The following is a 72089-nucleotide window of genomic DNA, read 5'->3' as shown; positions in this document are numbered from 1 at the left end:
CACCTTGGTCCAGTCACTCTGCACCTTGGTCCAGTCACACTGCACCTTGATCTGGTCACACTGCACCTTGGTCCTACCACACTGCACCTTGGTCACGCTGCACCTTGATCTGGTCACACTGCACCTTGGTCCCACCACACTGCACCTTGATCACGCTGCACCTTGGTCTGGTCACGCTGCACCTTGGTCCGGTCACGCTGCACCTTGGTCCAGTCACACTGCACCTTGGTCCGGTCACGCTGCACCTTGGTCCAGTCACACTGCACCTTGGTCCAGTCACACTGCACCTTGGTCCGGTCACGCTGCACCTTGGTCTGGTCACGCTGCACCTTGGTCTGGTCACACTGCACCTTGGTCCAGTCATGCTGCACCTTGGTCCGGCCACGCTGCACCTTGGTCCAGTCACGCTGCACCTTGGTCCAGTCACACTGCACCTTGGTCCAGTCACGCTGCACCTTGGTCCGGTCACGCTGCACCTTGGTCCAGTCACACTGCACCTTGGTCCGGTCACACTGCACCTTGGTCTGGTCACGCTGCACCTTGGTCTGGTCACGCTGCACCTTGGTCTGGTCACACTGCACCTTGGTCCAGTCATGCTGCACCTTGGTCCGGCCACGCTGCACCTTGGTCCAGTCACTCTGCACCTTGGTCCAGTCACGCTGCACCTTGGTCCAGTCACGCTGCACCTTGGTCCAGTCACTCTGCACCTTGGTACAGTCACACTGCACCTTGGTCTGGTCACACTGCACCTTGGTCCAGTCACTCTGCACCTTGGTCACGCTGCACCTTGATCTGGTCACACTGCACCTTGGTCCTACCACACTGCACCTTGGTCACGCTGCACCTTGATCTGGTCACACTGCACCTTGGTCCTACCACACTGCACCTTGGTCACGCTGCACCTTGGTCTGGTCACGTTGCACCTTGGTCCGGTCACGCTGCACCTTGGTCCAGTCACACTGCACCTTGGTCCGGTCACGCTGCACCTTGGTCCAGTCACACTGCACCTTGGTCCAGTCACACTGCACCTTGGTCCGGTCACGCTGCACCTTGGTCTGGTCACGCTGCACCTTGGTCTGGTCACACTGCACCTTGGTCCAGTCATGCTGCACCTTGGTCCGGCCACGCTGCACCTTGGTCCAGTCACGCTGCACCTTGGTCCAGTCACACTGCACCTTGGTCCAGTCACGCTGCACCTTGGTCCGGTCACGCTGCACCTTGGTCCAGTCACACTGCACCTTGGTCCGGTCACACTGCACCTTGGTCTGGTCACGCTGCACCTTGGTCTGGTCACGCTGCACCTTGGTCTGGTCACACTGCACCTTGGTCCAGTCATGCTGCACCTTGGTCCGGCCACGCTGCACCTTGGTCCAGTCACGCTGCACCTTGGTCCAGTCACACTGCACCTTGGTCTGGTCACACTGCACCTTGGTCCGGTCACGCTGCACCTTGGTCTGGTCACGCTGCACCTTGGTCTGGTCACACTGCACCTTGGTCCAGTCACACTGCACCTTGGTCCGGTCACGCTGCACCTTGGTCTGGTCACGCTGCACCTTGGTCTGGTCACGCTGCACCTTGGTCTGGTCACACTGCACCTTGGTCCAGTCATGCTGCACCTTGGTCCGGCCATGCTGCACCTTGGTCCAGTCACGCTGCACCTTGGTCCAGTCACACTGCACCTTGGTCCAGTCACGCTGCACCTTGGTCCGGTCACGCTGCACCTTGGTCCAGTCACACTGCACCTTGGTCCGGTCACACTGCACCTTGGTCTGGTCACGCTGCACCTTGGTCTGGTCACGCTGCACCTTGGTCTGGTCACACTGCACCTTGGTCCAGTCATGCTGCACCTTGGTCCGGCCACGCTGCACCTTGGTCCAGTCACGCTGCACCTTGGTCCAGTCACACTGCACCTTGGTCCAGTCACGCTGCACCTTGGTCCGGTCACGCTGCACCTTGGTCTGGTCACGCTGCACCTTGGTCTGGTCACGCTGCACCTTGGTCTGGTTACGCTGCACCTTGGTCCAGTCACGCTGCACCTTGGTCCGGTCACGCTGCACCTTGGTCCAGTCACACTGCACCTTGGTCCGGTCACACTGCACCTTGGTCCAGTCACGCTGCACCTTGGTCTGGTCACGCTGCACCTTGGTCCGGTCACGCTGCACCTTGGTCCAGTCACACTGCACCTTGGTCCGGTCACGCTGCACCTTGGTCCAGTCACGCTGCACCTTGGTCCAGTCACGCTGCACCTTGGTCTGGTCACACTGCACCTTGGTCCAGTCACGCTGCACCTTGGGTCCAGTCCCGCTACACCTTGGTCCAGTCACGCTGCACCTTGGTCCAGTCACGCTGCACCTTGGTCCAGTCACGCTGCACCTTGGTCCAGTCACGCTGCACCTTGGTCCAGTCACGCTGCACCTTGGTCCAGTCACGCTGCACCATGGTCCAGTCACGCTGCACCTTGGTCCAGTCACGCTGCACCTTGGTCCAGTCATTCCACAAACAAGAGCCGTAACACCATAGGGCTGTAAAGGGACTAGGGTGTAATTTGGTTTCCAAACCTTTTGGGCCTTTGATATAGGAGCTGATGGTGTTAAGGGCTAAGACCCTCCACACCTCCTGTCCCCCTGCAGGCCCCGGGGGGAGGGGGGGGGGATGTAACCACACACCACCAACACACAGCACCCTTCAACTCTGACTGACACTGCGATGTAAACACAACGTAAACCCTAGGCTTTTAACCTGCATGGACTGAACTAGACAGAACACTGGAGACAAACTAAGGATACACACAGGAAGAGACCGGGAGTGTGGACTCTAGTCATGGAAAATAGAGTGGGTATGGATGGATGGATGGATGGATGGATGGATGGATGAATGGATGAATGGAGGAATGGAGGGATGGATGGATGAATGGAGGGATGGATGGATGGATTAAAAGATGGCTGGATGGATGGATGAATGGAGGGATGAATGGAGGAGAGCAGCTCAGTACACAGAATAGAGGATTGAGAGCAGTTGAGAGCATCCTGTCAGGCTGTATCACCGCCTGGTATAGCAACTGCTCCGCCCACAACCGTAAGGCTCTCCAGAGGGTAGTGCGTTCTGCATTACGTATCACCGGGGGCAAACTACCTGCCCTCCAGGACACCTACACCACCCGATGTCACAGGAAGGCCAAAAAGATCAACAAGGACAACAACCACCCGAGCCACTGCCTGTTCACTCCGCTATCATCCAGAAGGCGAGGTCAGTACAGGTGCATCAAAGCTGGGACCGAGAGACTGAAAAACAGCTTATTTTTCAAGGCCACCAGACTGTTAAACAGCCTTCACTAACACAGAGAGGTTGCTGCCTACATACAGATTTGAAATCATTGGCCACTTCAATAAATGGATCACTAGTCACTTTAGTAATTCCACTCTAATAATGTTTACATATCTTGCATTACTCATCTCATACGTACTGTATATACTGTATTTTATACCATCTATGCCGCTCGGCCATTGCTCATCCATATATTTATATCTACACTACCGTTCAAAAGTTTGGGGTCACTAAGAAATGTCCTTGTTTTTGAAAGAAAAGCAACAAAAAAAAGTCCATTAAAATAACATCAAATTGATCAGAAATGCAGACATTGTTAATGTTGTAAATGACTATTGTAGCTGGAAACGACTGATTTTTAATGGAATATCTACATAGGCGTTCAGAGGTCCATTATCAGCAACCATCACTCCTGTGTTCCAATGGCACGTTGTGTTAGCTAATCCAAGTTTATCATTTTAAAAAGGCTAATTGATCATTAGAAAACCTTTTTGCAATGATATTATATACAGTTGAAGTCAGATGTTTACATACACCTTTCGCCAAATACATTTACGCTCAGTTTCTCACCATTCCTGACATATAATCCTAGTAAAAATTCCCTGTTTTAGGTCAGTTAGGATCACCACTTTATTTTAAGAATGTGAAATGTCAGAATAATAGTAGAGAGAAGGATTTATTTCAGCTTTTATTTCTTTCATCACACTCCCAGTGGGTCAGAAGTTTACATACACACAAAAAGTACGATCTTTGTCCCCATGTACAGTTGCAAACCATAGTCTGGCTTTTTTATGGTGGTTTTGGAGCAGTGGCTTCTTCCTTGCTGAGTGGCCTTTCAGGTTATGTCGATATAGGACTCATTTCGCTGTGGATATAGATACTTTTGTACCTGTTTCCTCCAGCATCTTCACAAGGTCCTTTGCTGTTGTTCTGGGAGTGATTTGCACTTTTCGCACCAAAGTACGTTCATCTCTAGGAGACAGAACCCGTCTCCTTCCTGAGCATTATGACGGCTGCGTGGTCCCATGGTGTTCATACTTGCGAACTATTGTCTGTACAGATGAACGTGGTACCTTCAGGTGTTTGTAAATTGCTCCAAAGGATGAACCAGACTTGTGGAGGTCTACAATATTTTTTTCCTGAGGTCTTGGCTGATTTCTTTTGATTTTCCTATCAAGTAAAGAGGCACAGGTACACCTCCAATTGACTCAAATGATGTCAATTAGCCTATCAGAAGCTTCTAAAGCCACATCAATCATTTTCTGGAATTTTCCAAGCTGTTTAAAGGCACAGTCAACTTAGTGTATGTAAACTTCTGACCCACTGGAATTGTGATATAGTGAATTATAAGTGAAATAATCTGTCTGTAAACAATTGTTGGAAAAATTACTTGTGTCATGCACAAAGTAGATGTCCTAACCAACTTTCCAAAACTATAGTTTGTTAACAAGACATTTGTGGAGTGGTTGAAAAACTAGTTTTAATGACTCCAACCTAAGTGTATGTAAACTTCCGACTTCAACTGTAGAACCCGCAAAACACCAGTCTCAACGTCAACCTTGAAGAGGCGACTCCGGAATGCTGGCCTTCTAGGCAGATTTGCAAAACGCCATATCTCAGATGGGCCAATAAAAATTAAGATTAAGATGGGAAAAAGAACACAGACACTGGACAGAGATATGGTTTTTCCTTTCCTAGGCCAGATTCAGGTGAGGTGGTCTAGGTTCCTAGGCCAGATTCAGGTGAGTTGGTCTAGGTTCCTAGGCCAGATTCAGGTGAGTTGGTCTAGGTTCCTAGGCCAGATTCAGGTGAGTTGGTCTAGGTTCCTAGGCCAGATTCAGGTGAGTTGGTCTAGGTTCCTAGGCCAGATTCAGGTGAGTTGGTCTAGGTTCCTAGGCCAGATTCAGGTGAGTTGGTCTAGGTTCCTAGGCCAGATTCAGGTGAGTTGGTCTAGGTTCCTAGGCCAGATTCAGGTGAGTTGGTCTAGGTTCCTAGGCCAGATTCAGGTGCGTTGGTCTAGGATCCTAGGCCAGATTCAGGTGAGTTGGTCTAGGTTCCAAGGCCAGATTCAGGTGCGTTGGTCTAGGTTCCCAGGCCAGATTCAGGTGAGTTGGTCTAGGTTCCAAGGCCGGATTCAGGTGAGTTGGTCAGGTTCCAAGGCCAGATTCGGGTGAGTTGGTCTAGCTTCCTAGGCCAGATTCAGGTGAGTTGGTCTAGGTTCCTAGGCCAGATTCAGGTGAGTTGGTCTAGGTTCCAAGGCCAGATTCAGGTGATTTGCTCTAGGTTCCTAGGCCAGATTCAGGTGAGTTGGTCTAGGTTCCTAGGCCAGATTCGAACCTGTGATCCTGATTTTCAGAGTGAGATACATTTCAGCTGCTCCAAACAACTAGGCTTGTGACAATATATTCATTGAAAATGAATGTTATATCTGATGCACTAACCTAAGCAGAAACAAAGCTTTTTACTTGATTTTATGCTTCCCAGGGACCAAAACATTATACAGTGGGGCAAAAAAGTATTTAGTCAGCCACCAATTGTGCAAGTTCTCCCACTTAAAAAGATGATAGGGGCCTGTAATTTTCGTCATAGGTACACTTCAACTATGACAGACAAAATGAGAAGAAAAATCCAGAAAATCACATTGTAGGATTTTTATTTATTTATTTGCAAATTATGGTGGAAAATAAGATTTCTGGCTCGCACAGACCTGTAACTTCTTCTTTAAGAGGCTCCTCTGTCCTCCACTCGTTACCTGCATGAATGGCACCTGTTTGAACTTGTTATCAGTATAAAAGACACTTGTCCACAACCTCAAACAGTCACACTCCAAACTCCATTATGGCTAAGACCAAAGAGCTGTCAAAGGACTCCAGAAACAAAATTGTAGACCTGCACCAGGCTGGGAAGTCTGAATCTGCAATAGGTAAGCAGCTTGGTTTGAAGAAATCAACTGTGGGAGCAATTATTAGGAAATGGAAGACATACAAGACCACTGATAATCTCCCTCGATCTGGGGCTCCACGCAAGATCTCACCCCGTGGGGTCAAAATTATCACAAGAACGGTTAGCAAAAATCCCAGAACCACATGGGGGGACCTAGTGAATGACCTGCAGAGAGCTGGGACCAAAGTAACAAAGCCTACCATCAGTAACACACTACGCTGCCAGGGACTCAAATCCTGCAGTGCCAGATGTGTCCCCCTGCTTAAGCCAGTAGATGTCCAGGCCCGTCTGAAGTTTGCTAGAGAGCATTTGGATGATCCAGAAGAAGATTGGGAGAATGTCACCAAAATATAACTTTTTGGTAAAAACTCAACTCGTTGTGTTTGGAGGACAGAGAATGCTGAGTTGCATCCAAAGAACACCATACCTACTGTGAAGCATGGGGGTGGAAACATCATGCTTTGGGGCAATTTTTCTGCAAAGGGACCAGGACGACTGATCCGTGTAAAGGAAAGAATGAATGAGGCCATGTATTGTGAGATTTTGAGTGAAAAATCACCTCCCATCAGCAAGGGCATTTAAGATGAAACGTGGCTAGGTCTTTCAGCATGACAATGATCCCAAACACACCGCCCGGGCAACGAAGGAGTGGCTTCGTAAGAAGAATTTCAAGGTCCTGGAGTGGTCTAGCCAGTCTCCAGATCTCAACCCCATAGAAAATCTTTGAAGGGAGATGAAAGTCCGTTTTGCCCAGCAACAGCCCCAAAACATCACTGCACTTGGTTTCTTACACACAGCTTCAACTGTTTATAATAAACTACGTCAGATAGCCTCTGACCTCTGTTTGTTTGTCAATTATTTATTATTATTAACAAATTAGGAATCTGTACGATAGAGGAAACTCCAACGCACTTCAACGTGATCTGTGAAGCTGCTGTTGTTTTATTAAATTAACGATTTATGAAACACTTGAACAAGTTAAACAATCAATCGTAAAACAAAGTACAATAAATACAAACATATCTACTTGTGTACAAAAAGGTAATTTATTTTGAATATGTACATCTGCTTGCACAAGCTATGGTTGTAAAATACACAGAACATGTAGGATTTGAAATTCCATCAAACATCCATTAAACTTCAATTCTTTGAGCAGTAACTTACAAGATTAACAAACAGCATTTATAGAATAGGACATAGGACATAGGACATAGGACAAACAGTTACATGTATCTGGCCTATATATAAAAAAGCTTACATTTCAATCTCATGGGCTATCAAACCCAATAGGGAGGAGTGAAAGAAGATTGAGGGGGGCAGAATTGCTCTCACGTTCATATGCCAAGCGTTATCAACACAATGAAACTACGTACAGTGCCTTCAGAAAGTATTCAAGCCCCTTTACTTTTTAAACATTTTGTTACGTTACAGCCTTGTTCTAAATGTTTTTATATATATATATATATATATATATATATATATATATATATATATATAATCTCAGCAATCTACACAAAATACTCCATAATGACGAAGTGAAAACAGATTTTTGGGGACTGGGAGACTAGTCAGGATCGAGGCAAAGATGAACAGAGCAAAGTACAAAAAGATCCTTGGTGAAAACCTTCTCCAGAGCTCTAAGGACCTCTGACTGGTGCGAAGGTTCCCCTTCCAACAGGACAACAACCCTAAGCACACAGCCAAGACAACGCAGGAGTGGCTTCGGGACGAGTCTCTGAATGTCCTTGAGTGGTCCAGCCAGAGCCCGGACTTGAACCCGATCGAACATCTCTGGAGAGACCTGAAAATAGCTGTGCAGAAATGCTCTCCATCTAACCTGATAGAGCTTGAGAGGATCTGCAGAGAAGAACTCCACAAATACAGGTGTGCCAAGCTTGTAGCGTCAAACCCAAGAAGACTTGAGGCTGTAATCGCTGTCAAAGGTGCCTGAATACTTATGTTAATGTATTTTTTCAGATTTGTATTTTTAATAAATTAGCAAAAATGTCTAAAAACTTGTTTTTGCTTTGTCATTATGGGGTATTGTGATGTCATTATGGGGCATTGTGATGTCATTATTGGGTATTGTGTTGTCATTATGGGGTATTGTGATGTCATTATTGGGTATTGTGATGTCATTATGGGATATTGTGATGTCATTTTGGGGTATTGTGTGTAGATTGATTGAAGGGAAAAAACTATCTAATCAATTTTAGAATAAGGCTGTAAACATAACAAAAACAGTCAAGGGGTCTGAATACATTCCGAAGGCACTGTAGACACAACATTCATACTGTTTATAAGGAGCATTATCAACTCAATGATACAACGTAGACACAACATTCATACTGTTTACGAAATGAAATGAAATGACGAACACAGGAGATCAACCTTGTAACGTGTGCGATTGGGGTTGTGATTCAGAAAAAGCAAAGCATGCCAAAATGCATGAGTGTTGTCCATGTGGTTGGGTCTGTCTGTGTTGTCCATGTGGTTGGGTCTGTCTGTGTTGTCCATGTGGTTGGGTCTGTCTGTGTTGTCCATGTGGTCGGGTCTGTCTGTGTTGTACTCTAGCAGACAGGGTCAGGGAATGTTGTAGGTTTAGAGTTAGACTGGCACAGTACAGTATCTTCAGGTTTAGAGTTAGACTGGCACAGTACAGTATCTTCAGCCTCGGCCCATAATGTTTTCATAGTCAGCTGTACTTGAGAAGAGAAGGTGACAGAGAGAAGAGAAGAGAGAAGAGAGAAGAGAAGAGAAGGTAGGTGACAGAGAGAAGAGAAGAGAGAAGAGAGAAGAGAAGAGAAGGTAGGGGACAGAAAAAAGAGAAGGTAGGGGACAGACAGAAGGTAGGGGACAGAGAGAAGAGAAGGTAGGGGACATAGAGAAGAGAAGGTAGGGGACAGAGAGAAGAGAAGGTAGGGGACAGAGAGAAGGTAAGGGACAGAGAGAAGAGAAGGTAGGGGACAGAGAGAAGGGAAGGTAGGGGACAGAGAGAAGAGAAGGTAGGGGACAGAGAGAAGAGAAAGTAGGGGACAGAGAGAAGAGAAGGTAGGGGACAGAGAGAAGAGAAGGTAGGGGACAGAGAGAAGAGAAGGTAGGGGACAGAGAGAAGGTAAGGGACAGAGAGAAGAGAAGGTAGGGGACAGAGAGAAGAGAAGGTAGGGGACAGAGAGAAGAGAAGGTAAGGGACAGAGAGAAGAGAAGGTAAGGGACAGAGAGAAGAGAAGGTAGGGGACAGACAGAAGAGAAGGTTGGTGGACAGAGAGAAGGTAAGGGACAGAGAGAAGAGAAGGTAAGGGACAGAGAGAAGAGAAGGTAGGGGACAGAGAGAAGGTAGGGGACAGAGAGAAGAGAAGGTAGGGGACAGAGAGAAGAGAAGGTAGGGGACAGAGAGAAGAGAAGGTAGGGGACAGAGAGAAGAGAAGGTAGGGGACAGAGAGAAGAGAAGGTAGGGGACAGAGAGAAGAGAAGGTAGGGGACAGAGAGAAGAAAAGGTAGGGGACAAAGAGAAGAGAAGGTAGGGGACAGAGAGAAGAGAAGGTAGGGGACAGAGAGAAGGTAAGGGACAGAGAGAAGAGAAGGTAAGGGACAGAGAGAAGAGAAGGTAGGGGACAGAGAGAAGAGAAGGTAGGGGACAGACAGAAGAGAAGGTAGGGGACAGAGAGAAGAGAAGGTAGGGGACAGACAGAAGGTAGGGGACAGAGAGAAGAGAAGGTAGGGGACAGAGAGAAGAGAAGGTAAGGGACAGAGAGAAGAGAAGGTAAGGGGACAGAGAGAAGAGAAGGTAGGGGACAGAGAGAAGGTAGGGGACAGAGATAAGAGAAGGTAGGGGACAGAGAGAAGAGAAGGTAGGGGACAGAGAGAAGAGAAGGTAGGGGACAGAGATAAGGTAGGGGACATAGATAAGAGAAGGTAGGGGACAGAGAGAAGAGAAGGTAGGGGACAGAGATAAGGTAGGGGACATAGATAAGAGAAGGTAGGGGACAGAGAGAAGAGAAGGTAGGGGACAGAGAGAAGAGAAGGTAGGGGACAGAGAGAAGAGAAGGTAGACACCTAGCGGTACCAGGAGCAGAGGACAGATATTGGAGTGAAAGCTGTGCTCTGACTGCTCTCCACTAAAGTGTGACTGCATTGGAGACGGTCTGCTCTGAGGACAGGGCTGGAGACAGTCTGCTCTGAGGACAGGACTGGAGACAGTCTGCTCTGAGGACAGGACTGGAGACAGTCTGCTCTGAGGACAGGACTGGAGACAGTCTGCTCTGAGGACAGGACTGGAGACAGTCTGCTCTGAGGACAGGACTGGAGACAGTCTGCTCTGAGGACAGGACTTTAAACAGTCTGCTCTGAGGACAGGACTGGAGCAGGCTGCGTTCTCATCATTAAATCATAGAGCAGTAAGCCAACGCTGGACACAGCTGTCTTACTGAGGTGTCTGCTGTCTGGGCTGAGGGCTGTGCTGGGCTTGGATGCTCTGGGAGAAATGTTAAAGCAGGCATGATGTGTTGCAGAATGGCATTAGTTAAATAAGGGCTTTATTTGGTCTGAAGTAGTGCACTGTGTAGGGAATAGGGTGGCTCTGGGGACGCATCCATTGTCATCTTGTTCAGGGACCTAGAGAGGGAGGTAAGTCGTCCAGAGGCTCTGGTGTCCTCTATCTGAACCTCTTCACAGTCTGTACCCAACCGTCAGGAGCTGCTGCTAGCTGGCACAGGACAGGATGGTCCTCTTGGGACGTTTCCCACTCCTCTACTCCCTGTCCGTCACCAAGCGTCCGTGGTGATGATGCCGGGGTTCAGAGTGAGGACAATGAAACACACCGTCCGCTCCTCTTCCCTCGTCCGCTCCTTTTCCCTCGTCCCTTCCTCTTCCCTTCCTGATACACATTTAACTGTCAGAGTCCCTCTCTCTCCGGTCCTTGGTACAGATCTGAAAGTGTCATTTCATGGTGCAAATTAGGGCTGGGAATCACCAGGGAACTCACGATACGATAATTATCATGATACTTAGGTGCCGATACGAAATGTATTGCTATTCTCACGATTCTGTATGTATTGCTATTCTCACTATTCTCACGATTCTATATATTTTGTGATTCGATACTTGATTGTGATTTGAAGTTGTATACATATTGCTCACTATATGTTAGTTAGATAGTATCAGTCATGGAAATACAAGTGCTGAAAACACTGTATGTTGGCTCACTATTTAAAAACAAAGAGAACAAGCTAGTACAGCCGACAAGAGCTAGTTAACACGACCTAGCTCTAGCTAACACTACCTAGCTCTAGCTAACACTACCTAGCTCTAGTTAACACTACCTAGCTCTAGCTAACACTACCTAGCTCTAGCTAACACTACCTAGCTCTAGCTAACACTACCTAGCTCTAGTTAACACTACCTAGCTCTAGCTAACACTACCTAGCTCTAGCTAACACTACCTAGCTCTAGCTAACACGACCTAGCTCTAGCTAACACGACCTAGCTCTAGCTAACACTACCTAGCTCTAGCTAACACGACCTAGCTCTAGCTAACACTACCTAGCTCTAGCTAACACTACCTAGCTCTAGCTAACACTACCTAGCTCTAGCTAACACTACCTAGCTCTAGCTAACACGACCTAGCTCTAGCTAACACTACCTAGCTCTAGCTAACACTACCTAGCTCTAGCTAACACGACCTAGCTCTAGCTAACACTACCTAGCTCTAGCTAACACTACCTAGCTCTAGCTAACACGACCTAGCTCTAGCTAACACGACCTAGCTCTAGCTAACACTACCTAGCTCTAGCTAACACTACCTAGCTCTAGCTAACACTACCTAGCTCTAGCTAACACTACCTAGCTCTAGCTAACACTACCTAGCTCTAGCTAACACGACCTAGCTCTAGCTAACACGACCTAGCTCTAGCTAACACTACCTAGCTCTAGCTAACACTACCTAGCTCTAGCTAACACTACCTAGCTCTAGCTAACACTACCTAGCTCTAGCTAACACTACCTAGCTCTAGCTAACACTACCTAGCTCTAGCTAACACTACCTAGCTCTAGCTAACACTACCTAGCTCTAGCTAACACTACCTAGCTCTAGCTAACACTACCTAGCTCTAGCTAACACTACCTAGCTCTAGCTAACACTACCTAGCTCTAGCTAGCACTACCTAGCTCTAGCTAACACGACCTAGCTCTAGCTAACACGACCTAGCTCTAGCTAACACTACCTAGCTCTAGCTAACACTACCTAGCTCTAGCTAACACTACCTAGCTCTAGCTAACACGACCTAGCTCTAGCTAACACTACCTAGCTCTAGCTAACACTACCTAGCTCTAGCTAACACTACCTAGCTCTAGCTAACACTACCTAGCTCTAGCTAACACGACCTAGCTCTAGCTAACACTACCTAGCTCTAGCTAACACTACCTAGCTCTAGCTAACACTACCTAGCTCTAGCTAACACGACCTAGCTCTAGCTAACACTACCTAGCTCTAGCTAACACTACCTAGCTCTAGCTAACACTACCTAGCTCTAGCTAACACGACCTAGCTCTAGCTAACACTACCTAGCTCTAGCTAACACTACCTAGCTCTAGCTAACACGACCTAGCTCTAGCTAACACTACCTAGCTCTAGCTAACACTACCTAGCTCTAGCTAACACTACCTGGCTCTAGCTAACACTACCTAGCTCTAGCTAACACTACCTAGCTCTAGCTAACACTACCTAGCTCTAGCTAACACGACCTAGCTCTAGCTAACACTACCTAGCTCTAGCTAACACTACCTAGCTCTAGCTAACACTACCTAGCTCTAGCTAACACGACCTAGCTCTAGCTAACACGACCTAGCTCTAGCTAACACTACCTAGCTCTAGCTAACACTACCTAGCTCTAGCTAACACTACCTAGCTCTAGCTAACACTACCTAGCTCTAGCTAACACTACCTAGCTCTAGCTAACACTACCTAGCTCTAGCTAACACGACCTAGCTCTAGCTAACACGACCTAGCTCTAGCTAACACTACCTAGCTCTAGCTAACACTACCTAGCTCTAGCTAACACTACCTAGCTCTAGCTAACACTACCTAGCTCTAGCTAACACGACCTAGCTCTAGCTAACATGACCTAGCTCTAGCTAACACTACCTAGCTCTAGCTAACATGACCTAGCTCTAGCTAACACTACCTAGCTCTAGCTAACTAGCAAAAAAAAAAGGCAGGTGGTTTTTTTATTTCATTTTTATTTTTTTTAAATCGATACTTGTAGTCAAAGTATCAATTATAATATCGTCAAAAATAATATTGCGAAATGTAACGGGACTTTTTTCCTCCATCACTAGCACAAATCCTGCGATACTATATGTATGGGGCGTGGTGGGCTCAAAAGATACACTTAAATAAGAATGTGTTGTAACAGAAACGACTCCCGATGACAAGCCATCATCTAGTGTGTGACTGACAAAGCAACTAGCCTTCTCTGTGATTCGGTCTGTGTGTTGTCTATTGTCTTGTTATTTGTGTCTGTCTGTGTTGTTATTTGTGTCTGTCTGTGTGTGTGTGGTCTTCTCTTGTGTTGTTAGGTATGTCTGTCTGTGTGTGTTGTTTTCTCTTGTCTTGTTATTTGTGTCTGCGTCTGTGTATGTGTGTGTGTGCATGTGTGTGTATGAGTCTGTGTGTATGAGTCTGAGTGTTCTTTCAAAATAAAATTCTGTCCAGGGGTCTGTGCCGGTTCTGGATGTGGTTCTGGTACCACAAGGTGCTGTGAAGGTCCTGGTTGTGGTTCTGGTACCACAGGGCGGTGGGGAGGTACTGGTTCTAGTTGTGGTTCTGGTACCACAGACCGGTGGGGTGGTTCTGGTTGTGATTCTGGTACCACAGGGCGGTGGGGAGGTACTGGTTCTAGTTGTGGTTCTGGTACCACAGGGTGATGGGGCGGTTCTGGTCCTGGTACCACAGGTTGATGGGGAGGTTCTGGTCCTGGTACCATAGGGACAGTGGGGAGGATCTTGTCCTGGTACCATAGTGTGGTGAGGAGGATCTTGTCCTGGTACCACAGGAGAGTGGGGAGGTTCAGGTTCTGGTACCACAGGAGAGTGGGGGGGTTCAGGTCCTGGTACCACAGGAGAGTGGGGAGGTTCAGGTCCTGGTACCACAGGAGAGTGGGGAGGTTCAGGTTCTGGTAACACAGGAGAGTGGGGAGGATCTGGTCCTGGTACCACAGGAGAGTGGGGAGGTTCAGATTCTGGTACCACAGGACAGTGGGGAGGTTCAGGTTCTGGTACCACAGGACAGTGGGGAGGTTCAGGTTCTGGTACCACATTGTGGTGGGGAGGTTGTGGTTCTGGTACCACAGTGTGGTGGAGAGGTTCAGGTCCTGGTACCACAGGAGAGTGGGGAGGATCTGGTCCTGGTACCATAGGGTGATGAGAAGGTTATGGATGTGGTTCTGGTACCACAGGGTGGTGGGGGGGTTCTGGCACCACAGGACGGTGGGGATGTTCTAGCTGTGGTTCTGGCACCACAGGACGGTGGGGAGGTACTGGTTCTAGTTGTTGTTCTGGTACCACAGGAGAGTGGGGAGGTTCTGATTCTGGTACCACAGGGCAGTGTGGAGATTCTGGTGTGGTTCTGATGCCACAGTATGATGGGAAGGTTCTGGTTGTGGTTCTGGTACCACAGGGTGGTGGGAGGGTTCTGGTACCATAGGGCAGTGGGGAGGTTCTGGTTGTAGTTCTTGTACCACAGGATGGTGGGTAGGTTCTAGTTGTGGTTTATGGTTCTGGTACCACAGGTCGGTGGAGAGGTTCTGATATCACATGGCGATGGGAAGGTTCTGGTATCACAGGGTGGTCGGGAGGATCTAGTTGTGGTTCTGGTACCACAGAGCAGGGGGGAGGTTCTGGTTGTGGTTCTGGTACCACAGGGCGGTGGGGAGGTTCTGACAGCCCATGTACTCCTTCCTCATCTCTGCTTCGCTCAGAGGTGGAGTTGTGTTACAGGGCGCACCAGAGAGGTTGACATCCAAAAGGCTGGATTTGGGGTCGAGGAGGCGGGACATCCCTGAATCCTGAGAAGAGATGGGAGGAAGAAGAGGGTCAGGTCAAATGATTGATGGTGGTGGTGTGATCTCTACTTTATACATTATTGCGAGAACATCATTTCAGGAAGCCTCATAATAATTGTATAGATCATTTTGTTATCTCTTCTCAGTGGGTAGCGCTGGCTGTAAAGACATCGTTTTAATCCATTTTAAGAAATGAATAGAAAAATAACAATAAATAAATCCACAATGAGTAATGGTAACTTGGCTAAATACACAGGGTACCTGTACCGATTGGATGTGTAGGGGCACGAGGTAATTGAGGTAGCTACAGTACCAGTCAATAGTTTGGACACACCTACTCATTCATGGGTTTTTTGTTATTTTTATTATTTTGTACATTGTAGAATAATAGTGAAGACATCAAAACTATGAAATAACACATATGGAATCATGAAGTAACCCCCAAAAAGTGTTCAACAAATCGAAATATGTTTTAGATTTTAGATTCTTCAAAGTAGCCTTGATGACAGCTTTGCACATGCTTGGGATTCTCTCAACCAGCTTCACCTGGAATGCTTTTCCAACAGTCTTGAAGGAGTTCCCACGTATGCTGAGCACTTGTTGGCTGCTTATCCTTCACTCTGCGGTCCAACTCCTCCCAAACCATCTCAACTGGGTTGAGGTCGGGTGATTGTGAAGTCCAGGTCATCTGATGCAACACTCCATAACTCTCCTTATTGGTCAAATAGCCCTTACACAGCCTGGAGGTGTGCTGGGTCAATGTCCTGTTGAAAAACAAACGATAGTCCCACTAAGCGCAAACCAGAAGGGATGGCGAATTGCTGCAGAATGCTGTGGTAGCCGTGCTGGTTAAGTGTGCTTTGAATTCTAAATAAATCACAGACAGTGTCACCAGTAAAGCACCATCACACCTCCTCCTCCTCCATGCTTCATGGTGGGAACCACATATGCGGAGATCATTCGTTCACCTACTCTGCGTCTCACAAAGACACGGCGGTTGGAATAAAAAATCTCAAATTTGGACTCATCAGACCAAAGGACAGATTTACACCTGTCTAATGTCCATTGCTCGTGTTTCGTAGCCCAAGCAAGTCTCTTCTTATTGGTGTCCTTTAGTAGTGGTTTCTTTGCAACAATTCGACCATGAAGGCCTGATTCACACAGTCTCCTCTGAACAGTTGATGTTGATATGTCTGTTACTTGAATAAAGGTTAAATAAACAAGAAAGTGAATTCTGTGAAGCATTTATTTTGGCTGCAATCTGAGGCTGGTAACTCTAATGAATTTAGAGAGGTAACTCTGCGTCTTCATTTCCTGTGGCGGTCCTCATGAGAGCCAGTTTCATCACAGCGCTGGATGGTTTTTGCGACTGCGCTTGAAAAAACTTTCAAAGTTCTTGAAATGTTCCGAATTGACTGACCTTCATGTCTTAAAGTAATGATGGACTGTCGTTTCTCTTTGCTTATTTGAGCTGTTCCTGCCGTAATGTGAACTTGGTCTTTTACCAAATAGGGCTTCAACTGATTGGCTCAAACACATTAAGAAGGAAATACTTGTAACAACTTTTAACAAGGCACACCTGTTAATTGAAATGCATTCCAGATGAAATAGTTATTTTCTTTATTTCAGATTCTTCAAAGCAGCCGCCCTCCTTTTGCCTTGATGACAGCTTTACACACTCTTGGCATTCTCTCAACCAGCTTCATGAGGTTCATAGTTGTGATGTCTTCACTGTTATTCTACAATGTAGAAAATAGTAAAAAATAAAGAAAAACCTTTAAATGAGTAGGTGTGTCTGGTACTCTATGTACATAAAGGTAACTAGGCAACAGGATAGATCATAGACAGTAGCAGCAGTATACTGTAGGTAGGGGTAAAGGATAGATAATAGACAGTAACAGCAGTATACTGTAGGTAGGGGTAAAGGATAGATAATAGACAGTAACAGCAGTATACTGTAGGTAGGGGTAAAGGATAGATAATAGACAGTAACAGCAGTATACTGTAGGTAGGGGTAAAGGATAGATAATAGACAGTAACATCAGTATACTGTAGGTAGGGGTAAAGGATAGATAATAGACAGTAACAGCAGTATGCTGTAGGCAGGGGTAAAGGATAGATAATAGACAGTAACAGCAGTATACTGTAGGTAGGGGTAAAGGATAGATAATAGACAGTAACAGCAGTATACTGTAGGTAGGGGTAAAGGATAGATAATAGACAGTAACAGCAGTATACAGTAGGTAGGGGTAAAGGATAGATAATAGACAGTAACAGCAGTATACTGTAGGTAGGGGTAAAGGATAGATAATAGACAGTAACAGCAGTATACAGTAGGTAGGGGTAAAGGATAGATAATAGACAGTAACAGCAGTATACTGTAGGTAGGGGTAAAGGATAGATAATAGACAGTAACAGCAGTATACTGTAGGTAGGGGTAAAGGATAGATAATAGACAGTAACAGCAGTATACTGTAGGTAGGGGTAAAGGATAGATAATAGACAGTAACAGCAGTATACTGTAGGTAGGGGTAAAGGATAGATAATAGACAGTAACAGCAGTATACTGTAGGTAGGGGTAAAGGATAGATAATAGACAGTAGCAGCAGTATACTGTAGGTAGGGGTAAAGGATAGATAATAGACAGTAACAGCAGTATACTGTAGGTAGTGGTAAAGGATAGATAATAGACAGTAACAGCAGTATACTGTAGGTAGGGGTAAAGGATAGATAATATACAGTAACAGCAGTATACTGTAGGTAGGGGTAAAGGATAGATAATAGACAGTAGCAGCAGGGTATGTGATGAGTGAAAAGAGTTAGTGCCAAAAGTGTTGATGCAGATAGTCCAGGTAGCTAGCTATTGGTTAACTATTTAATTAACTATTTAGCAGTCAGTGAGCCTTATGGCTTGGTGGTGGAAGCTGTTCAGGGTCCTGCTGGTTCCATCGGTACTACTTGCCGTGCGGTATCAGTGAGAGCAGACTATGACTTGGTTGGCTGGAGTCTTTGACCATTTTTTAGGGCCTTCCCCTGACACCGCCTGGTATAGAAGTCCTGTATAGAAGTCCTGTATGGCAGGAAGCTTGGACCCAGCATTTGCCATTTGATGCAGCCAGTGAAATACTCTCAATGGTGCAGCTGTAGAACCTTTTAAGGATCTGATGGCCCACGACAATGGTGCAGCTGTAGAACCTTTTAAGGATCTGATGGCCCACGACAATGGTGCAGCTGTAGAACCTTTTAAGGATCTGATGGCCCACGACAATGGTGCAGCTGTAGAACCTTTTAAGGATCTGATGGCCCACGACAATGGTGCAGCTGTAGAACCTTTTAAGGATCTGATGGCCCACGACAATGGTGCAGCTGTAGAACCTTTTAAGGATCTGATGGCCCATGACAGCTGTTGAACCTTTTAAGGATCTGATGGCCCATGACAGCTGTAGAACCTTTTAAGGATCTGATGGCCCATGACAGCTGTAGAACCTTTTAAGGATCTGATGGTCCACGACAATGGTGCAGCTGTAGAACCTTTTAAGGATCTGATGGCCCACGACAGCTGTAGAACCTTTTAAGGATCTGATGGCCCACGACAGCTGTAGAACCTTTTAAGGATCTGATGGCCCACGACAATGGTGCAGCTGTAGAACCTTTTAAGGATCTGATGGCCCATGACAGCTGTTGAACCTTTTAAGGATACGATGGCCCACGACAGCTGTAGAACCTTTAAAGGATCCGATGGCCCATGACAGCTGTAGAACCTTTAAAGGATCCGATGGCCCATGACAGCTGTAGAACCTTTAAAGGATCCGATGGCCCACGACAGCTGTAGAACCTTTTAAGGATCTGATGGCCCACGACAATGGTGCAGCTGTAGAACCTTTTAAGGATCTGATGGCCCATGACAGCTGTTGAACCTTTTAAGGATACGATGGCCCACGACAGCTGTAGAACCTTTAAAGGATCCGATGGCCCATGACAGCTGTAGAACCTTTAAAGGATCCGATGGCCCATGACAGCTGTAGAACCTTTAAAGGATCCGATGGCCCACGACAGCTGTAGAACCTTTTAAGGATCTGATGGCCCACGACAATGGTGCAGCTGTAGAACCTTTTAAGGATCTGATGGCCCATGACAGCTGTTGAACCTTTTAAGGATCCGATGGCCCACGACAGCTGTAGAACCTTTAAAGGATCCGATGGCCCATGACAGCTGTAGAACCTTTAAAGGATCCGATGGCCCATGACAGCTGTAGAACCTTTAAAGGATCCGATGGCCCATGACAGCTGTAGAACCTTTAAAGGATCCGATGGCCCATGACAGCTGTAGAACCTTTAAAGGATCCGATGGCCCATGACAGCTGTAGAACCTTTAAAGGATCCGATGGTCCACGACAGCTGTAGAACCTTTAAAGGATCCGATGGCCCATGACAGCTGTAGAACCTTTAAAGGATCCGATGGCCCATGACAGCTGTAGAACCTTTAAAGGATCCGATGGCCCATGACAGCTGTAGAACCTTTAAAGGATCCGATGGCCCATGACAGCTGTAGAACCTTTAAAGGATCCGATGGCCCATGACAGCTGTAGAACCTTTAAAGGATCCGATGGTCCACGACAGCTGTAGAACCTTTAAAGGATCCGATGGTCCACGACAGCTGTAGAACCTTTAAAGGATCCGATGGCCCTGTCACGCCCTGACCATAGTTTATTTTGTATTTTCTATGTTTTGATTGGTCAGGGTGTGATCTGAGTGGGCATTCTATGTTTCATGTCTTGTTTGTCTATTTCTATGTTCAGCCTGATATGGTTCTCAGTCAGAGGCAGGTGTTCGTCATTGTCTCTGATTGGGAACCATATTTAGGTAGCCTGGGTTTCACTGTGTGTTGGTGGGTGATTGTTCCTGTCTATGTGTTTTTCACCAGATAGGCTGTTTTAGGTTTTCGTTACGTTCATCACGTTCTTTATTTTGTAGTGTTTGCATTGATTCGTGTTTTACGTTTGTTCATTAAAACATGGATCGCAATCTACACGCTGCATTTTGGTCCGACTCTCCTTCACATACAGAAAACCGTTACAGAATCACCCACCACCAACGGACCAAGCAGCGTGTCAACAGGCAGGAGCAGCGCGAGGAGAAGCGCAATAAGGATTTCTGGACATGGGAGGAAATCCTCGACGGGAGAGGACCCTGGGCTAAACCAGGGGAGTGTAGCCGCACTAAGGTGCAGCGGGAGAAGAAACAACAGGAACAGCCCAAGGAGGAGTACAGTATGGAGTATACTACTTGGGAGGAGATCGACAGGTGGGCGGCCGACCCAGGGAGAGTGCCGGAGCCTGCCTGGGATTCGCTGGAGCAGTGCGAGGAAGGTTACCGTAGAATGGAGGCGGTGAAAGCAGAGAGGCGCTGGTATGAGAAGGCAGCACGGCGACGCGGATGGAAGCCTGAGAGGCAGCCCCAAAAATTTCTTGGGGGGGGGCTAACAGGGAGTATGGCTATGCTAGGTAGGAGACCTGGGCAGACTCCCTGTGCTTACCGGGGGGCTAGAGAGACCGGACAGGCACCGTGTTATGCAGTGGTGCGCACGGTGTCTCCAGTGCGGGTGCATAGCCCGGTGCGGTATATTCCAGCTCCGGGTGTCTGCCGGGCTAGATTGAGCATCGAGCCTAATGCCATGAAGCCGGCTCTACGCAGCTGGTCCCCAGTGCGTCTCCTTGGGCCGGTTTACATGGCACCAGCCTTGCGCTCGGTGTCTCCGGTTCGCCTGCATAGTCCAGTGCGGGCTATTCCACCTCGCCGCACTGGCAGGGCGACCGTGAGTATTCAACCAGGTAAGGTTGGGCAGGCTCGGTGCTCAAGAGCTCCAGTGCGCCTGCACGGTCCGGTTTTTCCAGTACCACCTCCACACCCCAGCCCTCCGGTAGCAGCTCCCCGCACCAGGCTTCCTGTGCGTGTCCTCGGCCCAGTACCACCAGTGCCAGCACCACGCATCAGGCCTACAGTGCGCCTCGCCTGTCCAGCGCTGCCAGAGCCTTCCTCCTCTCCAGCGCTGTCGGAGTCTCCCGCCTGTTTAGCGCTGTTAGAGCCTTCCTTCTCTACAGCGCTGCCGGAGTCTCCCGCCTGTTCAGAACTGCCAGTCTGCATAGAGCTGCCAGTCTGCATGGAGCTGCCAGTCTGCATGGAGCTGCCAGTCTGCATGGAGCTGCCAGTCTGCATGGAGCTGCCAGTCTGCAAGGAGCTGCCAGTCTGCATAGAGCTGCCAGTCTGCAAGGAGCTGCCAGTCTGCAAGGAGCCGCCAGAGCTGCCTTTCTGCAGGATGCCGCCAAAGCTGCCAGTCTGCAAGGAGCCGCCAGAGCTGCCAGTCTGCAAGGAGCCGCCAGAGCTGCCAGTCTGCAAGGAGCCGCCAGAGCTGCCAGTCAGCATGGAGCAGCCAGGGCCGCCAGTCAGCATGGAGCAGCCAGGGCCGCCAGTCAGCATGGAGCAGCCAGGGCCGCCAGTCAGCATGGAGCAGCCAGTCAGCATGGAGCAGCCAGAGCAGCCAGTCAGCATGGAGCAGCCAGAGCAGCCAGTCAGCATGGAGCAGCCAGAGCAGCCAGTCAGCATGGAGCAGCCAGAGCAGCCAGTCAGCATGGAGCAGCCAGTCAGCACGGAGCAGCCAGAGCTGTCAGTCAACCAGACTCTTCCAGATCTGCCAGTCGACCAGACTCTTCCAGATCTGCCAGTCGACCAGACTCTTCCAGATCTGCCAGTCGACCAGACTCTTCCAGATCTGCCAGTCGACCAGACTCTTCCAGATCTGCCAGTCGTCCAGACTCTTCCAGATCTGCCAGTCGTCCAGACTCTTCCAGATCTGCCAGTCGACCAGACTCTTCCAGATCTGCCAGTCGACCAGACTCTTCCAGATCTGCCAGTCGACCAGACTCTTCCAGATCTGCCAGTCGTCCAGACTCTTCCAGATCTGCCAGTCGACCAGACTCTTCCAGATCTGCCAGTCGACCAGACTCTTCCAGATCTGCCAGTCGACCAGACTCTTCCAGATCTGCCAGTCGACCAGACTCTTCCAGATCCGCCAGTCGACCAGACTCTCCCAGATCCGCCAGTCGACCAGATTCTCCCAGATCCGCCAGTCGACCAGATTCTCCCAGATCCGCCAGTCGACCAGATTCTCCCAGATCCGCCAGTCGACCAGATTCTCCCAGATCCGCCAGTCGACCAGATTCTCCCAGATCCGCCAGTCGACCAGATTCTCTCAGATCCGCCAGTCGACCAGATTCTCCCAGATCTGCTAGTCGACCAGGATCTGCTGAAACCGCCAGCCAGCCAGGTTCTGGTAGTTTCTACTACCTGCCTGGGCTTCCTCTCAGTGCTGAGCTTCTTCTCAGTGCTGAGCTTCCTCTCAGTGCTGAGCTACCCATCTGTCCCGAGTTACCTCTGTCCCGAGCTGTCCCTCTGTCCCATGTTATCATTGTGGTGGGTAACCTATTTAGGGACGTTTAGGAGGGGGATTAAAACTGTCATGGAGTGGGGTCCACGTCCAGCGCCAGAGCCGCCACCGCGGACAGATGCCCACCCAGACCCTCCCCTATAGGTTCAGGTTTTGCGGCCGGAGTCCGCACCTTGGGGGGGGGGTACTGTCACGCCCTGACCATAGTTTACTTTGTATTTTCTATGTTTTGATTGGTCAGGGTGTGATCTGAGTGGGCATTCTATGTTTCATGTCTTGTTTGTCTATTTCTATGTTCAGCCTGATATGGTTCTCAGTCAGAGGCAGGTGTTCGTCATTGTCTCTGATTGGGAACCATATTTAGGTAGCCTGGGTTTCACTGTGTGTTGGTGGGTGATTGTTCCTGTCTATGTGTTTTTCACCAGATAGGCTGTTTTAGGTTTTCGTTACGTTCATCACGTTCTTTATTTTGTAGTGTTTGCATTGATTCGTGTTTTACGTTTGTTCATTAAAACATGGATCGCAATCTACACGCTGCATTTTGGTCCGACTCTCCTTCACATACAGAAAACCGTTACAGGCCCACGACAATGGTGCAGCTGTAGAACCTTTAAAGGATCCGATGGCCCACGACAATGGTGCAGCTGTAGAACCTTTTTATGTTTGTTATTGTTGTTTTTTTGTTGAATTTTGACCCCTTTTTTCTCCCCAATTTCGTGGTGTCCAATTGTTAGTAGCTACTATCTTGTCTCATCGCTACAACTCCCGTACGGGCTCGGGAGAGACGAAGGTTGAAAGTCATGCGTCCTCCGATACACAACCCAACCAAGCCGCACTGCTTATTAACACAGCGCGCATCTGACCCGGAAGCCAGCCGCACCAATGTGTTGGAGGAAACACCGTGCACCTGGCAACCTTGGTTAGCGTGCACTGCGCCCGGCCCGCCACAGGAGTCGCTGGTGCGCGATGAGACAAGGACATCCCTACCGACCAAGCCCTGGTGGAAGGGGAGTTGTTGTGCCATCTTCACGACTATGTTGGTGTGTTTGGACCATGGTGACGTGGCCAACGAGAAACTTGAAGCTCTCGAAAGCTTACAGCCCCCCGTCAATGTGGATGTTGGGGGTGTGCTCGAACCTCTGTTTCCCGTAGTCCACCATCAGCTCCTTTGTTTTGCTGACGTTGAGGTAAAGACGAGCGTCAGAGACGGTGTAGTAGGATTGCATCTTAGTCCTGTATTGATGCTTTGCCTGTTTGATGGTTTGTCGGAGGGCACAGCGGGATTTCTTTTAAGTGTCCGGGTTAGAGTCCCGCTCCTTGAAAGCGGCAGCTCTAGCCTTTAGCTCATTGCGGATGTTGCCTGTAATCCATGGCTTCTGGGGGGGGGGGGTGGAGTGTGTGTGGGTGGGGGTGTTGTGTAGAGTGTGTGTTGTGCAGGGTGTGTGTTGTGTGTACGTGTTGCATACCTTACTCAGGTGGTCTATAAGGCACTGTGCAGGGTTTTGCTACATACCTTACTCAGGTGGTCTCTAAGGCACTGTGCAGGGTTTTGCTACATACCTTAGTCAGGTGGTCTATAAGGCACTGTGCAGGGTTTTGCTACATACCTTACTCAGGTGGTCTATAAGGCATGTTGCTGGGTGCAGTGAGGCCCAGCTGTCGGCTATGTTGAGCAGCACCACGTTCAGGTGTTTCAGAGATGCTTTCAGTCTCTTACTGAGCGCCCCGCTGTAACTCTGCTCTACGAAGACTAGTACTCGTCTCGCCCTGCAGCCTGCCAAGTCTGCTAGCAGCTCTCCCACACTGTAGCGCTCCTTCAGGTCCGCCTGCATTAGGGGCGAGAGGAAAAACCAAATGATCACCCATCACCGTCTCTATCTAAACATACAGGTTCAACCCTGCTGTTTCATAGCCAGCCATCAGCTCACCCACAGAGGAATCCTGGGGAGAGGGAGACAAGCAGTCACACAACACCGATCTGTCACAGTCTTACGGACAATGACTTTACGTTCAATGCCAGCATGAGAAGCACACAGGTGTTCTAAAAGTTCATATAGCCTAACCTATATACGCTTCAGCCGTAATCTCAGAACCCCCAAAAAACAATGAGGTTATGAAAACCTGTTCAAACTGACATCCAAATGGATGGAGCATGAAATAACGACTAGCGACAAATCCTAGAGGGTGCTAGATCGATGTGTCAGAAGGGGTGGTGGATCAGGAACGTTCTAGAGCTGATCCGAGGCCCAGTGGGACGAGCATCAGAGAGAAGAATACATATACAAACCAAGGAGCTTTACCCCTGCAGGCGTTCACTGTCTGCTCTGCTCCTGATCCTGTCTGGTCTCCATAGTCTCTATAGTCTAAATAGTCTCTATAGTCTCTATAGTCTCTATAATCTAAATAGTCTCTATAGTCTAAATAGTCTCTATAGTCTCTATAGTCTCTATAGTCTCCATAGTCTCTATAGTCTCTATAGTCTAAATAGTCTCTATAGTCTCTATAATCTCTACTGTCTCTACAGTCTCTATAGTCTCTATAGTCTCTATAGTCTAAATAGCCTCTATAGTCTCTATAGTCTCTATAGTCTAAATAGTCTCTATAGTCTCTATAGTGTCTACTGTCTATATAGTCTCTATAATCTAAATGGTCTCTATAGTCTCTATAGTCTAAACGGTCTCTATAGTCTCTATAGTCTAAACAGTCTCTATAGTCTCTATAGTATAAATGGTCTCTGTAGTCTCTACGGTCTCTATAGTATTTATAGTCTAGAGAGACTCTATAGTCCCTACGGTCTCTATAGTCTCTACGGTCTTTACGGTCTCTATGGTCTCTACGGTCTCTACAGTCTCTATAGTCGAAATAGTCTCTATAGTCTCTACTGTCTCTATAGTCTCTACAATCTAAATGGTCTCTATAGTCTCTATGGTCTCTATAGTCTCTATAGTCTCTATAGTCTAAACAGTCTCTATAGTCTCTATAGTATAAATAGTCTCTATAGTCTCTATGGTCTCTATAGTCTCTATAGTCTATATAGTCTAAACGGTCTCTATAGTCTCTACGGTCTCTATAGTCTTTATAGTCTAGGGAGACTCTATAGTCCCCACGGTCTCTATAGTCTAAATGGTCTCTATGGTCTCTACAGTCTCTTCAGTCTATACAGTCTCTATAGTCTAAATAGTCTCTACGGTCTCAACGGTCTCTACGGTCTCTACTGTCTCTGTGGTCTCTACGGTCTCTACGGTCTCTATTGCCTCTATAGTCTCTATTGCCTCTATAGTCTCTATAATCTCTATGGTCTCTATGGTCTCTATAGTCTCTATAGTATCTATAGTCTCTAAAGTCTCTATAGTCTAAATGGTCTCTAAAGTCTCTATAGTCTAAATGGTCTCTAAAGTCTCTATAGTCTAAATGGGCTCTATAGTCTCTATAGTCTATATTCTCTACGGTCTCTACGGTCTCTATAGCCTCTATAGTCTCTATAGTCTAAATGGTCTATAAGGCCTCGGGCCTTATATAGGCAACAACTGGTATGGTGGGCGAGTCCGAGCTAACCAAGCTAGTTGGTGATGTTAACAGTGACGTTTCTGTTGATGGCACAGGAGAACTCTTCGTGGTTCTGGTCCTGGTTGATGACAAGAGTGGAAGAACTGTCAATGTCACTCCAGCAATTTCTGCTCTCCATGTTAGGCTGCCAATACATCTGGAGTGAAATCTCACACCGTTGGCCACTCGTAGACATTATTTCCCTTGCCTCCAGGCATGCATCGATTAACTTTTGTATGAGCGTGTATAGCACATGGGGATGTGTGTACCTTACTCCTCAGCCTGAAGTGTCCCCACTTGTGCCAGGGAATAGCTAGCTTTTCACGTGATGCCAACTGGTAAGACGCTTCAGGAGGGCGATCAATCTGAGCCTTGTGTGTCTTATGAAAGACTCTGAGGAGGGTCGTTGATGTTACGGTTCAACCCGGCAGGAGACCCGTGAGGGTCGTTGATGTTACGGTTCAACCGGGCACGGAGACCCGTGAGGGTCGTTGATGTAACGGTTCAACCCGGCAGGAGACCCGTGAGGGTCGTTGATGTAACGGTTCAACCCGGCAGGAGACCCGTGAGGGTCGTTGATGTTACGGTTCAACCCGGCAGGAGACCCGTGAGGGTCGTTGATGTAACGGTTCAACCCGGCAGGAGACCCGTGAGGGTCGTTGATGTAACGGTTCAACCCGGCACGGAGACCCGTGAGGGTCATTGATGTAACGGTTCAACCCGGCAGGAGACCCGTGAGGGTCGTTGATATAACGGTTCAACCCGGCACAGAGACCCGTGAGGGTCGTTGATGTAACGGTTCAACCCGGCACGGAGACCCGTGAGGGTCGTTGATGTTACGGTTCAACCCGGCAGGAGACCCGTGAGGATCGTTGATGTAACGGTTCAACCCGGCAGGAGACCCGTGAGGGTCGTTGATGTAACGGTTCAACCCGGCACGGAGACCCGTGAGGGTCGTTGATGTAACGGTTCAACCCGGCACGGAGACCCGTGAGGGTCGTTGATGTTACGGTTCAACCCGGCACGGAGACCCGTGAGGGTCGTTGATGTAACGGTTCAACCCGGCAGGAGACCCGTGAGGGTCGTTGATGTTACGGTTCAACCCGGCAGGAGACCCGTGAGGGTCGTTGATGTTACGGTTCCACCCGGCAGGAGACCCGTGAGGGTCGTTGATGTTACGGTTCAACTCGACACTTTACTCTTAGTATTCCTCACACTCCCATAAAACTCCCGCAGGATAGCGTTTAACCGTTCTTTTGTCGTTGTCTCAGACTCAAGAGAGAAAGCTATGCCCTTTTCTTGCTCCCGAGTGGCGCATGGGTCTAAGGCACTGCATCTCAGTGCAAGAGGCATCACTACAGTCCCTGGATTGAATCCTGGCTGCATCATATCTGGCTGTGATTGGGGGTCCCATAGGGTGGTGAATAATTGGCCCAGCATTGTCCGGGTTTAGCCAGGGTAGGCCGTCATTGTAAATAAGAATTTGTTCTTAACTGACTTGCCTACTAAAATAAATAAAACTGTATTTTAGCCAGTCGCAGTAACATTTCAGTGCCCAGTTAGTCTGCTTCGCTGTGTTGGCTTCAATACGGCTCTTTTGCAGGGTGTTTTCCTCCACTCGTTCGTGTCGACTGGTTATTATGGGATTGTTGTCCCCTCCAATCTCCTGTTCCCACCACTCTTTAAAATGCATGTTAAATTCATGTTGAACACAGACCTTGCTGGTCAATTAATGAATGGAATTCTGAGTGTTTACGGTTTCCATGGTGAAGAATTAGTTTCAAATTCATTCTTGGGTTTCTAGTATACTGGCATGGGAGAGATTGCATTTTTAAAATGATACATTGTTGCACAGGTCGTAGAGGTAGACAGGTAGTTGAACACAACCCCCCAGCTGTTTTAAACCACATGGTAGCATGGAAGAATAATGTGTTTTCCTGAGAGAGATGAAGTTCATGACAGTGGAATTATGACATAAACACGTCAGGCAGTCAGTTAGGGACTACAGGATGGAATCAGTTAGGGACTACAGGATGGAATCAGTTAGTGACTACAGGATGGAATCAGTTAGGGACTACAGGATGGAATCAGTTAGTGACTACAGGATGGAATCAGTTAGGGACTACAGGATGGAATCAGTTAGGATGGAGTCAGTTAGAGACTACAGGATGGAATCAGTTAGTGACTACAGGATGGGAGTCAGTTAGGGACTACAGGATGGAATCAGTTAGGGACTACGGGATGGAATCAGTTAGTAACTACAGGATGGGAGTCAGTTAGGGACTACAGGATGGGAGTCAGTTAGGGACTACAGGATGGAATCAGTTAGGGACTACAGGATGGGAGTCAGTTAGGGACTACAGGATGGGAGTCAGTTAGGGACTACAGGATGGGAGTCAGTTAGTGACTACAGGATGGGAGTCAGTTAGGGACTACAGGATGGGAGTCAGTTAGGGACTACAGGATGGGATCAGTTAGTGACTACAGGATGGAATCAGTTAGGATGGAATCAGTTAGTGACTACAGGATGGAATCAGTTAGTGAATACAGGATGGAATCAGTTAGTGACTACAGGATGGAATCAGTTAGGGACTACAGGATGGGAGTCAGTTAGTGACTACAGGATGGAATCAGTTAGGGACTACAGGATGGAATCAGTTAGTGACTACATGATGGAATCAGTTAGTGACTACAGGATGGAATCAGTTAGGGACTACAGGATGGGAGTCAGTTAGTGACTACAGGATGGAATCAGTTAGGGACTACAGGATGGAATCAGTTAGTGACTACAGGATGGAATCAGTTAGTGACTACAGGATGGAATCAGTTAGGGACTACAGGATGGGAGTCAGTTAGTGACTACAGGATGGAATCAGTTAGGGACTACAGGATGGAATCAGTTAGTGACTACAGGATGGAATCAGTTAGAGACTACAGGATGGAATCAGTTAGGGACTACAGGATGGGAGTCAGTTAGGGACTACAGGATGGGAGTCAGTTAGGGACTACAGGATGGGATCAGTTAGTGACTACAGGATGGAATCAGTTAGGATGGAATCAGTTAGTGACTACATGATGGAATCAGTTAGTGACTACAGGATGGAATCAGTTAGTGACTACAGGATGGAATCAGTTAGTGACTACAGGATGGAATCAGTTAGGGACTACAGGATGGGAGTCAGTTAGTGACTACAGGATGGAATCAGTTAGGGACTACAGGATGGAATCAGTTAGTGACTACAGGATGGAAACAGTTAGTGACTACAGGATGGAATCAGTTAGGGACTACAGGATGGGAGTCAGTTAGTGACTACAGGATGGAATCAGTTAGGGACTACAGGATGGAATCAGATAGTGACTACAGGATGGAATCAGTTAGTGACTACAGGATGGAATCAGTTAGGGACTACAGGATGGGAGTCAGTTAGTGACTACAGGATGGAATCAGTTAGTGACTACAGGATGGAATCAGTTAGGGACTACAGGATGGGAGTCAGTTAGTGACTACAGGATGGAATCAGTTAGTGACTACAGGATGGAATCAGTTAGTGACTACAGGATGGAATCAGTTAGTGACTACAGGAAGACAGTCAGTTAGTGACTACAGGATGGAATCAGTTAGTGACTACAGGATGGAATCAGTTAGTGACTACATGATGGCAGTCAGTTAGTGACTACAGGATGGCAGTCAGTTAGGGACTACAGGATGGAATCAGTTAGAGACTACATGATGGCAGTCAGTTAGTGACTACAGGATGGCAGTCAGTTAGTGACTACAGGATGGAATCAGTTAGTGACTACATGATGGAATCAGTTAGGATGGAATCAGTTAGAGACTACATGATGGCAGTCAGTTAGTGACTACAGGATGGCAGTCAGTTAGTGACTACAGGATGGAATCAGTTAGTGACTACATGATGGAATCAGTTAGGATGGAATCAGTTAGAGACTACATGATGGCAGTCAGTTAATGACTACAGGATGGCAGTCAGTTAGGGACTACAGGATGGAATCAGTTAGGATGGAATCAGTTAGTGACTACAGGATGGAATCAGTTAGGATGGAATCAGTTAGAGACTACAGGATGGCAGTCAGTTAGTGACTACAGGATGGCAGTCAGTTAGGGACTACAGGATGGAGTCAGTTAGAGACTACATGATGGAATCAGTTAGGATGGAATCAGTTAGAGACTACAGGATGGCAGTCAGTTAGTGACTACAGGATGGCAGTCAGTTAGGGACTACAGGATGGAATCAGTTAGTGACTACAGGATGGAATCAGTTAGGATGGAATCAGTTAGTGACTACAGGATTGAATCAGTTAGGATGGAATCAGTTAGAGACTACAGGATGGAATCAGTTAGGATGGAATCAGTTAGAAACTACAGGATGGCAGTCAGTTAGTGACTACAGGATGGAATCAGTTAGAGACTACAGGATGGAATCAGTTAGGATGGAATCAGTTAGAGACTCCAGGATGGAATCAGTTAGGATGGAATCAGTTAGAGACTACATGATGGCAGTCAGTTAGTGACTACAGGATGGCAGTCAGTTAGTGACTACAGGATGGCAGTCAGTTAGTGACTACATGATGGAATCAGTTAGGATGGAATCAGTTAGAGACTACATGATGGCAGTCAGTTAGTGACTACAGGATGGCAGTCAGTTAGGGACTACAGGATGGGAGTCAGTTAGTGACTACAGGATGGAATCAGTTACGGACTACAGGATGGAATCAGTTAGTGACTACAGGATGGAATCAGTTAGTGACTACAGGATGGAATCAGTTAGGGACTACAGGATGGGAGTCAGTTAGGGACTACATGATGGGAGTCAGTTAGGGACTACAGGATGGGAGTCAGTTAGTGACTACAGGATGGGAGTCAGTTAGTGACTACAGGATGGAATCAGTTAGGATGGAATCAGTTAGTGACTACAGGATGGAATCAGTTAGTGACTACAGGATGGAATCAGTTAGGATGGAATCAGTTAGTGACTACAGGATGGAATCAGTTAGGGACTACAGGATGGAATCAGTTAGGATGGAATCAGTTAGTGACTACAGGATGGCAGTCAGTTAGTGACTACAGGATGGAATCAGTTAGGGACTACAGGATGGAATCAGTTAGGATGGAGTCAGTTAGAGACTACAGGATGGAATCAGTTAGGATGGAATCAGTTAGAGATTACAGAATGGCAGTCAGTTAGTGACTACAGGATGGCAGTCAGTTAGGGACTACGGGATGGAATCATTTAGTGACTACAGGATGGAATCAGTTAGGATGGAATCAGTTAGTGACTACAGGATGGCAGTCAGTTAGTGACTACAGGATGGAATCAGTTAGGGACTACAGGATGGAATCAGTTAGGATGGAGTCAGTTAGAGACTACAGGATGGAATCAGTTAGGATGGAATCAGTTAGAGACTACAGAATGGCAGTCAGTTAGTGACTACAGGATGGCAGTCAGTTAGGGACTACAGGATGGAATCAGTTAGGATGGAATCAGTTAGAGACTACAGGATGGCAGTCAGTTAGTGACTACAGGATGGCAGTCAGTTAGGGACTACAGGATGGAATCAGTTGGTGACTACAGGATGGAATCAGTTAGGATGGAATCAGTTAGTGACTACAGGATGGAATCAGTTAGGATGGAATCAGTTAGAGACTACAGGATGGCAGTCAGTTAGTGACTACAGGATGGAATCAGTTAGAGACTACAGGATGGAATCAGTTAGGATGGAATCAGTTAGAGACTCCAGGATGGAATCAGTTAGGATGGAATCAGTTAGAGACTACATGATGGCAGTCAGTTAGTGACTACAGGATGGCAGTCAGTTAGTGACTACAGGATGGAATCAGTTAGTGACTACAGGATGGAATCAGTTAGTGACTACAGGATGGCAGTCAGTTAGTGACTACAGGATGGAATCAGTTAGTGACTACAGGATGGAATCAGTTAGTGACTACATGATGGCAGTCAGTTAGTGACTACAGGATGGCAGTCAGTTAGGGACTTCAGGATGGAATCAGTTAGAGACTACATGATGGCAGTCAGTTAGTGACTACAGGATGGCAGTCAGTTAGTGACTACAGGATGGAATCAGTTAGTGACTACATGATGGAATCAGTTAGGATGGAATCAGTTAGAGACTACATGATGGCAGTCAGTTAGTGACTATAGGATGGCAATCAGTTAGTGACTACAGGATGGAATCAGTTAGTGACTACATGATGGAATCAGTTAGGATGGAATCAGTTAGAGACTACATGATGGCAGTCAGTTAGTGACTACAGGATGGCAGTCAGTTAGGGACTACAGGATGGAATCAGTTAGTGACTACAGGTTGGAATCAGTTAGTATGGAATCAGTTAGTGACTACAGGATGGAATCAGTTAGTGACTACATGATGGAATCAGTTAGGATGGAATCAGTTAGAGACTACATGATGGCAGTCAGTTAGTGACTATAGGATGGCAATCAGTTAGTGACTACAGGATGGAATCAGTTAGTGACTACATGATGGAATCAGTTAGGATGGAATCAGTTAGAGACTACATGATGGCAGTCAGTTAGTGACTACAGGATGGCAGTCAGTTAGGGACTACAGGATGGAATCAGTTAGTGACTACAGGATGGAATCAGTTAGGATTGAATCAGTTAGTGACTACAGGATGGAATCAGTTAGGATGGAATCAGTTAGAGACTACAGGATGGCAGTCAGTTAGTGACTACAGGATGGCAGTCAGTTAGGGACTACAGGATGGAGTCAGTTAGAGACTACAGGATGGAATCAGTTAGGATGGAATCAGTTAGAGACTACAGGATGGCAGTCAGTTAGTGACTACAGGATGGCAGTCAGTTAGGGACTACAGGATGGAATCAGTTAGTGACTACAGGATGGAATCAGTTAGGATGGAATCAGTTAGTGACTACAGGATGGAATCAGTTAGGATGGAATCAGTTAGAGACTACAGGATGGAATCAGTTAGGATGGAATCAGTTATAGACTACAGGATGGCAGTCAGTTAGTGACAACAGGATGGCAGTCAGTTAGGGACTACAGGATGGAATCAGTTAGTGACTACAGGATGGAATCAGTTAGGGTGGAATCAGTTAGAGACTACAGGATGGCAGTCAGTTAGTGACTACAGGATGGAATCAGTTAGAGACTACAGGATGGAATCAGTTAGGATGGAATCAGTTAGAGACTCCAGGATGGAATCAGTTAGGATGGAATCAGTTAGAGACTACATGATGGCAGTCAGTTAGTGACTACAGGATGGCAGTCAGTTAGTGACTACAGGATGGAATCAGTTAGTGACTACAGGAAGGAATCAGTTAGTGACTACAGGAAGACAGTCAGTTAGTGACTACAGGATGGAATCAGTTAGTGACTACAGGATGGAATCAGTTAGTGACTACATGATGGCAGTCAGTTAGTGACTACAGGATGGCAGTCAGTTAGGGACTACAGGATGGAATCAGTTAGAGACTACATGATGGCAGTCAGTTAGTGACTACAGGATGGCAGTCAGTTAGTGACTACAGGATGGAATCAGTTAGTGACTACATGATGGAATCAGTTAGGATGGAATCAGTTAGAGACTACATGATGGCAGTCAGTTAGTGACTACAGGATGGCAGTCAGTTAGTGACTACAGGATGGAATCAGTTAGTGACTACATGATGGAATCAGTTAGGATGGAATCAGTTAGAGACTACATGATGGCAGTCAGTTAATGACTACAGGATGGCAGTCAGTTAGGGACTACAGGATGGAATCAGTTAGGATGGAATCAGTTAGTGACTACAGGATGGAATCAGTTAGGATGGAATCAGTTAGAGACTACAGGATGGCAGTCAGTTAGTGACTACAGGATGGCAGTCAGTTAGGGACTACAGGATGGAGTCAGTTAGTGACTACATGATGGAATCAGTTAGGATGGAATCAGTTAGAGACTACAGGATGGCAGTCAGTTAGTGACTACAGGATGGCAGTCAGTTAGGGACTAAAGGATGGAATCAGTTAGTGACTACAGGATGGAATCAGTTAGGATGGAATCAGTTAGAAACTACAGGATGGAATCAGTTAGGATGGAATCAGTTAGAGACTACAGGATGGAATCAGTTAGGATGGAATCAGTTAGAGACTACAGGATGGCAGTCAGTTAGTGACTACAGGATGGAATCAGTTAGAGACTACAGGATGGAATCAGTTAGGATGGAATCAGTTAGAGACTCCAGGATGGAATCAGTTAGGATGGAATCAGTTAGAGACTACATGATGGCAGTCAGTTAGTGACTACAGGATGGCAGTCAGTTAGTGACTACAGGATGGCAGTCAGTTAGTGACTACATGATGGAATCAGTTAGGATGGAATCAGTTAGAGACTACATGATGGCAGTCAGTTAGTGACTACAGGATGGCAGTCAGTTAGGGACTACAGGATGGGAGTCAGTTAGTGACTACAGGATGGAATCAGTTACGGACTACAGGATGGAATCAGTTAGTGACTACAGGATGGAATCAGTTAGTGACTACAGGATGGAATCAGTTAGGGACTACAGGATGGGAGTCAGTTAGGGACTACATGATGGGAGTCAGTTAGGGACTACAGGATGGGAGTCAGTTAGTGACTACAGGATGGGAGTCAGTTAGTGACTACAGGATGGAATCAGTTAGGATGGAATCAGTTAGTGACTACAGGATGGAATCAGTTAGTGACTACAGAATGGAATCAGTTAGGATGGAATCAGTTAGTGACTACAGGATGGAATCAGTTAGGGACTACAGGATGGAATCAGTTAGGATGGAGTCAGTTAGAGACTACAGGATGGAATCAGTTAGGATGGAATCAGTTAGAGACTACAGAATGGCAGTCAGTTAGTGACTACAGGATGGCAGTCAGTTAGGGACTACGGGATGGAATCATTTAGTGACTACAGGATGGAATCAGTTAGGATGGAATCAGTTAGTGACTACAGGATGGCAGTCAGTTAGTGACTACAGGATGGAATCAGTTAGGGACTACAGGATGGAATCAGTTAGGATGGAGTCAGTTAGAGACTACAGGATGGAATCAGTTAGGATGGAATCAGTTAGAGACTACAGAATGGCAGTCAGTTAGTGACTACAGGATGGCAGTCAGTTAGGGACTACAGGATGGAATCAGTTAGGATGGAATCAGTTAGAGACTACAGGATGGCAGTCAGTTAGTGACTACAGGATGGCAGTCAGTTAGGGACTACAGGATGGAATCAGTTAGTGACTACAGGATGGAATCAGTTAGGATGGAATCAGTTAGTGACTACAGGATGGAATCAGTTAGGATGGAATCAGTTAGAGACTACAGGATGGCAGTCAGTTAGTGACTACAGGATGGAATCAGTTAGAGACTACAGGATGGAATCAGTTAGGATGGAATCAGTTAGAGACTCCAGGATGGAATCAGTTAGGATGGAATCAGTTAGAGACTACATGATGGCAGTCAGTTAGTGACTACAGGATGGCAGTCAGTTAGTGACTACAGGATGGAATCAGTTAGTGACTACAGGATGGAATCAGTTAGTGACTACAGGATGGCAGTCAGTTAGTGACTACAGGATGGAATCAGTTAGTGACTACAGGATGGAATCAGTTAGTGACTACATGATGGCAGTCAGTTAGTGACTACAGGATGGCAGTCAGTTAGGGACTTCAGGATGGAATCAGTTAGAGACTACATGATGGCAGTCAGTTAGTGACTACAGGATGGCAGTCAGTTAGTGACTACAGGATGGAATCAGTTAGTGACTACATGATGGAATCAGTTAGGATGGAATCAGTTAGAGACTACATGATGGCAGTCAGTTAGTGACTATAGGATGGCAATCAGTTAGTGACTACAGGATGGAATCAGTTAGTGACTACATGATGGAATCAGTTCGGATGGAATCAGTTAGAGACTACATGATTGCAGTCAGTTAGTGACTACAGGATGGCAGTCAGTTAGGGACTACAGGATGGAATCAGTTAGTGACTACAGGTTGGAATCAGTTAGGATGGAATCAGTTAGTGACTACAGGATGGAATCAGTTAGTGACTACATGATGGAATCAGTTAGGATGGAATCAGTTAGAGACTACATGATGGCAGTCAGTTAGTGACTATAGGATGGCAATCAGTTAGTGACTACAGGATGGAATCAGTTAGTGACTACATGATGGAATCAGTTAGGATGGAATCAGTTAGAGACTACATGATGGCAGTCAGTTAGTGACTACAGGATGGCAGTCAGTTAGGGACTACAGGATGGAATCAGTTAGTGACTACAGGATGGAATCAGTTAGGATGGAATCAGTTAGTAACTACAGGATGGAATCAGTTAGGATGGAATCAGTTAGAGACTACAGGATGGCAGTCAGTTAGTGACTACAGGATGGCAGTCAGTTAGGGACTACAGGATGGAGTCAGTTAGAGACTACAGGATGGAATCAGTTAGGATGGAATCAGTTAGAGACTACAGGATGGCAGTCAGTTAGTGACTACAGGATGGCAGTCAGTTAGGGACTACAGGATGGAATCAGTTAGTGACTACTGGATGGAATCAGTTAGGATGGAATCAGTTAGTGACTACAGGATGGAATCAGTTAGGATGGAATCAGTTAGAGACTACAGGATGGAATCAGTTAGGATGGAATCAGTTATAGACTACAGGATGACAGTCAGTTAGTGACTACAGGATGGAATCAGTTAGAGACTACAGGATGGAATCAGTTAGGATGGAATCAGTTAGAGACTCCAGGATGGAATCAGTTAGGATGGAATCAGTTAGAGACTACATGATGGCAGTCAGTTAGTGACTACAGGATGGCAGTCAGTTAGTGACTACAGGATGGAATCAGTTAGTGACTACAGGATGGAATCAGTTAGTGACTACAGGATGGCAGTCAGTTAGTGACTACAGGATGGGAATCAGTAAGTGACTACAGGATGGAATCAGTTAGGATTGAATCAGTTAGTGACTACAGGATGGAATCAAATAGTGACTACAGGATGGAATCAGTTAGTGACAACAGGATGGAATCAGTTAGTGACTACAGGATGGAATCAGTTAGGATGGAATCAGTTAGAGACTACAGGATGGCAGTCAGTTAGTGACTACAGGATGGAATCAGTTAGAGACTACAGGATGGAATCAGTTAGGATGAAATCAGTTAGAGACTCCAGGATGGAATCAGTTAGGATGGAATCAGTTAGAGACTACACGATGGCAGTCAGTTAGTGACTACAGGATGGCAGTCAGTTAGTGACTACAGGATGGAATCAGTTAGTGACTACAGGATGGAATCAGTTAGTGACTACAGGATGGCAGTCAGTTAGTGACTACAGGATGGAATCAGTTAGTGACTACAGGATGGAATCAGTTAGTGACTACATGATGGCAGTCAGTTAGTGACTACAGGATGGCAGTCAGTTAGGGACTTCAGGATGGAATCAGTTAGAGACTACATGATGGCAGTCAGTTAGTGACTACAGGATGGCAGTCAGTTAGTGACTACAGGATGGAATCAGTTAGTGACTACATGATGGAATCAGTTAGGATGGAATCAGTTAGAGACTACATGATGGCAGTCAGTTAGTGACTATAGGATGGCAATCAGTTAGTGACTACAGGATGGAATCAGTTAGTGACTACATGATGGAATCAGTTAGGATGGAATCAGTTAGAGACTACATGATGGTAGTCAGTTAGTGAGTACAGGATGGCAGTCAGTTAGGGACTACAGGATGGAATCAGTTAGTGACTACAGGTTGGAATCAGTTAGGATGGAATCAGTTAGTGACTACAGGATGGAATCAGTTAGTGACTACATGATGGAATCAGTTAGGATGGAATCAGTTAGAGACTACATGATGGCAGTCAGTTAGTGACTACAGGATGGAATCAGTTAGTGACTACATGATGGAATCAGTTAGGATGGAATCAGTTAGAGACTACATGATGGCAGTCAGTTAGTGACTACAGGATGGCAGTCAGTTAGGGACTACAGGATGGAATCAGTTAGTGACTACAGGATGGAATCAGTTAGGATGGAATCAGTTAGTGACTACAGGATGGAATCAGTTAGGATGGAATCAGTTAGAGACTACAGGATGGCAGTCAGTTAGTGACTACAGGATGGCAGTCAGTTAGGGACTACAGGATGGAGTCAGTTAGAGACTACAGGATGGAATCAGTTAGGATGGAATCAGTTAGAGACTACAGGATGGCAGTCAGTTAGTGACTACAGGATGGCAGTCAGTTAGGGACTACAGGATGGAATCAGTTAGTGACTACAGGATGGAATCAGTTAGGATGGAATCAGTTAGTGACTACAGGATGGAATCAGTTAGGATGGAATCAGTTAGAGACTACAGGATGGAATCAGTTAGGATGGAATCAGTTATAGACTACAGGATGACAGTCAGTTAGTGACTACAGGATGGAATCAGTTAGAGACTACAGGATGGAATCAGTTAGGATGGAATCAGTTAGAGACTCCAGGATGGAATCAGTTAGGATGGAATCAGTTAGAGACTACATGATGGCAGTCAGTTAGTGACTACAGGATGGCAGTCAGTTAGTGACTACAGGATGGAATCAGTTAGTGACTACAGGATGGAATCAGTTAGTGACTACAGGATGGCAGTCAGTTAGTGACTACAGGATGGAATCAGTTAGTGACTACAGGATGGAATCAGTTAGTGACTACACGATGGCAGTCAGTTAGTGACTACAGGATGGCAGTCAGTTAGTGACTACAGGATGGAATCAGTTAGTGACTACATGATGGAATCAGTTAGGATGGAATCAGTTAGAGACTACATGATGGCAGTCAGTTAGTGACTACAGGATGGCAGTCAGTTAGGGACTACAGGATGGAATCAGTTAGTGACTACAGGATGGAATCAGTTAGGATGGAATCAGTTAGTGACTACAGGATGGAATCAGTTAGGATGGAATCAGTTAGAGACTACAGGATGGAATCAGTTAGGATGGAATCAGTTATAGACTACAGGATGACAGTCAGTTAGTGACTACAGGATGGAATCAGTTAGAGACTACAGGATGGAATCAGTTAGGATGGAATCAGTTAGAGACTCCAGGATGGAATCAGTTAGGATGGAATCAGTTAGAGACTACATGATGGCAGTCAGTTAGTGACTACAGGATGGCAGTCAGTTAGTGACTACAGGATGGAATCAGTTAGTGACTACAGGATGGAATCAGTTAGTGACTACAGGATGGCAGTCAGTTAGTGACTACAGGATGGAATCAGTTAGTGACTACAGGATGGAATCAGTTAGTGACTACACGATGGCAGTCAGTTAGTGACTACAGGATGGCAGTCAGTTAGTGACTACAGGATGGAATCAGTTAGTGACTACATGATGGAATCAGTTAGGATGGAATCAGTTAGAGACTACATGATGGCAGTCAGTTAGTGACTACAGGATGGCAGTCAGTTAGTGACTACAGGATGGAATCAGTTAGTGACTACATGATGGAATCAGTTAGGATGGAATCAGTTAGAGACTACATGCTGGCAGTCAGTTAGTGACTACAGGATGGCAGTCAGTTAGGGACTACAGGATGGAATCAGTTAGTGACTACAGTTTGGAATCAGTTAGGATGGAATCAGTTAGTGACTACAGGATGGAATCAGTTAGGATGGAATCAGTTAGAGACTACAGGATGGCAGTCAGTTAGTGACTACAGGATGGAATCAGTTAGAGACTACAGGATGGAATCAGTTAGGGACTACAGGATGGCAGTCAGTTAGGGACTACAGGATGGAATCAGTTAGAGACTATAGGATGGAATCAGTTAGGGACTACAGGATGGAATCAGTTAGAGACTACAGGATGGAATCAGTTAGGATGGAATCAGTTAGAGACTACAGGATGGAATCAGTTAGAGACTACAGGATGGAATCAGTTAGGGACTACAGGATGGAATCAGTTAGAGACTACAGGATGGAATCAGTTAGGATGGAATCAGTTAGAGACTACAGGATGGCAGTCACTTAGTGACTACAGGATGGCAGTCAGTTAGGGACTACAGGATGGAATCAGTTAGTGACTACAGGATGGAATCAGTTAGTATGGAATCAGTTAGTGACTACAGGATGGAATCAGTTAGTGACTACAGGATGGAATCAGTTAGGGACTACAGGATGGAATCAGTTAGAGACTACAGGATGGAATCAGTTAGGATGGAATCAGTTAGAGACTACAGGATGGCAGTCAGTTAGTGACTACAGGATGGCAGTCAGTTAGTGACTACAGGATGGAATCAGTTAGTGACTACAGGATGGAATCAGTTAGTGACTACAGGATGGCAGTCAGTTAGTGACTAAAGGATGGGAATCAGTAAGTGACTACAGGATGGAATCAGTTAGGATTGAATCAGTTAGTGACTACAGGATGGAATCAAATAGTGACTACAGGATGGAATCAGTTAGTGACAACAGGATGGAATCAGTTAGTGACTACAGGATGGAATCAGTTAGGATGGAATCAGTTAGAGACTACAGGATGGCAGTCAGTTAGTGACTACAGGATGGAATCAGTTAGAGACTACAGGATGGAATCAGTTAGGATGAAATCAGTTAGAGACTCCAGGATGGAATCAGTTAGGATGGAATCAGTTAGAGACTACACGATGGCAGTCAGTTAGTGACTACAGGATGGCAGTCAGTTAGTGACTACAGGATGGAATCAGTTAGTGACTACAGGATGGAATCAGTTAGTGACTACAGGATGGCAGTCAGTTAGTGACTACAGGATGGAATCAGTTAGTGACTACAGGATGGAATCAGTTAGTGACTACATGATGGCAGTCAGTTAGTGACTACAGGATGGCAGTCAGTTAGGGACTTCAGGATGGAATCAGTTAGAGACTACAGGATGGCAGTCAGTTAGTGACTACAGGATGGAATCAGTTAGTGACTACATGATGGAATCAGTTAGGATGGAATCAGTTAGAGACTACATGATGGCAGTCAGTTAGTGACTATAGGATGGCAATCAGTTAGTGACTACAGGATGGAATCAGTTAGTGACTACATGATGGAATCAGTTAGGATGGAATCAGTTAGAGACTACATGATGGTAGTCAGTTAGTGAGTACAGGATGGCAGTCAGTTAGGGACTACAGGATGGAATCAGTTAGTGACTACAGGTTGGAATCAGTTAGGATGGAATCAGTTAGTGACTACAGGATGGAATCAGTTAGTGACTACATGATGGAATCAGTTAGGATGGAATCAGTTAGAGACTACATGATGGCAGTCAGTTAGTGACTACAGGATGGAATCAGTTAGTGACTACATGATGGAATCAGTTAGGATGGAATCAGTTAGAGACTACATGATGGCAGTCAGTTAGTGACTACAGGATGGCAGTCAGTTAGGGACTACAGGATGGAATCAGTTAGTGACTACAGGATGGAATCAGTTAGGATGGAATCAGTTAGTGACTACAGGATGGAATCAGTTAGGATGGAATCAGTTAGAGACTACAGGATGGCAGTCAGTTAGTGACTACAGGATGGCAGTCAGTTAGGGACTACAGGATGGAGTCAGTTAGAGACTACAGGATGGAATCAGTTAGGATGGAATCAGTTAGAGACTACAGGATGGCAGTCAGTTAGTGACTACAGGATGGCAGTCAGTTAGGGACTACAGGATGGAATCAGTTAGTGACTACAGGATGGAATCAGTTAGGATGGAATCAGTTAGTGACTACAGGATGGAATCAGTTAGGATGGAATCAGTTAGAGACTACAGGATGGAATCAGTTAGGATGGAATCAGTTATAGACTACAGGATGACAGTCAGTTAGTGACTACAGGATGGAATCAGTTAGAGACTACAGGATGGAATCAGTTAGGATGGAATCAGTTAGAGACTCCAGGATGGAATCAGTTAGGATGGAATCAGTTAGAGACTACATGATGGCAGTCAGTTAGTGACTACAGGATGGCAGTCAGTTAGTGACTACAGGATGGAATCAGTTAGTGACTACAGGATGGAATCAGTTAGTGACTACAGGATGGCAGTCAGTTAGTGACTACAGGATGGAATCAGTTAGTGACTACAGGATGGAATCAGTTAGTGACTACACGATGGCAGTCAGTTAGTGACTACAGGATGGCAGTCAGTTAGTGACTACAGGATGGAATCAGTTAGTGACTACATGATGGAATCAGTTAGGATGGAATCAGTTAGAGACTACATGATGGCAGTCAGTTAGTGACTACAGGATGGCAGTCAGTTAGTGACTACAGGATGGAATCAGTTAGTGACTACATGATGGAATCAGTTAGGATGGAATCAGTTAGAGACTACATGCTGGCAGTCAGTTAGTGACTACAGGATGGCAGTCAGTTAGGGACTACAGGATGGAATCAGTTAGTGACTACAGTTTGGAATCAGTTAGGATGGAATCAGTTAGTGACTACAGGATGGAATCAGTTAGGATGGAATCAGTTAGAGACTACAGGATGGCAGTCAGTTAGTGACTACAGGATGGAATCAGTTAGAGACTACAGGATGGAATCAGTTAGGGACTACAGGATGGCAGTCAGTTAGGGACTACAGGATGGAATCAGTTAGAGACTATAGGATGGAATCAGTTAGGGACTACAGGATGGAATCAGTTAGAGACTACAGGATGGAATCAGTTAGGATGGAATCAGTTAGAGACTACAGGATGGAATCAGTTAGAGACTACAGGATGGAATCAGTTAGGGACTACAGGATGGAATCAGTTAGAGACTACAGGATGGAATCAGTTAGGATGGAATCAGTTAGAGACTACAGGATGGCAGTCACTTAGTGACTACAGGATGGCAGTCAGTTAGGGACTACAGGATGGAATCAGTTAGTGACTACAGGATGGAATCAGTTAGTATGGAATCAGTTAGTGACTACAGGATGGAATCAGTTAGTGACTACAGGATGGAATCAGTTAGGGACTACAGGATGGAATCAGTTAGGATGGAATCAGTTAGAGACTACAGGATGGCAGTCAGTTAGTGACTACAGGATGGCAGTCAGTTAGGGACTACAGGATGGAATCAGTTAGTGACTACAGGATGGAATCAGTTAGGATGGAATCAGTTAGTGACTACAGGATGGAATCAGTTAGTGACTACAGGATGGAATCAGTTAGGGACTACAGGATGGAATCAGTTAGGGACTACATGATGGAATCAGTTAGGATGGAGTCAGTTAGAGACTACAGGATGGAGTCAGTTAGTGACTACAGGATGGAGTCAGTTAGGGACTACATGATGGAATCAGTTAGGATGGAGTCAGTTAGAGACTACATGATGGAATCAGTTAGGATGGAGTCAGTTAGAGACTACAGGATGGAGTCAGTTAGGGACTACATGATGGAATCAGTTAGGATGGAGTCAGTTAGGGACTACATGATGGAATCAGTTAGGATGGAGTCAGTTAGTGACTACAGGATGGAGTCAGTTAGGGACTACATGATGGAATCAGTTAGGATGGAGTCAGTTAGAGACTACAGGATGGCAGTCAGTTAGTGACTACAGGATGGCAGTCAGTTAGGGACTACAGGATGGAATCAGTTAGTGACTACAGGATGGAATCAGTTAGGATGGAATCAGTTAGAGACTACAGAATGGAATCAGTTAGGGACTACGGGATGGAATCAGTTAGAGACTACAGAATGGAATCAGTTAGTGACTACAGAATGGAATCAGTTAGTGACTACAGGATGAGAGTCAGTTAGTGACTACAGGATGGAATCAGTTAGTGACTACAGAATGGAATCAGTTAGTGACTACAGGATGGGAATCAGTTAGTGACTACAGGATGGAATCAGTTAGTGACTACAGGATGGGAATCAGTTAGTGACTACAGGATGGGAATCAGTAAGTGACTACAGGATGGAATCAGTTAGGATTGAATCAGTTAGTGACTACAGGATGGAATCAAATAGTGACTACAGGATGGAATCAGTTAGTGACTACAGGATGGAATCAGTTAGTGACTACAGGATGGGAATCAGTTAGTGACTACAGGATGGGAATCAGTTAGTGACTACAGGATGGAATCAGTTAGGATTGAATCAGTTAGTGACTACAGGATGGAATCAAATAGTGACTACAGGATGGAATCAGTTAGTGACTACAGGATGGAATCAGTTAGTGACTACAGGATGGAATCAGTTAGTGACTACAGGATGGAATCAGTTAGTGACTACAGGATGGAATCAGTTAGAGACTACAGGATGGAATCAGTTAGTCACTACAGGATGGAATCAGTTAGAGACTACAGGATGGAATCAGTTAGTGACTACAGGATGGAATCAGTTAGTGACTACAGGATGGAATCAGTTAGTGACTACAGGATGGAATCAGTTAGAGACTACAGGATGGAATCAGTTAGTCACTACAGGATGGAATCAGTTAGAGACTACAGGATGGAATCAGTTAGAGACTACAGGATGGAATCAGTTAGTGACTACAGGATGGAATCAGTTAGTGACTACAGGAGGCATAGTTGCTCTTAATGTGTTACAGTAATATAGATTTAGGTATTGGACTTTATAGGTAACAATACTTCTAGCTAAAGTAATCCAGTCCGTCGTTGTGTTGATGCATAGGGAAGTAAAGGACTCTATTTATCCATCTACTATCCATCTATAGTAATCTATCTATACTCACTATGCCGTTGTAGTTGCCGTCCCAGAGCAGCATGGTACCGTCGTTCCTGGTGGGGCTGTTGAGGTAGAGGACCAGGGAGTCTGCACAGTGCTGCTTCCCACAGATATACGAGATGTGGTTCCTTATCACTCGTTTCTCTGTAGCTGGGTATACCCACTCCTCTGTAGAGAGACAGGGATAGAGAGGTTAGAGAGGGTGTACCAGGCTGTGTGTTTCTGTGTCCTGGTCCGTCCTATCCCACCTGAAAGCTGTCCGTTCCCAGCGAAGAAGGTCTTGATGTGATCTCTGTGGAAGCCGTTGTTCCTCAGCATCCTGTAGAAGAGCTGTAGGTTCTGAACGTGACGCTGGTACGTGATCTGTTGCTGCCATCCACCTGCACACACAGACACACGTGCACACCCACACATACCACACACACACACACACACATACCACACACACACACATACCACACACCCACACATACCACACACACACACACACATACCACACACACATACATACCACACACCCACACATACATATTGATTAAGGGTGTCTGCTGATGTGTTGGTCTGTAAAGAGGAGGTGTTGTCTGTAAAGAGGAGGTGGGGTGTTGTCTGTAAAGAGGAGGTGTGGTGTTTGTTAATAAAGAGGAGGTGTTGTCTGTACAGAGGAGGTGGAGGTGTTGGTCTGTAAAGAGGAGGTGGGGTGTTGTCTGTAAAGAGGAGGTGGGGTGTTGGTCTGTAAAGAGGAGGTGTTGGTCTGTAAAGAGGAGGTGGAGGTGTTGGTCTGTAAAGAGAAGGTGGAGGTGTTGGTCTGTAAAGAGAAGGTGGTGGTCTGTAAAGAGGAGGTGTTGTCTGTAAAGAGGTGTTGTCTGTAAAGAGGTGTTGTCTGTAAAGAGGAGGTCTTGCCTGTAAAGCGGTGTTGTCTGTAAAGAGGAGGTGTTGTCTGTAAAGAGGAGGCGGTGGTCTGTAAAGAGGAGGTGTTGGTCTATAAAGAGGAGGTGTTGGTCTATAATAAGGAGGTGTTGGTCTATAAAGAGGAGGTGTTGGTCTATAAAGAGGAGGTGTTGGTCTGTAATGAAGAGGTGTTGGCCTGTAATGAGAAGGGGTTGTCTGTAAAGAGGAGGTGTTGTCTGTAAAGAGGAGGTGTTGGTCTGTAATGAGGAGGTGTGGGTCTTTAATGAAGAGGTTGTCTGTAAAGAGAAGGTGTTGTCTGTAAAGAGGAGGTGTTGGTCTGTAAAGAGGAGGTGTTGTTCTGTAAAGATGAGGTGGGGTGTTGTCTGTAAAGAGGAGGTGTTGTCTGTAAAGAGGAGGTGTTGGTCTGTAATGAGGAGGTGTGGGTCTGTAATGAAGAGGTTGTCTGTAAAGAGGAGGTGTTGTCTGTAAAGAGGAGGTGTTGGTCTGTAAAGAGGAGGTGTTGTCTGTAAAGAGGAGGTGTTGTCTGTAAAGAGGAGGTGTTGGTCTGTAATGAGGAGGTGTGGGTCTGTAATGAAGAGGTTGTCTGTAAAGAGGAGGTGTTGTCTGTAAAGAGGAGGTGTTGGTCTGTAAAGAGGAGGTGTTGGTCTGTAAATAGGGAGTGTTGGTCTGTAAAGAGGGGGTGGAGGTGGAGGTCTGTAAAGAGGAGGTGGAGGTGTTGGTCTGTAAAGAGGAGGTGTTGTCTCTAAAGAGGAGGTGTTGGTCTGTAATGAGGAGGTGTGGGTCTGTAATGAAGAGGTTGTCTGTAAAGCGGAGGTGTTGTCTGTAAAGAGGAGGTGTTGGTCTGTAAAGAGGAGGTGTTGTCTGTAAAGAGGAGGTGTTGGTCTGTAATGAGGAGGTGTGGGTCTGTAATGAAGAGGTTGTCTGTAAAGAGGAGGTGTTGTCTGTAAAGAGGAGGTGTTGGTCTGTAAAGAGGAGGTGTTGGTCTGTAAATAGGGAGTGTTGGTCTGTAAAGAGGGGGTGGAGGTGGAGGTCTGTAAAGAGGAGGTGGAGGTGTTGGTCTGTAAAGAGGAGGTGTTGTCTCTAAAGAGGAGGTGTTGGTCTGTAATGAGGAGGTGTGGGTCTGTAATGAAGAGGTTGTCTGTAAAGAGGAGGTGTTGTCTGTAAAGAGGAGGTGTTGGTCTGTAAAGAGGAGGTGTTGGTCTGTAAATAGGGAGTGTTGGTCTGTAAAGAGGGGGTTGAGGTGGAGGTCTGTAAAGAGGAGGTGGAGGTGTTGGTCTGTAAAGAGGAGGTGTTGTTCTGTAAAGAGGTGGAGTTGTTGGTCTGTAATGAGGAGGTGTTGGTCTGTAAAGAGGAGGCAGTGGACTGTAAATAGGGGGTGTTGGTCTGTAAAGAGGGGGTTGAGGTGGAGGTCTGTAAAGAGGAGGTGGAGGTGTTGTCTGTAAAGAGGAGGTGTTGGTCTGTAAAGAGGAGGTGTTGGTCTGTAAAGAGGAGGTGGTGGTCTGTAAAGAGGAGGTGGTGGTCTATAAAGAGCAGGTGGAGGTGTTGGTCTGTAAAGAGGAGGTGGAGGTGTTGGTTTGTAAAGAGGAGGTGTTGTCTGTAAAGAGGAGGTGTTGGTCTGTAAAGAGAAGGTGGAGTTGTTGGTCTGTAAATAGGGAGTGTTGGTCTGTAAAGAGGGGGTGGAGGTGAAGGTCTGTAAAGAGGAGGTGGAGGTGTTGGTCTGTAAAGAGTAGGTGTTGTTCTGTAAAGAGGTGGAGTTGTTGATCTGTAAAGAGGAGGCAGTGGACTGTAAATAGGGGGTGTTGGTCAGTAAAGAGGGGGTGGAGGTGGAGGTCTGTAAAGAGGAGGTGGAGGTGTTGGTCTGTAAAGAGGTGTTGGTCTGTAAAGAGGAGGTGTTGTCTGTAAAGAGGAGGTGTTGGTCTGTAAAGAGGAGGTGTTGGTCTGTAAAGAGGAGGTGGTGGTCTGTAAAGAGGAGGTGTTGGTCTGTAAAGAGCAGGTTGAGGTCTTGGTCTGTAAAGAGGTGTTGGTCTGTAAAGAGGAGGTGTTGTCTGTAAAGAGGAGGTGTTGGTCTGTAAAGAGAAGGTGGAGTTGTTGGTCTGTAAATAGGGAGTGTTGGTCTGTAAACAGGAGGTGGAGGTGTTGGTCTGTAATGAGGAGGTGTTGGTCTGTAAAGAGGAGGCAGTGGACTGTAAATAGGGGGTGTTGGTCTGTAAAGAGGGGGTGGAGGTGGAGGTCTGTAAAGAGGAGGTGGAAGTGTTGTCTGTAAAGAGGAGGTGTTGGTCTGTAAAGAGGAGGTGTTGGTCTGTAAAGAGGAGGTGGTGGTCTGTAAAGAGGAGGTGGTGGTCTATAAAGAGCAGGTGGAGGTGTTGGTCTGTAAAGAGGAGGTGGAGGTGTTGGTCTGTAAAGAGGAGGTGTTGTCTGTAAAGAGGAGGTGTTGGTCTGTAAAGAGAAGGTGGAGTTGTTGGTCTGTAAATAGGGAGTGTTGGTCTGTAAACAGGAGGTGGAGGTGTTGGTCTGTAAAGATGAGGTGTTGGTCTGTAAAGAGGGGGTGGAGGTGGAGGTCTGTAAACAGGAGGTGGAGGTGTTGGTCTGTAAAGATGAGGTGTTGGTCTGTAAAGAGGAGGCAGTGGTCTGTAAATAGGGGGTGTTGGTCTGTAAAGAGGGGGTGGAGTTGGAGGTCTGTAAAGAGGAGGTGTTGGTCTGTAAAGAGGAGGTGGTGGTCTGTAAAGAGGAGGTGTTGGTCTGTAAAGAGGGGGCAGAGGTGTTGGTCTGTAAAGAAGAGGCGGAGGTCTGTAAAGAGGAGGTGTTGGTCTGTAAAGAGGAGGTGTTGGTCTGTAAAGAGGAGGTGGAGGTCTGTAAAGAGGCGGTGGTGGTCTGTAAAGAGGAGGTGTTGTTCTGTGTTCAGATGACTTGCCAGGTGTAACCCACCTGAGAGCAGTATAGCATGGTCATAGGTCTGAGCTGCCAGGTGTAACCTACCCGAGAGTAGTATAGCATGGTCACAGGTCTGAACTGCCAGGTGTAACCTACCTGAGAGCAGTATAGCGTGGTCACAGGTCTGGTAGAGACGACAGGACAGGTGTGTAGCCAGGGGCTGCTGGTGGCATCGCCTGGTGTTCTTGTTGAGCTCACAGCTGGACACTGGCATGTTGGGGCTGGTGAGGGGCAGAGGCTGGGGGCACTGGGCAAAGTCTGGGTGGTCTGTAAACTCACACAATATCATCACGTCACATGGTGTAGAGGTAGAGACTGCAGTTGACGTAGTCCTCCTCTTGGTGCCTCAGTGGTGAATGGATCAGACAGATTTCTCTGCAGAGCTGCAGTTACCGTTACATCAGGCCAACAGCACTACAGTGTCTCCATGTTGGCTAATATTGTGTACTCCTAGCCTGGTCCCCAGATCTGCTTGTGCTGTCTCGTCAACACGAAAGACCGGACAAACAGTTCTGGAACCAGGCTACTTGTAAGCCTGGTAGGTGGGCACCAACTCACCCACGCATCGTAGCCTCTGCGTCCGGTTGTTATCCCTGACCCCGAGCACCATGGGAAGGAAATGTATCTCACAGAGAGCCCCGCTGCGCTCCATCCTCCCCGGGCTGCTCCTGGGCCTCGACACGGTCGCCCTGCGGGCACGCCCGCTCCCCGCCAGCCGCTCACTGCCGCTCTGACGACGCTTCAGCTGGTTCTGACAGCGACTCTTTAGGGCCAGGGTCAGACACTCCTCTCCTGGAGACACAACAACAACAACAACACAGGTCAGGTCAGGTGAGGTGAAACACAGCACAACACATATCAAAACACATCACATGTCAAAACACAACACAACACACTCCCATGTCTACAGCCCCCGATGTCCACAGCCCCCATGTCTACAGCCCCCGATGTCCACAGCCCCCCATGTCCACAGCCCCCCATGTCTACAGCCCCCGATGTCCACAGCCCCCGATGTCCACAGCCCCCATGTCCACAGCCCCCATGTCCACAGCCCCCCATGTTCACAGCCCCCCAGGTCTACAGCCCCTCATGTTCACAGCCCCCCAGGTCTACAGCCCCCCATGTCCACAGCCCAGGGCCCCCATGTCTACAGCCCCGTGTCTACAGCCCCCCATGTCCACAGCCCCCCATGTCTACAGCCCCCCATGTCCACAGCCAAGGGCCCCCATGTCCACAACCCAGCCCCTCATGTTCACAGCCCCCCATGTATACAGCCCCCCATGTCCACAGCCCAGGGCCCCCATGTCCACAACCCAGCCCCTCATGTTCACAGCCCCCATGTCTACAGCCCCCCATGTCTACAGCCCAGGGCCCCCATGTCTACAGCCCCCCATGTCCACAGCCCCCCATGTCTACAGCACCCCATGTCCACAGCCCCTCATGTCTACAGCCCCCCATGTCCACAGCCCAGGGCCCCCATGTCTACAGCCCCATGTCTACAGCCCCCCATGTCTACAGCCCCCCATGTCTACAGCCCCATGTCTACAGCCCCCCATGTCCACAGCCCCCCATGTCCACAGCCCAGGGCCCCCATGTCTACAGCCCCATGTCTACAGCCCCCCATGTCTACAGCCCCCCATGTCTACAGCCCCATGTCTACAGCCCCCCATGTCTACAGCCCCCCATGTCCACAGCCCCATGTCCACAGCCCCATGTCTACAGCCCCCCATGTCCACAGCCCCTCGTGTCCACAGCCCCCCATGTCTACAGCCCCCCATGTCCACAGCCCAGGGCCCCCATGTCCACAGCCCAGGGCCCCCATGTCCACAGCCCAGCCCCCTATGTCCACAGCCCCGGGCCCCCATGTCCACAGCCCAGGGCCCCCATGTCCACAGCCCCCCATGTCCACAGCCCCCCATGTCCTCAGGCCCCCATGTCCACAGCCCCCCATGTCCTCAGCCCCCCATGTCCACAGCCTGCGTCTGTGTTTTAACAAGACAAAGCTGACATGACACATATTTCCTGAGACATATGGAGTCTTACATGCATTAGAAACAGCATCGGGGTGGATATGGTGGGACACGTGTCATTCAGGTTAGTGGAAATGTTGAGTTGTCTTGTCTGTTTGTCTATGTATGTTTTTATTGCCACACAAAAAAAGTTAAATATTAAAATTTGTAATTATATATTTTTGACGAAAGTTGAGATGGAGCTCATTGGACCAGTCTTGCAAGATGAACACTAACTAAAAGAGAAAGTGTGTTAACAGTGGTAACTAACCCGTTCCATGTTGTTAACTGTGTTCACTAACCCGTTCCATGTTGTTAATCTTGAAACTACCCCTCCCGGTTCCGGGAGAATTGTCATCAACTACACAAATTAGCATAACGCAACGGACAAAAAATCTTACTAGAAAATATTCATATTCATGAAATCACAAGTGAAATATATTGAAACACAGTTTAGCCTTTTGTTAAATCACCCTGTCATCTCAGATTTTGAAATTATGCTTTACAGCCAAAGCAAGACGAGCATTTGTGTACATTTATCGATAGCCTAGCATAGCATTATGTCCAGCTAGCAGTAGGCAATCTGGTCACGAAAATCAGAAAAGCAATCAAATTCAATCGTTTACCTTTGATGAGCTTCGGATGTTTTCACTCACGAGACTCCCAATGTTCCTTTTTTCCTTTTTTTATAGCCGAAATACCTCCGTTTCTTGTCCACGTTTTGTTGAGAAATCCACCGGAAATCCACGACAACGCCGAAAAATATTCCATATTAGATCCATAATATCGACAGAAACATGGCAAACGTTTTTTATAATCAATCCTCAAGATGTTTTTCAAATATCTACTTGATAATATATCAATCGGGACAACTGTATTTTCAGTAGGAGCGAGAGGAACAATGGCCGCCTTTGTCTATTACGCACAAATCACTCTGAGAGCCACCACCTGACCACTGACGCAATGTTGTCGTTCACGCTCATTTTTCAAAATAAAAGCCTGAAACTATGTCTAGTGGCTGTAGACACATTAGGGAAGCCATAGAAAAAGGAATCTGGTTGATATCCCTTTCAATGGGCAATAGGGATGCATAGGAACACAGGGGTTTCAAAATAAGAGTCACTTCTTGATTGGATTTTCCTCAGGCTTCGCCTGCAATATCAGTTCTGTTATACTCACAGTCAATATTTTTACAGTTTTGGAAACTTTAGAGTGTTTTCTATTCTAAGCTGTCACTTATATGCATATTCTAGCATCTGGTCCTGAGAAATAGCCCGTTTACTTTGGGAACATTATTTTTCAAAAAATGAAAATAGTGCCCCCTAGCCTTAAGAGGTTTTAACTATGGTCACTAACCCATTTCATATTGCTCACTGTGTTCACTAACCCATTTCCTGTTGTTAACTGTGTTCACTAACCCATTTCCTGTTGTTAACTGTGGTGACTAACCCATTTCCTGTTGTTAACTGTGGTGACTAATCCATTTCCTGTTGTTAACTGTGGTGACTAACCCATTTCCTGTTGTTAACTGTGGTCACTAATCCATTTCCTGTTGTTAACTGTGTTCACTGTCCCATTTCCTGCCGTTAACAATGGTCACAAACCCATTTCCTGGGTCTCGTTATGTTGAACACAGAAAGACCTGCGTGGTGCTCACTCTCTCTTAATGTTCCCTCTAAGCTTCAGGTGAGGTGGTCAAGCTTGGACACATGCAAACCCCCACAACACTTCCAGCTGACCCTCACAGATAGATGACCCTCACAGATAGATGACCCACACAGATAGATGCCCCTCGCAGATAGATGCCCATCGCAGATAGATGACCCTCACAGATAGACGACCCTCACAGGTAGATGACCCTCACAGGTAGACGACCCTCACAGGTAGATGACCCTCACAGGTAGATGACCCTCACAGATAGATGACCCTCACAGATAGATGATCCTCACAGGTAGATGCCACTCACAGATAGATGACCCTCACAGGTAGACGACCCTCACAGGTAGATAACCCTCACAGATAGATGACCATCACAGGTAGATGACCCTCACAGATAGATGACCCTCACAGGCAGATGACCCTCACAGATAGATGACCCTCACAGATAGATGACACTCACAGACTGTATTGATAATTAACCTGGAACCCTGTCAACGTTGGTCTCTCTCTGTCCACTGTCATGTACTAGACTGTAGTGTGAGGGGCAGGGCAGGGCTGTCATGTACTAGACTGGAGTGTGAGGGGCAGGGCAGGGCTGTCATGTACTAGACTGGAGTGTGAGGGGCAGGGCTGTCATGTACTAGACTGTAGTGTGAGGGGCAGTGCAGGGCTGTCAAGTACTAGACTGGAGTGTGAGGGGCAGGGCTGTCATGTACTAGACTGGAGTGTGAGGGGCAGGGCAGGGCTGTCATGTACTAGACTGGAGTGTGAGGGGCAGGGCAGGGCTGTCATGTACTAGACTGTAGTGTGAGGGGCAGGGCTGTCATGTACTAGACTGGAGTGTGAGGGGCAGGGCTGTCATGTACTAGACTGGAGGGGCAGGGCAGGGCTGTCATGAGACTGGGTGTGAGGGCAGGGCTGTCATGTACTAGACTGGAGTGTGAGGGGCAGGGCTGTCATGTACTAGACTGGAGTGTGAGGGGCAGGGCTGTCATGTACTAGACTGTAGTGTGAGGGGCAGTGCAGGGCTGTCATGTACTAGACTGGAGTGTGAGGGGCAGGGCTGTCATGTACTAGACTGGAGTGTGAGGGGCAGGGCTGTCATGTACTAGACTGTAGTGTGAGGGGCAGTGCAGGGCTGTCATGTACTAGACTGGAGTGTGAGGGGCAGGGCTGTCATGTACTAGACTGGAGTGTGAGGGGCAGGGCAGGGCTGTCATGTACTAGACTGGAGTGTGAGGGGCAGGGCAGGGCTATCATGTACTAGACTGTAGTGTGAGGGGCAGGGCTGTCATGTACTAGACTGGAGTGTGAGGGGCAGGGCTGTCATGTACTAGACTGGAGTGTGAGGAGCAGGGCAGGGCTGTCATGTACTAGACTGGAGTGTGAGGGGCAGGGCTGTCATGTACTAGACTGGAGTGTGAGGGGCAGGGCTGTCATGTACTAGACTGGAGTGTGAGGGGCAGGGCAGGGCTGTCATGTACTAGACTGGAGTGTGAGGGGCAGGGCTGTCATGTACTAGACTGGAGTGTGAGGGGCAGGGCTGTCATGTACTAGACTGGAGTGTGAGGGGCAGGGCAGGGCTGTCATGTACTAGACTGGAGTGTGAGGGGCAGGGCTGTCATGTACTAGACTGTAGTGTGAGGAGCAGGTCTGTCATGTACTAGACTGCAGTGTGAGGGGCAGGGCTGTCATGTACTAGACTGGAGTGTGAGGGGCAGGGCAGGGCTGTCATGTACTAGACTGGAGTGTGAGGGGCAGGGCAGGGCTGTCATGTACTAGACTGGAGTGTGAGGGGCAGGGCAGGGCTGTCATGTACTAGACTGGAGTGTGAGGGGCAGGGCTGTCATGTACTAGACTGGAGTGTGAGGAGCAGGGCAGGGCTGTCATGTACTAGACTGTAGTGTGAGGGGCAGGGCTGTCATGTACTAGACTGTAGTGTGAGGAGCAGGGCAGGGCTGTCATGTACTAGACTGGAGTGTGAGGGGCAGGGCTGTCATGTACTAGACTGGAGTGTGAGGGGCAGGGCTGTCATGTACTAGACTGGAGTGTGAGGAGCAGGGCAGGGCTGTCATGTACTAGACTGGAGTGTGAGGGGCAGGGCTGTCATGTACTAGACTGGAGTGTGAGGGGCAGTGCAGGGCTGTCATGTGCTAGACTGGAGTGTGAGGGGCAGGGCTGTCATGTACTAGACTGTAGTGTGAGGGGCAGGGCTGTCATGTACTAGACTGGAGTGTGAGGGGCAGGGCTGTCATGTACTAGACTGGAGTGTGAGGAGCAGGGCAGGGCTGTCATGTACTAGACTGTAGTGTGAGGGGCAGGGCTGTCATGTACTAGACTGTAGTGTGAGGAGCAGGGCAGGGCTGTCATGTACTAGACTGGAGTGTGAGGGGCAGGGCTGTCATGTACTAGACTGGAGTGTGAGGGGCAGGGCTGTCATATACTAGACTGGAGTGTGAGGAGCAGGGCAGGGCTGTCATGTACTAGACTGGAGTGTGAGGGGCAGGGCTGTCATGTACTAGACTGGAGTGTGAGGGGCAGTGCAGGGCTGTCATGTACTAGACTGGAGTGTGAGGGGCAGTGCAGGGCTGTCATGTACTAGACTGTAGTGTGAGGGGCAGGGCTGTCATGTACTAGACTGTAGTGTGAGGGGCAGGGCTGTCATGTACTAGACTGGACTGTGAGGGGCAGGGCAGGGCTGTCATGTACTAGACTGGAGTGTGAGGAGCAGGGCTGTCATGTACTAGACTGGAGTGTGAGGGGCAGGGCTGTCATGTACTAGACTGTAGTGTGAGGGTCAGGGCTGTCATGTACTAGACTGTAGTGTGAGGGGCAGGGCTGTCATGTACTAGACTGGAGTGTGAGGGGCAGGGCTGTCATGCACTAGACTGGAGTGTGAGGGGCAGGGCAGGGCTGAGAAGTTAAAAGGGTCAGTAGAGAGACACAGTTGAGAGTTGTAGAACTCCTACTTCCTGTCCCAGTGCAGCAGGGTGGAGAGGCTGAAATGTCTGGGCAGAGGGTGGTGGGTGGTGCTAAGGACAGCATCCACTCAAGATGAATAATGGAGAGGTGTTATTGTGAATACATGACTGGTGACTGTTCCTGGGTTCAGCCATGCATCTGGGTCCTCTACTACCCCAGCAGGGTGTCTACCACCTGGCATCGCCTGAGAGCTCTCTTCTCTCAAGTTGCTTACTGCTTACAAACTCTCTCTCTCTCTCTCTCTCTCTCTCTCTCACGCAGGTGCACACACACACACACACACACACACACGTACACACACACACACACACACACACACACACACACACACACACACACACAAGGTATAGACACGGTACACGGTACACGGTACACACACACAAACACACACACACACGGTATAGACACGGTACACACACACACACACACACACACACACACACACACACACACACACACATGGTATAGACACGGTACACACACACACACGGTACACACACACACACAGAAACACACCCTGTCCTGTTCCGATTCTCTCACAGTGCTCTCAACCCTTCCACCTACTCTGTCTCTGCAGTGTGTAGGAGACGACTCTGATGATTTCCTTACAGCCTCATTAGAATACAAAACAGGTCTCCCTCTTATAGGAGTTAAGCTATGTCACTTCTAATCATTTGAAAACACTTGATAATTATTTTATTTTTGTTTTTAAAGAGAGGTCTCCCGTACTTACAGCCTGAACAGGTGGTTTGATGAATGGTTGAAACAACTGTCCGAGTCATATTTTCAATCAAACCAAAGCCTTAGAAATATTCTATAACAAACTAATCTGGAATACCAGTACCTAATAAAACTCCTTTAAGGAAATTCTCAACCGGCTGGTAGAGCATACTATCACAATGGATTTAGAGGTGGATATGAAATAATATTTACTTGGTCAACCCCCCCCCCCCCCCCTGAATCAATTAACATCATTTGAGTCCTTTTTTGGGGGGCTGCAGTTCAGTGTTGTGGTACTTTTAACTTTACCCATTCAGAGGGTAACACTCAAACTCAGTCACCAAAGATATGGGATAAAAGGTAGGAATTTTAGTTGATGAGGGACAAATAAAATAAATATCAGCATATTACCATTTCAGGAATATGAAAACAGCTCAAACATTATGGGATGTTATGTCAGTAAAACAAACAAAAAAAAGCTGTAGGGTGAATATGACAACGTGCAATATTATTAGGCAACATAAAGTGGTTTAACCACATTTCATTTCATGACCCACGGGATCAATTAATCAATATTCAGACTTAGAGTCACCTATAATATAATGCCTATAATAGTCATAGAACGAGGGACATTGCACTATACATCAGCTGAAAACGCATTCATTTCAATGCAATTGAATATTCATATTCGGACATACAAAAGTACTATCATTTGTTCAAATTTGGCACCAGTCCTCATTTACCAATACTTACCTACCGATATAAGTCATCGAAGTAGACCTAAACACATGTTTGAGAAGAGTAAAAAATGCTAGGCCGATACAAATTGCCTATCGAATAAAGCAGTGCCGATATGAGCCTATTGTGAATTGTTAACTGCGTGGTTATTTCCTAAATAAACATCAAGTAAAAAGAAAAAAGAAGGCACAATTAAAGGGTTTAAGACTACATTTGACCTTACAATTAGGCTACTTCATCTTTCAATGGGATAGCTTTTCAAGCCGTTATTGTAGAATAAAATTAAGACATTTACCCTCCGACCGGGTAGACAGACACTGGTTGAATCAACTTTGTTTCCACCCAACGAGGAATAGACATTGAATTGATTTCTGTGCCCAGTGGGTTATTTATAAGAAATAAGTTATACATTTAGATATCCATATTAAAAGTGTATTTTTCAAAGTAAACATATTACATTAATTTGTTCTTACCTAAATAAATTCCATCCATATGTGCACATTTTTTCTTGGTCGTGTTTAGGTCCACATAAAAGAGAACCACAGGATGTCCGAAACTCTCTCCGGGACTGGGATCCAACACCAACACGGCATCATGCGCAGTCGATCCCGGGAAGAAATCGTGATGTCTTCTACTGTCCTCCAGTACCGAACTCATACCGTAACCGCCCTGCTTCGGCGGTAGCATCCCTGAAGAATAGGAATCTGGGAGAATGGCGAGTACTTTCTCGGAGTTTGGCTCGGAAACGTACACGGCCACCCCGCTGAGCTGAAGATGGGACAGCCGCTTACATTCGCCCTCAGACAGAGATACCCTGCGGCACAGGTTTAACTTCAGGTACTGAAACCCGGTCTTCACCCACCGATCCAAGCGGCCAAACTTCACCTGGGAGCCGCGGGAGTCACCCAGGAATAGAACCAAGATCAAAAGAGACACGCGCATCCACTTGAGCCTCATGGTTTTGTTGGAAAAAAGATTTGCCATTACGCGCGTGCCTATTTATTTATTCCACTTATTATTATATATATATATTTTTTTATAAACTCTCTCAATTATAGGCTACCACTACAAAACTTTAATGTAATGTTTATTTTGGAATATTAACTCTCTGTAGACACTTACTCGACGGCTCCCAACTGTCTTATCAAATGTGAGAGATGCAGCTCTCTACATTAATAAATGAGGACTTCAAAGGGCTCAGAGCGGCGGCCTGGTGGAGAGTACTGTGCAACAGTAACTCCATCCCACAGGCTCTGACACGCCGGTAAACAAAGGGGGAGAGTGGGAGTTAGAGAGGGGGGGGGGCTCTAAAGGAACCCGGTGCAGCATGAGGATGGGGATAAGAGGCTACCTGGCTGTCAACGGCAGGAAGAGCGCATCATAGACGTCCACTTTTGTTCCAAAGAATGCTGAGCAGGAGTCAATACTGGAAAGGGTGATTCACATAAAACATATAGTCCTATTAATTATGAAATGAACCAATATGCTTTTAAACAATATCTACTGTATCTTAAAAAACAAACTTTATGTCTGTATGTTTTCCACAGGTTGTTCACAGGGAAGACATCGTCAAATCACATGTTATTTGTCCCGAATACAACAGGTGTAGGTAGACCTTACAGTGAAATGCTTACTTACAAGCCCTTAATTAACCAATAATGTTTTAAGAAAATCCCTAAAAAAGTAAGAGATAAGAATAAGTAATAATTAAAGAGAGGGGCTATATACAGGGTGTACCGGTACAAAATCAATGTGTCAATGTGGAGGCTATATACAGGGGGTACCGGTACAGAGTCAATGTGTCAATGTGGAGGCTATATACAGGGGGTACCGGTACAAAATCATTGTGTCAATGTGGAGGCTATATACAGGGGGTACCGGTACAGAGTCAATGTGTCAATGTGCGGGGGGCACCGGTGTCGAGGTAATTGAGGTAATTATGTACATGTAGGTAGAATTATTCAAGTGGGTATGCATAGATAAGCACAGAGAGTAGCAGGAGCGTGGGGGGGGGGGGGGGGGGGGGCAAAGCAAATAGTCTGGGTATCCATTTGATTAGATGTTCAGCAGTCTTATGGATTGGGGGTAGAAGCTGTTTAGAAGCCTATTGGACCTAGACTTGACACTCCGGTACCACTTTCCGTGTGGTAGCAGAGGGAACAGTCTATGACTAGGGTGGCTGGAGCCTTTGACAATTGTTAGGGCCTTCCTCTGACACCGCCTGGTATAGAGGTCCTGGATGGCAGGAAGCTTGGCCCCAGTGATGTACTGGGCCGTACGCACTACCCTCTGTAGTAGCTTACGGTCGGAGGCCGAGCAGTTGCCGTACCAGGCAGTGATGCAACCCGTCAGGATGCTCTCGATGGTGCAGCTGTAAAACCTTTTGAGGATCTGAGGACCAGTCTTGTGAGGGGGAATTGGTTTTTGTCGTACCCTCTTCACGACTGTCTTGGTGTGCTTGGGCCATGTTAGTTTGTTGGTGATGTGGACGCCAAGGAACTTGAAGCTCTCAACCTGCTCCACTATAGTCCCATCGATGAGAATGGGGGTGTGCTCGGTCCTCCTTTTCCTGTAGTCCACAATTATCTTCTTTGTCTTGATCATGTTGAGGGAGAGGTTGTTGTCAATCTCAGGTGTCTGACTTCCCCCCTATAGGCTTCCTCATCGTTGTCGGTGATCAGTGATCACTGTTGTGTCGTCAGCAAACTTAATGATGGTGTTAGAGTCGTGCCTGGCCATGCAGTCACGAGTGAACAGGGAGTACAGGAGGGGACTGAGCATGCACCCCTGAGGGGCCCCCGTGTTGAGGATCAGCGTGGCGGATGTGTTGTCAGGAAGTCCAGGATCCAGTTGCAGAGGGAGGTGTTTAGTCCCAGGATCCTTAGCTCAGTGATGAGCTTTGAGGGCACTATGGTGTTGAATGCTGAGCTGTAGTCAATGAATAGCATTCTCACATAGGTGTTCCTTTTGTCCAGGTGGGAAAGGGCAGTGTGGAATGCAATAGAGATTGCATCATCTGTGTATCTGTTGGTGCGGTATGCAAATTGGAGTGGATCTAGGGTTTCTGGGATGATGGTGTTGATATGAACCATTACCAGCCTTTCATAGCATTTCATGGCTACAGACGTGAGTGCTACAGGTCGTTAGTCATTTAGGCAGGTTACGTTAGTGTTCTTGGGCACAGGGACTATGGTGGTCTGCTTGAAACATGTTGGTATTACAGACTCAGACAGGGAGAGGTTGAAAATATCAGTGAAGCCACTCGCCAGTTGGTCAGCGCATGCTCGGAGTACACGTCCTGGTAATCCGTCTGGCCCTGCGACTTGGGGATGTTGACCTGTATAAAGGTCTTACTCACATCGGCTGTGGAGAGCGTGATCACACAGTCGTCTGGAATAGCTGGTGCTCTCATGCATGTTTCAGTGTTACTTGCCTCGAAGCGAGCACAGAAGTTATTTAGCTTGTCTGGTAGGCTCGTGTCACTGGGCAGCTCTCGGCTGTGCTTCCCTTTGTAGTCTGTAATAGTTTGCAAGCCCTGCCACATCCGACGAGCGTCAGAGCCGGTGTAGTACGATTCAATCTTAGTCCTGTATTGACGCTCTTTGCCTGTTTGATGGTTCGTCATACAGAGTTGCAGATGCTCGCTAAAGAGGCAGTCTATTGTTGCCACATCCATTTTTGTTGTTGTTGACTAAATTGAATGAATGACATGCACCCGTTGATTCTGGAAGAATATACCATACAAGCTTCAACTGTCACAGACCCATCAAAACCCCCCAAAATATAAGCTTGTTTTACCCCGATGTTTGTAAACAAAATAAATGTAAACAAACACGGTATAGCCTCATAATAGGGTTAATGCTATTATTTGGATATACTGGGTGGTCAGTCCTTACACGCATAGCTCTGTCTATGAATTTATGTCAGTGATTACAATGATTAAGTTCCATCCCTTTTTACCGAAACAGTGGGAGTGAGTATGCTTTGCTATTGTTCCAACTTCAGACTGCCCCTTCGACTTCGATACATACTTATAACTTAGTTATACCACCGTTCACATAGCTCTGAACTCGGCCCATACCCATGCCTAAAAGCCACAAATTGGATGATGGAAGAACATGGCTGTCTCTGTCCAGCTCTGTGTACTACCAGGTGTATCCTGTACATATGACAAATACACCTTGAAACCACAGCAATATATTTAGAGTTTTAAGGTTTATATTGTTCTAATTGTAGACATTTCAGTTACACATCATGGTTTAAATATTCTCCATGTTATGTCAATGGGGGGGGGGGGGGGGGTAACATGGCCACCATGGACTGTTGAAGTGTGACGTAAGCGCATCACAACACAGAAACTGCATAGGCCTTTCCTCTCTAAATACATGTCTCTGTTTGAAGCTAGTGCCATCTAGTGGCTATGGGTAACCCACAACACACTCCAACCACATCAAACGTTCAGTTCATTCAGTGTCCACTAAGGGTCCCCGTTGTCAAAGTTAAAAGAGAACAGCTGCCTGGACGCTGACCTGGAACAGAGACCACAGCTTGAGTTATAGACTACATATATATATATATATATATATATATATATATATGGTGTCAAAATTCCGTTCACTTTCCCAAAGAAATCCTGGCAGATTTTCTTTACAACTCATTTCTTATCCTGGTTAGAGTATTCCGGATTTCCTGCTTATTCCCTCCTGATCCCGGGAATCTTCCAATCAGGTTGTTTTGGGGGAGGGAAAACATGTGTATTTTGCACCACGACAGCCCTGATTGGACTAATTCACCAGTCACTTATTATTCATACGCTTCAACTAGCAGAAGGGAAGTATAACAGTATTTGTTGTGTGATGTTTCTTCTATGCCTCCCGTAAAGCTAAAGTCCTAGTTGTGTCCGTTTGGGTGACCTTGCGACGTTTGTTTAAACAGGGGAGGTCAGCCATAATGTGTTTTTCAGCCCTCTATGCCTGTACTTTGTGAGGGCACTTCACCTGCCATTTTAAGTATCCTGATGTGTTCAGACTTTTTTCTCCACTTGCTGTCTGAATGACGCGCCCAAAGTAAACTGCCTGTTGCTCAGGTCCTGAAACCAGGATATGCATATAATTGGTACCATTGGAAAGAAAACACTTTGAAGTCTGTAGAAATATTAAAATAATGTAGGACAGTCTTTGACTGATTATACTGCAGCAGTCTATGGAAGTCTATGGTGACAGATCACTAGGCAACCAGAGACAGAGCAGAGTGTGCATCAGTTGTTACAGTAGTGGCATTACAAGCAACATCCCAAATGGCACCCTATTCCCTATATAGTGCACTCCTTTTGACCAGAGCCCTATGGGCAGTGGCACCCTATTCCCTATATAGTGCACTCCTTTTGACCAGAGCCCTATGGGCCGTGGCACCCTATTCCCTATATAGTGCACTCCTTTTGATCAGAGCCCTATGGGCCGTGGCACCCTATTCCCTATATAGTGCACTCCATTTGACCAGAGCCCTACGGGTAGTGTACTATATAAGGAACCATTTGGGACAAAGCTTCAGAGTGGCCTACTATCAGTGTGAATTGCAGGTGGTTTGTCACTATGCTGACTGAATGTGAGACGATAGAGGTGAGGTTCGTTACGTGGTTCTGTTGTAAAGGAGAGTATCCATTGACTAGGGGGGATATAGGAGTTGTTTTGATGAAGAGCTGAGAGCTCCAAACATGACACTAAGCCTCGACTATGTTCCAGTGAACTGGAGAAGAAAGTCTACTTTGTTTTGCTATTGTTTGTGTGCAGAAGTGCTTGTAGGTCAGGCATGTAAAACGTACAACCCCATTCGGGCCTACTACACAATTCTGCATCAGGTGGCAGGTAAGTAGGTGGCATTTAGCGTGTCGGGCCAGTAACCGAAAGGTTGCAGGTTTGAATACCCGAGCTAACAAGGTGAAAAATCTGTTGATTTAAACATTTTACGAGGTAAGTTGACTGAGAACACATTCTCATTTACAGCAACAACCTGGGGAATAGTTACAGGGGATGAATGAGCCAATTGTAAACTGGGGATGATTAGGTGACCATGATGGTTTGAGGGCCAGATTGGGAATTTAGCCAGGACACCAAGGGTTAACATCCCATCCGAAAGACAACACCCAACACAGGGCAATGTCCCCAATCACTGCCCTGAGGCATTGGGATATTTTTGACCAGAGGAAAGACCAGAGGAAAGAGTGCTTCCTACTGGCCCTCCAACATCACTTCCAGCAGCATCTGGTCTCCCATCCAGTGACTGAACAGGACCAACCCTGCTTAGCTTCAGAAGCAAGTCAACAGTGGGATGCAGGGTGGTATGCTACTGGTGATACAGGGTGGTATGCTGCTGGTGATGCAGGGTGGTATGCTGCTGGTGATGCAGGGTGGTATGCTGCTGGTGATGCAGGGTGGTATGCTGCTGGTGATGCAGGGTGGTATGCTGCTGGTGATGCAGGGTGGTATACTGCTGGCAGTATACCATTGCCCTTTAGCAGTGCACTTAACCCTGATTCGCTCCAGGGGTGCCGTACTACTGTGGCCGACCTTGTAAAACAACACATTTCACTGAATCTATTTGGTGTGTGTAACAATAAAACAGATAGACACACCTAACCACTATGGCTTTGTGCCTATTGATTCATATTATGCTCATGCAATGAGTATGTACCATTGCCTACATGGAAATTAAGAGCTATTTGCATGTGAAACTGTATAGGATTACCAAGGTAAAATTAGTTTTAAATTTGGATATTCGGTGCATACTCTGTTTTCTCTAGTCTGACTCGAGCATGCCATGACTGTGAAGATGGTTTATTCTGAATCAGGGATGAATAGAGAGCAATCTACACTTTTTTTAAATTGTTGAAACTGTGGATTTAGCTCTATCCTCCCTGATTTAGAATATACCATCTTCATAACTTCATGGCTTTGATTCAATAGCTATTGAAGATTGCAAGCTAAACAACTTTATATATCTAAATGTCAACAAACTTATACAGATCTAATGTTACGGTAGATAATATGTCTAAACTCCAATATACTGATAGAGAAAAGAATATATACATAACAAAAATAAATGTACAAGAAAGGTATAATATTCATGAAGTGCATTGTAAACAAGAATGGTAAAATTATGTCACATAAAGCAAATCAAAGTTTATTTGTCACATGCGCCGAATACAACAAGTGTAGAACCTTACCGTGAAATGCGGAATACAACAAGTGTAGAACCTTACCGTGAAATGCTGAATACAACAAGTGTAGAACCTTACCGTGAAATGCGGAATACAACAAGTGTAGAAGCTTACCGTGAAATGCGGAATACAACAAGTGTAGAACCTTACCGTGAAATGCTGAATACAACAAGTGTAGAACCTTACCGTGAAATGCGGAATACAACAAGTGTAGAACCTTACCGTGAAATGCTGAATACAACAAGTGTAGAACCTTACCGTGAAATGCGGAATACAACAAGTGTAGAAGCTTACCGTGAAATGCTGAATACAACAAGTGTAGAACCTTACCGTGAAATGCGGAATACAACAAGTGTAGAACCTTACCGTGAAATGCTGAATACAACAAGTGTAGAACCTTACCGTGAAATGCTAAATACAACAAGTGTAGAAGCTTACCGTGAAATGCTGAATACAACAAGTGTAGACCTTACCGTGAAATGCTGAATACAACAAGTGTAGACCTTACCGTGAAATGCTGAATACAACAAGTGTAGACCTTACCGTGAAATGCTGAATACAACAAGTATAGAACCTTACCGTGAAATGCTGAATACAACAACTGTAGAACCTTACCTTGAAATGCTGAATACAACAAGTGTAGACCTTACCGTGAAATGCTGAATACAACAAGTGTAGACCTTACCGTGAAATGCTGAATACAACAAGTGTAGACCTTACCGTGAAATGCCGAATACAACAAATGTAGAACCTTACCTTGAAATGCTGAATACAACAAGTGTAGACCTTAACGTGAAATGCTGAATACAACAAGTGTAGACTTTCTCTCCTGTTGCCCTAGCCTGCATCTGTTCTGGGTATTGGGATCCAGGTTATTCACAAGTGGAGTCAGATACCGCTCCTAGTGCAGAAGTACGTCCACTGCCTGGGAATGACAAACACTTCTTCTAGTGGTGTGAATGCGATTGTAGCCTGGTCTCAGATCTGTTTGTGCTATCTTGCCAGCTTCTGACCAGCCTGGTCCCAGATCTATTTGTGTTGTCTTGCCAGATTCTGCCCACTGGGACCAGGCTGGTGTGATTGACCAGTAAACTGGACAGGATTATGATAACAACGTACTATTGTCTCAAGATCTTTTCCTAACGTTGTTTTGTTGTATCTCTCTCAGGTATCTCCACAAGCCTCATCGGTGGGAATACGTTTTGACCTGCGTATCTATGTGTACGTGTCATGTCTATGTGTACGTGTCATGTCTATGTGTACGTGTCATGTCTATGTGTACGTGTCATGTCTATGTGTACGTGTCATGTTACGACCCGCTCCGCGTTTACATCTTCCAAGACGGACTTGTCCGCTTCGCCAGCGTCAAGTACGTCACCTGACCTGTTTCGACTAATCATCTCCATCTTTTGACAATATGTTTGGTTGTACTTCAGTTGAAGCCAGAAGGTTATTATGCTTTATAACTGATTTTGGGTTGTTTGTGCGTAGGTATTCCCCTTCTATGAAAAGCCTTAGCAACAAGTTCATGCACCTGACAAAATACAGCGTGAACAAGAAGAATTCTGAATATCAGAACAATGACAGTGACAAGACTGGATGGGATGGGATGTGTTTATGTTAGCATGTCACAAGGCTTTTTCATTGGACAGATGTAGTAATAAGTGTCTGTGTTTGTGTGTGTGTGTGTGTCCGTGTGTGTCAGGGCTCTGAAGGCACTGTGGCACTAACTAGGCTCTAAGGGAGTTGACACTACGCTGATCTGGGAGAAGATCAAGGACATTGTCATCAAGACAATCATTGCGTAGGTCACAGAATTTAAATACAACCCTTACACTGCCTTCTGAAAGTCCCCCTTGACTTATTCCACATTGTAGTGTTATAGCCTGAATGCAAAATGGATTACATAGATTTTTTCCCCCCCTCACCTATAGTGACATCACAATACCCCATAATGACATCACAATACCCCGTAGTGACATCACAATACCCCATAATGACATCACAATACCCCACAATGACAAAGTGAAAACATGTTTTTAGACCTATTTTCTAATTGATTGAAAATGAAATACAGAATTATCTAATTTACAAAAGTTTTCGCACCTTTAAGTCAATACATGTTATATTCACCTTTAGCAGCGATTATACCTGTGATTCTTTCTGGGTAATTCTCTAAGAGCTTTGCACCCTCGGATTGTACAATATTTTAACATCTTTTAAAAATGATTCAAGCTTTTGTCAAGTTGGTTGTTGATCATTGCTAGACAGGCATGTTCAAGTCTTACCATAGATTTTCATGCCGATTTTAAGTCAAAACTGTAACTAGACCACTCAGGAAAATTCAATATATTCTTGGTAAGCAACTCCAGTGTAGATTTGGCCTTGTGGTTTAGGTTATTGTTCTGCTGAGAGGTGAATTAATCTCCCAGTGTCTGTTGGAAAGCAGAATGAACCAGGATGTTGACTGTGCTTAGTTCTATTCCGTTTCTTTTTATCCCCCAAAATGCCCTAGTCCTTGTCAATGACAAGCATACCCATAACATGATGCAGCCACCACCATGCTTGAAAATATGAAGACTGATACTCAGTGATGTGTTGTATTTGCCCCAAAACAAAACACTTTCTATTCAGGACATAAAGTTAATTTCTTTACTTTAGTAAAATCCCTGAGCGGTTTCCTTCCCCTCTGGCAACTGAGAGGACCAAAACCCTCCACAATGACTCAGTACCGGTACCCCCTGTATATAGCCTCCACACTGACTCAGTACTAGTGCCCCCTGTATATAGCCTCCTCACTGACTTGGTACCGGTGCCCCCTGTATATAGCCTCCACATTGACTCTGTACCGGTACTCCCTGTATATAGTCTCCACATTGACTCAGTACCGACTGTATATAGCCTCCACACTGACTCTGTACCGGTACCCCCTGTATATTGCTTCCACATTGACTCTGTACTGGTACCCCTGTATATAGACTCCACATTGAATCTGTACCGGTACCCCCTGTATATTGCCTACACACTGACTCGGTACCGGTACCCCCTGTATATAGCCTCCACATTGACTCTGTACTGGTACCCCCTGTATATAGTCTCCACATTGAATCTGTACCGGTACCCCCTGTATATTGCCTCCACACTGACTCGGTACCGGTGCCCCCTGTATATAGTCTCCACATTGACCCTGTACCGGTACCCCCTGTATATTGCCTCCACACTGACTCGGTACCGGTGCCCCCTGTATATAGTCTCCACATTGAATCTGTACCGGTACCCCCTGTATATTGCCTCCACACTGACTCGGTACCGGTGCCCCCTGTATATAGTCTCCACATTGACTCTGTACTGGTACCCCCTGTATATAGTCTCCACATTGACTCTGTACTGGTACCCCCTGTATATAGTCTCCACATTGACTCTGTACTGGTACCCCCTGTATATAGCCTCCACATTGACTCTGTACCGGTACCCCCTGTATATAGCCTCCACATTGACTCAGTACTGGTACCCCCTGTATATAGCCTCCACATTGACTCGGTACCGGTACCCCCTGTATATAGCCTCAACATTGACTCTGTACCGGTACCCCCTGTATATAGCCGCCACATTGACTCTGTACTGGTACCCCCTGTATATAGCCTCCACATTGACTCGGTACCGGTACCCCCTGTATATAGTCTCCACATTGACTCTGTACTGGTACCCCCTGTATATAGCCTCCACATTGACTCTGTACCGGTACCCCTTGTATATAGCCTCCACATTGACTCTGTACCGGTACCCCCTGTATATAGCCTCCACATTGACTCTGTACCGGTACCCCCTGTATATAGTCTCCACATTGACTCTGTACCGGTACCCCCTGTATATAGCCTCCACATTGAATCTGTACTGGTACCCCCTGTATATTGCCTACACACTGACTCGGTACCGGTGCCCCCTGTATATAGTCTCCACATTGAATCTGTACCGGTACCCCCTGTATATTGCCTCCACACTGACTCGGTACCGGTGCCCCCTGTATATAGTCTCCACATTGAATCTGTACTGGTACCCCCTGTATATTGCCTCCACACTGACTCGGTACCGGTGCCCCCTGTATATAGTCTCCACATTGACTCTGTACTGGTACCCCCTGTATATAGTCTCCACATTGACTCTGTACTGGTACCCCCTGTATATAGCCTCCACATTGACTCTGTACCGGTACCCCCTGTATATAGTCTCCACATTGAATCTGTACCGGTACCCCCTGTATATTGCCTCCACACTGACTCGGTACCGGTCCCCCCTGTATATAGTCTCCACATTGAATCTGTACCGGTACCCCCTGTATATTGCCTCCACACTGACTCGGTACCGGTGCCCCCTGTATATAGCCTCCACATTGACTCGGTACCGGTACCCCCTGTATATAGCCTCAACATTGACTCTGTACCGGTACCCCCTGTATATAGCCTCCACATTGACTCGGTACTGGTGCCCCCTGTATATAGCCTCCACACTGACTCTGTACTGGTACCACCTGTATATAGCCTCCACATGGACTCTGTACCGGTACCCCCTGTATATAGCCTCCACATTGACTCTGTATCGGTACCCCCTGTATATAGTCTCCACATTGACTCTGTACTGGTACCCCCTGTATATAGCCTCCACATTGACTCTGTACCGGTACCCCCTGTATATAGCCTCCACATTGACTCTGTACCGGTACCCCCTGTATATAGCCTCCACATTGACTCTGTACCGGTACCCCCTGTATATAGTCTCCACATTGACTCTGTACCGGTACCCCCTGTATATAGCCTCCACATTGACTCTGTACTGGTACCCCCTGTATATAGCCTCCACATTGACTCTGTACCGGTACCCCCTGTATATAGCCTCCACACTGACTCGGTACCGGTGCCCCCTGTATATAGCCTCCACACTGACTCGGTACTGGTGCCCCCTGTATATAGCCTCCACACTGACTCTGTACTGGTACCCCCTGTATATAGCCTCCACATTGACTCTGTACCGGTACCCCCTGTATATAGCCTCCACATTGACTCTGTACCGTAATAACCTGTATATAGCCTCCACATTGACTCTGTACCGGTACCCCCTGTATATAGCCTCCACACTGACTCGGTACCGGTGCCCCCTGTATATAGCCTCCACACTGACTCGGTACTGGTGCCCCCTGTATATAGCCTCCACACTGACTCTGTACTGGTACCCCCTGTATATAGCCTCCACATTGACTCTGTACCGGTACCCCCTGTATATAGCCTCCACATTGACTCTGTACCGTAATACCCTGTATATAGCCTCCACACTGACTCAGTACTATATATTCAATATATATATTCTTTTGTCTGTTTTTTTTTAAATACCCGTCTTCCAACAGTCTTTGCAAGGCATTTAAAAACCTCCCTGGTCTTTGTGATTGAATCCCTTGTTTAAAATTCACTGCTCAACTGAGGGACCTTACAGAGTACAGAGATGAGGTAGACATTCAAAAATCATATTAAACACTATTATTGCACACATAGTGACTCCATTCAACAGTATAATGTGATTGTTAATCAACATTTTTCTCCTGAACATACGGAGTTCAATACCTATCGACTCAAGACAAGTTCCGATTTTCATATTTAATTAATTTGTTTACATAAATAAAAAAAGCTAAAAACATAATTCCACTTTGACATTATGGGGTATTGTGTGTGTGTGTGTGTGTGTGTGTGTGTGTGTGTGTGTGTAGGCAACAAAATCTCAATTTGAATCGATTTTTTTATTCAATCTGTAACACAACAAAATGTAGATAAAGTAAAGGTACTTTCTTAAGGTCCAGACATATGGATGTCAGAGCAGAAACCAGGAAGTCCAAGGAGCCGTAGATCTCATCTATTTAACCTGGGGATAAAGGGTATAAAACTATTTGTATTGTTTTGAAAAACATTTCAAGAGCACAGTGGTTTCCATCGTAGGGCAATGGAAAAGATATGGAACTACCCAGACTCTGCCTAGAGCTGGCCGTCCGCTCAAACTGAGCAACCGGGCAAGAAGGATCTTGGTCAGGGGAGGTGACCAAGAACCCAAAACTAAAGAGTTCCTTAGCCAAGATGGAAGAACCTGCTAGAAGGACAACAGTCTCTACAGCACGTCACCAATCTGGTCTTTATGAGAGAGTGGCCAGACAGAAGACACTCCTGAGAAAAAGGCACATGTCAGTACGCCTGGAGTTTGCAAAAAGGAATGTGGAAGACAGAGCACAAGACAAAAAATACAATTCTGTGGTCTGATGAGACTAAAATATAACTCTTGGCTTGAATGCAAAGCGCAATGTCAAGAGGAAACCAGGCACAGCTCATCACCCGTCTAACACCATCCCTACGGTGAAGCATGGTGGTGGCAGCATCATGTTATGGGGATGCTTTTCAGCAGTAGGGACTGGGAGACTGGCAAGGATAAAGGGAACAATGAATGGAGCCAAATACAGGCAAATCCTTGATGAGAACCTGTTCAGAGTGCAAACGACCTGAGACAGGGGGCGAAGATTTACGTTCCAACAGGACAATGACCCCAAGCATACAGCCAACGCAATCCTGGAATGGCTTCAGTACAAGAATGTGAAAGTCATTGAGTGGCCGAGCCAAAGCCCAGACTTGAATCCCATTGAAAATCTGTGGAAAGACTTGAAGATTGCTGTTCACCGCCGCTCCCCATCTGACTTAACAGAGCTTGAGAAAATCTGTATGGAAGAATGGGAGAAAATCCCCAAATCCAAATGTGCAATGCTGATACAGACATACCCAAGACGACTCAAAGCTGAATCAGACATACCCAAGATGACTCAAAGCTGAAACAGACATACCCAAGACGACTCAAAGCTGAATCAGACATACCCAAGACGACTCAAAGCTGAATCAGACATGCCCAAGACGACTCAAAGCTGATTCAGACATACCCAAGACGACTCAAAGCTGAATCAGACATACCCAAGACGACTCAAAGCTGAATCAGACATACCCAAGACGACTCAAAGCTGAATCAGACATGCCCAAGACGACTCAAAGCTGTAATAACCTCTGAAGGCAGCTGTAACAATCGAAATTAACAATCAATTCTCTGGCAGCACAATCTAACTATATTAACACAAAGTGACGCAGGGCATTTCTCCTAATTTAGTCTCTGTTCCAGTGTGGTGTCAAGCTGTAGAACCAGGTCCCAGGAGGAGCAGAATGTCCTCTCCTCCCTCCCAGACATCAGCCTCCTGGACTCCCACGAGCCCCTCTCCCTCCCTGAGGGGTTAGAGGGTTAGCCTGTCTCACTGGAGCTAGCATACCCTAACTGCAACATAACACTGTCGATTAGACACCGTGGGCTTCCAGAGGAACCACACAAACATCACAAACATTCACACAGTTTGGGAAGGAGATGTGTGTGTGTGTTGATCAACCACTGTTGGGGGCTCAAGGCCTCACCTCCACTCCCTTCTCTTGGTTTTCGGAGATATATTCCGCTGTTTTCACTCTATAGTCCTAACTGGAGTTGGGAATACGAGGATAAATGGAGAACACTAACAGCTAGATCTCATGTGATATACTTGCCAAATTGATGACTGTTCCCTTTCTGATGGCGTTTCCATAGTGTGGAGTGTTGGAGCTGGGTAGGGGAGGAAAGGGGCTTCTCTCTGGACCGTGTGGACAACAGCAGGGTGGGTATCTATCTGCATTCAGCCTTGTTACTATGGGATGGGTGTCTATCTGCATTCAGCCTTGTTACTATGGGATGGGTGTCTATCTGCATTCAGCCTTGTTACTATGGGATGGGTATCTATCTGCATTCAGCCTTGTTACTATGGGATGGGTGTCTATCTGCATTTAGCCTTGTTAC

General features: G+C 46.6%; 1 protein-coding gene across 1 annotated transcript; it reads right to left on the bottom strand.

The window, feature by feature from the left end:
• Window positions 1-23863: 23863 nt before the first annotated feature.
• On the bottom strand, window positions 23864-57940 carry LOC139380158 (uncharacterized). Its single transcript, XM_071122602.1, has 7 exons — window positions 57457-57940; window positions 49434-49667; window positions 48972-49142; window positions 45284-45415; window positions 45043-45203; window positions 24377-24595; window positions 23864-24019 (listed from the first exon to the last, which is right to left on the bottom strand). Exons 1-7 carry the CDS (start codon window positions 57938-57940, stop codon window positions 23864-23866), a joined length of 1557 nt encoding a protein of 518 aa, XP_070978703.1.
• Window positions 57941-72089: the final 14149 nt, after the last annotated feature.

This window comes from Oncorhynchus clarkii, chromosome 22, assembly GCF_045791955.1.
Source record: "Oncorhynchus clarkii lewisi isolate Uvic-CL-2024 chromosome 22, UVic_Ocla_1.0, whole genome shotgun sequence".
NCBI classification, from domain to species: Eukaryota; Metazoa; Chordata; class Actinopteri; order Salmoniformes; family Salmonidae; genus Oncorhynchus; species Oncorhynchus clarkii.
This window is presented reverse-complemented; position numbering and strand designations above follow the sequence as displayed.

What these genes read in the sequence shown, in the direction of transcription:
- LOC139380158 (XM_071122602.1), bottom strand. Translation starts at nt 57,940, where the DNA reads ATGAGGCTCAAGTGGATGCGCGTGTCTCTTTTGATCTTGGTTCTATTC. An exon ending in TATGGATGGAATTTATTTAG is followed by an intron (nt 49,668 to 57,456) that starts GTAAGAACAAAT and finishes TTGTGTCTCCAG; the next exon opens with GAGAGGAGTGTCTGACCCTG. An exon ending in ACGGCAACTACAACGGCATA is followed by an intron (nt 24,596 to 45,042) that starts GTGAGTATAGAT and finishes CCCCTAATGCAG; the next exon opens with GCGGACCTGAAGGAGCGCTA.